At 44.9% G+C, this 68532-nt stretch overlaps 10 protein-coding genes across 12 annotated transcripts; 3 read left to right on the forward strand and 7 right to left on the reverse strand.

Moving 5' to 3' along the window:
* Positions 1–2266: 2266 nt before the first annotated feature.
* On the reverse strand, positions 2267–8249 carry LOC101769438 (cell division control protein 45 homolog). 2 transcript variants are annotated; one of them, XR_002678750.1, is made up of 3 exons: positions 6027–8249; positions 4407–4584; positions 2267–3097 (listed from the first exon to the last, which is right to left on the reverse strand). XR_002678750.1 is itself a non-coding variant. In XM_022828955.1 (1 exon), the coding sequence occupies exon 1, from the start codon at positions 8134–8136 to the stop codon at positions 6316–6318; it is 1821 nt and encodes a 606-aa protein (XP_022684690.1). In that variant the 5' UTR covers positions 8137–8249; the 3' UTR covers positions 5911–6315. The 2 variants fall into 2 exon arrangements, 1 of the variants encoding a protein (XP_022684690.1); XM_022828955.1 differs by lacking the exons at positions 2267–3097; positions 4407–4584 and having other exon boundaries at positions 5911–8249.
* A 4391-nt stretch (positions 8250–12640) lies between these two features.
* On the reverse strand, positions 12641–13455 carry LOC101769836 (mini zinc finger protein 1). Its single transcript, XM_004978421.4, has one exon. It carries the CDS (start codon positions 13224–13226, stop codon positions 12963–12965), a length of 264 nt encoding a protein of 87 aa, XP_004978478.1. The 5' UTR covers positions 13227–13455; the 3' UTR covers positions 12641–12962.
* A 3713-nt stretch (positions 13456–17168) lies between these two features.
* On the reverse strand, positions 17169–18151 carry LOC101770242 (gibberellin-regulated protein 5). The gene is made up of 4 exons (XM_004978422.2): positions 17997–18151; positions 17800–17868; positions 17653–17692; positions 17169–17493 (listed from the first exon to the last, which is right to left on the reverse strand). The coding sequence occupies exons 1-4, from the start codon at positions 18066–18068 to the stop codon at positions 17312–17314; spliced, it is 363 nt and encodes a 120-aa protein (XP_004978479.1). The 5' UTR covers positions 18069–18151; the 3' UTR covers positions 17169–17311.
* Positions 18152–26348: 8197 nt separating this feature from the next.
* LOC101770638 (gibberellin-regulated protein 5) lies at positions 26349–27427 on the reverse strand. Its single transcript, XM_004978423.2, has 4 exons — positions 27273–27427; positions 27076–27144; positions 26929–26968; positions 26349–26769 (listed from the first exon to the last, which is right to left on the reverse strand). Exons 1-4 carry the CDS (start codon positions 27342–27344, stop codon positions 26588–26590), a joined length of 363 nt encoding a protein of 120 aa, XP_004978480.1. The 5' UTR covers positions 27345–27427; the 3' UTR covers positions 26349–26587.
* A 3256-nt stretch (positions 27428–30683) lies between these two features.
* On the forward strand, positions 30684–33775 carry LOC101756181 (probable arabinosyltransferase ARAD1). The gene is made up of 2 exons (XM_012847989.3): positions 30684–31713; positions 32888–33775. The coding sequence occupies exons 1-2, from the start codon at positions 30793–30795 to the stop codon at positions 33398–33400; spliced, it is 1434 nt and encodes a 477-aa protein (XP_012703443.1). The 5' UTR covers positions 30684–30792; the 3' UTR covers positions 33401–33775.
* An 8286-nt stretch (positions 33776–42061) lies between these two features.
* On the forward strand, positions 42062–42910 carry LOC101771042 (40S ribosomal protein S16). Its single transcript, XM_004978424.3, has one exon. It carries the CDS (start codon positions 42159–42161, stop codon positions 42606–42608), a length of 450 nt encoding a protein of 149 aa, XP_004978481.1. The 5' UTR covers positions 42062–42158; the 3' UTR covers positions 42609–42910.
* Positions 42911–44259: 1349 nt separating this feature from the next.
* LOC101771431 lies at positions 44260–46164 on the reverse strand. The gene is made up of 5 exons (XM_004978425.3): positions 45756–46164; positions 45391–45455; positions 45129–45189; positions 44883–45029; positions 44260–44777 (listed from the first exon to the last, which is right to left on the reverse strand). Exons 1-5 carry the CDS (start codon positions 46033–46035, stop codon positions 44650–44652), a joined length of 681 nt encoding a protein of 226 aa, XP_004978482.1. The 5' UTR covers positions 46036–46164; the 3' UTR covers positions 44260–44649.
* A 254-nt stretch (positions 46165–46418) lies between these two features.
* Positions 46419–49825, forward strand: LOC101771828. 2 transcript variants are annotated; one of them, XR_001164816.2, is made up of 10 exons: positions 46419–46577; positions 46693–46799; positions 47899–48001; positions 48114–48173; positions 48419–48481; positions 48565–48765; positions 48839–48941; positions 49024–49238; positions 49373–49555; positions 49645–49825. XR_001164816.2 is itself a non-coding variant. In XM_004978426.2 (9 exons), exons 2-9 carry the CDS (start codon positions 46693–46695, stop codon positions 49463–49465), a joined length of 945 nt encoding a protein of 314 aa, XP_004978483.1. In that variant the 5' UTR covers positions 46419–46577; the 3' UTR covers positions 49466–49817. The 2 variants fall into 2 exon arrangements, 1 of the variants encoding a protein (XP_004978483.1); XM_004978426.2 differs by having other exon boundaries at positions 49373–49817.
* Positions 49826–52165: 2340 nt separating this feature from the next.
* LOC101772237 (NAC domain-containing protein 77) lies at positions 52166–53942 on the reverse strand. The gene is made up of 3 exons (XM_004978427.4): positions 53576–53942; positions 53136–53440; positions 52166–53025 (listed from the first exon to the last, which is right to left on the reverse strand). Exons 1-3 carry the CDS (start codon positions 53760–53762, stop codon positions 52360–52362), a joined length of 1158 nt encoding a protein of 385 aa, XP_004978484.1. The 5' UTR covers positions 53763–53942; the 3' UTR covers positions 52166–52359.
* Positions 53943–56807: 2865 nt separating this feature from the next.
* LOC101772638 (NAC transcription factor 29) lies at positions 56808–58617 on the reverse strand. Its single transcript, XM_004978428.2, has 3 exons — positions 58225–58617; positions 57832–58118; positions 56808–57713 (listed from the first exon to the last, which is right to left on the reverse strand). Exons 1-3 carry the CDS (start codon positions 58394–58396, stop codon positions 57072–57074), a joined length of 1101 nt encoding a protein of 366 aa, XP_004978485.1. The 5' UTR covers positions 58397–58617; the 3' UTR covers positions 56808–57071.
* Positions 58618–68532: the final 9915 nt, after the last annotated feature.

Below are 68532 nucleotides of genomic sequence, written 5' to 3' on the forward strand. Positions count from 1 at the left end.
AGAGATCATATCAGCATATACCGTTTAAACTTTGTCCTATACCAACCACAACTAGGAATGTTAAGTCCAGTCATAGTCTATAACTGATTTCATTAAGCCTTCAACCAAATGGAAGGAAGACAACCTTCTGTCCCGGCAAAAATAGGCAATTGAGGGCCATCTGCATCCAGCCAGGAAAAGAACAATCCTAGCACACTCTACGCTGATTCAAACTAAGAAATATGAAACACCAACTAAACATGAATTAAAATTAATCTGCATATGATGTATGTTTGATTGAAGGCAAGGCCATGATAATTGCATTTAGCTCATCTATGCAAAAGCATCCAGTAACTACATCGATTAGAAGCCTGCATCTCAGGCTCAGTATAGCCATCAGTGTATAGGAGGGACCAAGGCAGGACCATATGGCTCACGTGTAATTGAACCGCACCAATGGAAGAATGTGCCAGCACAACCAACCCGCAGGTAGGCATTAAGTATGAAAGGTCAATTTATGTTACCTCTGGACGAAGCTCCACTGCCTTTCAGGAAACTTCTTGCAGCATAGTAATACAGATAGGTTGTCGGTTTCGTCGAAAAGCTGTTTATATATCTGTTTTCATAACAGGCAAAATCAATCCTCGGTTCTGGAACTGAAGTGATGTGAAAACCATTGCAGCACATGCTGAGGGGCAGTTCATGACCCTTGACCACTGAATATTGATTCTTAAGGAATTCTGAAGTCTCTTGTGCAAAGATTTTACCTTACAGCTCATAATCACCAGCCAAAAAAGGAGTCTTTATGTGTGGACCTATACCTTACAGCATCAACTGTTCTTTTCATCTGGACCTATACCACTTCTGCAAGGATGGGTCTTTGTTCTGAGGCCTGCGTTGGTCTTATGTCCAGATGCACATTCCATATGACATCGTCGATTGACAGACATAAGTTTCCATCGGTATTATTTCTGCACAAAGGCAATAGGCTCAAAGCTGGATCTCATTAACACCAGGTGGCCCCTAATAGATGATACCCTCCCTCAGGAGTAAGAAATACAAGCCGTTTGAAAGTGACACATTCTGTAGCATAAGGATAGTGTCATCATCAGTTCTTTAATTGCTCTTTAATAGGCAGATAATGTAGCAAAAGAAAAGGAAAGATATGACGACCTGAACAATGTCATCCATGAATATTTAAATGAGTAAGGATTTCAGTTTACTCAAAAACACTTTCCAGTCCAAATTTGTAGAATTGTGACAAGGTTTTTTAATGTGTCTGCAGTACGCCTGATGAAAACAATTGTAAGCTTTTTATCAACGGACAAAAATGATTCTAGTCAGTTAAGTAGTTTGATGTAACAACTATTTCCAAAACTACTTTCTACTTAATGTGTCATAAAGACACCGCGCAGTTTCTCTTTCATTCCCTTTTTGTCAGTGCAGGAGTATTTTTATGCATAAGGCACATCTACATGTAAACCATCTTACATGTCACAGAAGATTGACTTGTTAACAAGAGAAGCAAGTCTTCTTAAAAAGTAAAGAAAAGGAAGGAAGATAGCACTCGCCATTCAGTCATATTTTAGCCTTTCCTGTATCTGCAAAACTATGTGGTCATGGAAGAACAAAGTGAAAAACACAAAAAAAAATTGCCTTCTGGAACCTAAATATATCAATGAATTGGCAATAGCATTCCAGTTCCTGGAAATTTTATGTTCATACAAAAAAAACTACCACCTCATCTGCCAGGGAAATAATCTGTACTGCTATTCAAGAAATTGTAGTGACCTGCTTCTTTACTGAAGAATGAACTATTTCTGCTCAGAATGCTATGAAGTTTTAGAAGTCAAAGTCCGAATATCTCCATCAGTGCTATTATAATAACCAATAGTATGTTAGATACTCGGCAGGCCTGACTCTACATCTAATTATAGGTGATCTATAAAGAGGGAATATTGCAAAATTACATGACCTTTAACAACTTAACTCAGGTTGCTAAAAAACCTAGAACTACTGCAGAAATCTGTGACTAAAAGTGAAACAACTGCTGCAGAAAAATGAAAGTATTATTTCTTTTACAATAGAACACCTTGCACTTGTGCTATTTGTTCAAAAGATTGTGAAAAAAACACCTTTAGACAAGACTTTAACTTGTCCGTATCTTGGTTCACATGAAAGTACATTTCTACAGTATAATCATGAGTTCATGACAACAAAGTTAGTAGCTACCTCCCAACTACTAACCAGACTCCACAAGGAGTCAAGGACCACCTCAGAAAGCCAGTTCTTTCGTTGTTAAGTAAGACCACCACAGCCATTGCCTTCAATTAAGACTAACAAGTCCTGTAACAACCACTATTTTGTCATGAGAACATTACGAATACCAAGCTCTTGGTAGATTTTTTTTTCAATTTCAGAAGAATAGTTTCTAGATAGTATATCTAAGAGGGACCACAAAGTGACCAGGAGAACTGTAGACAATACGAAGGTTGGTATTATCAGAATTCAGAAAATAAATGAAAGCTTTATTAGCTATGATAGAATTGCCTGTATTTTGAGGCTACTAACCTTTACTAGTGAATATGCAAACAAATATTTCTTGCTTAAGAATTGTATTTACACATTTAGTACAGAACACTTATATAAAATAGAATTGTAGATAAGTTCGAGCTTTCTAATTATCCGGGCTACACTAGCAAACTTCATCGGCATAAATTGTTCACCGCATATCTTCCACTTGTATAGCTGTCCAATACAGGATCATTCTGTATGAGAATCAATATATGTGATTCATTGGTGTGTATGTAGGCAACAAAGCAGTACAACTACATCATCATAACCATGCTTATTTGTCCCAAATCATAAGCATATATATGAGACCATCCCATAACTAATTATTAAATGCAGGCTTTCCCCACTAGAGCACATTTAATAGGCTTGATATGGTATTCAAGAGGTTATGAAACATGCCACATTGCCTGCTATGTTATCCAGGTCTTGTGTCAATTCAAGCTCCAACGGAAGAAAAAAGAGCTGATGAAGCCATTTGGCACAGCACAACTTAGTGCCATCTGCATATTCAAAATAAAGATCGGCAGGCAGCACTATCTGCAGACTGCAAGTTGGGAAAATAATATGAATGTCATCACAGGACCATCAATCGATTATAAATATTGAGATAAGAAAGAATGTGATGGATGATTGCCAACTAACAATAATCACAAGTCACAACAGTAACAAAAGTTGACAAAAAGTGGTTAGTTAAATTTATTTTTGAGATCAAGATAAACTAGAGCAAATATTTATTTGGCTTATTGGATTGTGGACAATTCAAAATGCTCAATATTCGCACAATTTTATCAAGCAAAACATTTTATGTAAATTGATCATATATTTTTGAATGAGTGAAAGCTGTTCTTGACGTTTTAATATCTAATTATATTCATGTAGAAAGCAAGGTATATAAGGACGTACAAGTGCAGAATGTACTAGCAAATCATGACAATTTACAGTAGCCTATGTGCCCCCATCAACCAGAATTTTAAGGAAACGATGGCACATGATTATGCTGGTTGTAAGGAATTAGCATAGGACCACTAGCTGTCTGCAATTCGTACAGGGATAAAAGTATCATCAGATTTTTTTTTGTTGAAATTACCAAGTATCATCAGATTGGAAAATCAATTTACAATTTCCATGATTGAGAATGACCAACTTAACTTAAAGAAGAACATTAGTCAATAGGTCGTCAAACCACAATGAAAACCCCAGGGAGGCTCTAGGCAACGAGTTTGATGTGGATTGTGTGGTAGAAAGGAGCCTGTCTGATTGATGTAAACTAAACTGTACAGATAAAGCTCTCAGTTGAAGACATGGTCCGAAATTCTTCACTTGTTGTAATCAAGTTGATGCTATCTAGTAGAAACAACACATAACACTATTTTCAACAAGAAAATCAACCAAAACAGGACAGGACGGTAACAGAACACAATATATAGGTGGATGTCAATTCATCATCAAAGATTCAATTGTTCATGGAGCCAATGTTTATGCATCAACATCTAGTTAAACAGTTATACAGCAACCGTCAACCTTGATCAACATTGGATTGGACATCATCATTATACCCAAGTACAAGAAAACACGAGTTAGGCATTGGAAAATTGTGCTTGCTAGCTGTTAGGATGGAAACCGTTTGGGCGGTATTTTGGGAGAACTTCTTAAAAAAGTTTTGACTGAAGGGAAGGTGAATTATTGAAGAAGACTAGTAAAAAAACGCAGAGAAACTCACTTTGATTAAATGCCTAATAAACTGTGATATCAAGCTACCGATGCATAATAATGATTAATGATAACCTAATGAAAGCAATCCTTATCGGTATCAACAAAATTCAAGCAGATGTCCAGAAAGGAGGGGAACTTACAAAACAGACAGCACAGGTGCAATAGACCACTCCACGGTGATGGTGGAGTGCCACACATGTGGATTGGTAACAAGGTAGTGAAAGCCGGAGGCAGTTGCATAGCCAGTGATGCCCATGTCCGAAACCAGGGGGCGCCAGTGCTTATCCCCACTCAACCAACAGCATTGACCACCACCGTCTGAAACATGTGGACAAACTCAGTTTTAGTGATTTGGATCTCCATAAAGTAGCAGGGAATAAGTTGAATGGGCAGTCCTGCAGTCCCCGTTCACAGCCCAAACGGTTTCTAAGACCATGTGGACTTCAACTTAGGGCTAGAATTTATAAAGCCCACAGTTTATCATTACAACCCGGTCCAAAAAGACCCTAGATCATCACTGCATGGTGCAGAAGTATACTTGCAGCAAAGAGTGTCACTGCAAATAATCAAAAGCTTTCTACTTACAAGCAAACACTTCCAGTAAGAGGAAGAGGGAAACCCAAACTCAGCTGAACATGTCATATGGTTATGGTGCTACTGCTATCAATTCAAAGTTCTCAGATTTGTTAGTTTATTTATCTCATCAAGGCTCAGCAGGTAACAGAAAGTACTATATCAATCTTCTTTGAGAATAAGGGTATGAATTAGCTATCAATTATTTTATATGATAAATTGCAATAGAACTAATTTAGAAACTGCTGCATGCACATAGTATGGAATGAAGAAGAAGAAAGATTGGAAATTTTCAGTTTTTAGTTAGATGATCAAACAGCAATACAGTTGATTCAGTTGGAAGTGTTTCTTACTCCTGCAGACTTTGATTAGTGATACTGTATAAGAAAATATCTCACCAGTTCATAACAAACTGCAATCATCAAATGCAACAGAATTTTCATACAAGAAATCCATTTATCATCATTAACAAATTTTCATGATTAAAATCAAATTGAGATGACCAACATTTCCTGCAGATAAACTATACCCTAAAAATGAATTGGATAACGTCAGCAGTTTAGCATATCAGTTAAAAACATGAACATGGAATTCTGCTCTACTTTTCCATCGTGCTCATCATAGAATCTTGAATCTTGAGATAGCTGATCAAGATTGTAGCCTAGTGGATGAACACAACAATTACAACTCTACATCAATCATAGGACTTTGTTACAAATCAGCACCTTCTCTCTATAAACATATTAGTTCCTCACGAGCACAAGTTCACTGCATTGAGGAAGTACAACTCAAGTTGCCAAGTTACCTGAATTATCTGGCCCAGGAGATGACATACCCAATATATATTTGTACAAAGATCAACTGTGTAAATAAGCACTGCAAATATCATGAACATGGTACAGATTTACAGCCATCAACACTGAAAAAAATAGAGTGGACACTTCCTTATTTCAGCATTATTTGTAACAGAAAAGACATCAGCTCCTAAGATGGTTTTGTAGTTTTTGAGAGCAGGCTCAGACACTAGATAAAGGAGCTTGTTATAAACTCAAGGAATTTCAAGACACTTGGTGAATGGTGATACAGAATTGAATACAACAAATGTCCACAACCACAAGTATGTTTATGCAGATACAGATACAAACATTCCATTATATCAGATAAAGAAAAACAGTAAACAAATATACCTTTCCCCCTCTATGTTAGAATCAGGTTTGCATCTGAATCTGTAGATCTATCATTCCTAAGGGGGGGTTGAGGAAAGTCCTCTTCTCTGTTTCTAAAGTCATGATAACTGAGCAGCTTGTCAGGCTGCTTTCACTACGTTAGTGAAATGGCAGGTGGACTGGTATTTAGGAAAATACATGCCATTTACCACCTGGCCTCAAGCACCTTTATTCAGGGAGAATCTTGCCTGAATCTCCCATCTTGGGACCTGAAAGAATTGCCCACGTTTTACAAGCCCGTGCCATCTGATCATAGCTTCTCCGTCAACCGAATCATGAAAGAACTGACAGCAACAACATCCAGAACAATCCATGATGACTCAAACATGTCATGGAAATAGTCTGCACCAATCTCCTCTGCTGCTGATCTGAATGCATTGCCAAACGCATTACCCTGAACAGCCCCAAGCCTTGGCTTCCCATATACCCCGACAACCAGCACCTTCTCAGGTTCCTTTGCCAAGCAAGCACAGATTAGTGGCTTCATCCTCGCACCCCTTTCCTTCAGTGCATCCATGAGAAAGAAGCAGAACTTGGTAAGTGCCTGAGGGTGGCAAAGCTTATTAGTGTCCACAGGGTCATCAAGCTTCACCCACCGGAACTTCTTGGCGCTCCGTATAAACCCTGTCTTAGTAATTGCCGAGCTTCCTTGCCTCAATATTGCCCTCTGTATTTCAATTGCAGACTGCATCCCTTTCCGCAACTGGTCAACATTGCTCAGTGACAATGCAGAGTAAGCAACCCAAAACTGCTCAGCAGCTGAAGACTCCTTTGAGTCCTTGGACTCGGCATTCAGCGATTCAAGCAAAGCTGTGACACCATATACAACATCTGCAGCAGAAACCTTGGACCTGTACCCGTGCACTCTCAAGAAGCTCCGGTAGTAGAATTCAGTGAGCCCATACTCGGGCAGGAAGCGGTCAAACTCATCCCGCATCTTGCGCTTGACCTCCATGCTCATGTACTGGAAGTTCTTCTGGCAGTCGGCAAGCGGGAACCCCATCCTCGCCAATAGCAGCTTGAGCTTCTTGAGACCATTGTCGCTCCACGTCTTGAGCTTAGTGGCGACATAGGAGGAGCAGAGCATGGAGTCGAACAAGCTCCACTCCCGCAGCAGCATGAGCCTGGGCTCGTCCTCATAGGCAATGCGGGAGGTCTCCGGCGCCCGGATCTTGGTGCCGTCCTTGAGCGTGACGACGGAGCCAACACCAGAGGGGTCGAGGTTGCCCGAGCCGTTGATGTGCTGCTCGAGCTCCATGACGGCTGCCTGGTAGCGCTCGTTGGTGATGCGGTCGTGGACGAACTGGTCGGTGAGGGCGACGCAGGCGAGCCAGAGGAGCTCGTTGGTGTTCTTGCGCAGCGCGTGGGCGAGGTCGTACATGAGGCACCCCGACGGCTTGCCGTGGAAGGTGCCGAGGCGGTAGTACTCCCGGCGCAGCTTGGCGAAGAGCCTGACGGGGTCGCCGCCTTCCGCCTCCGCGTCGTCGGAGAGCCGGCGCCTCTTCCTCCTGCCGCCGTCCTCGGCATCGGAGTCGGATTCCGAGGCATCGGAGTCTTCGTCGTCCTCGTCAGGGACGCGGAGATGGTCGTCGGCGTCCCCCTCGGCGGCGAGGTCGGAGGCGTCGGCGAGGGATGAAAGGTCGAAGTCGTAGGAGAGATCCGCGGTGTGCTCGTCGTCGGAGGTGAATAGCACCACCACGCGGTCGTTGTGGGCGCTGAGGTTGTGGAGGTGGACGGGGCGGTGGGAGTCGACGACGAAGGCGGTGGCGGCGTGGGGCAGGATCCCGCGGAGGTCGCGGTGGGCGCCCCAGTTGACGAGGACGCAGCAGAGCGGGGCGGTGGTGGCGGAGAAGGAGGCGAGGAGGTCCCTGGCCCTGGCGGCGGAGGCGACGGGGTAGATGGAGAAGCGGATGGAGTCGGCGGAGAGGACGTGGGCGAGGGCCCTGACGGCGCAGAGCGAGTCGGCGTCGGCGGCGGAGGGGAGGATCAGGAGCGGGGAGGAGGAGCCCGCCGCGGCGGCGGCGGAGCGGAGGCGCGCGTAGAAGGAGTCGACGCGCAGCTCGCGCACCATCGCCGCTGCATCAATCGGGATCGAGGGCGTGGGGAATTGGAAGTGGAGGTCGGAGCGGAGGGATTGGGAAATGGGGATCTGGGCTGGGGATGGAGCGGCGGGAGGGAGAGGGGTTTGGAGTTTGGATTTGGGCGTTTTGTGAGGGCGCGCGGGGGATCGAATTCGGAATTTCGTTTTGGGAGGGAAGACCCGCCAATTGCACATTGCCCGAACTCTGGACTGTGACATGTGGGTCCATCTATATGTGGGCTGCAAGATGGGCTTGGCCCAGTTAATGTTGGACCAGCAACTTCTTGGGCCAAAATATTTGAGCTGAGCTGGAAACACTTGTTGCAGACAATATTTTCTAGCAGCAGACTTCAAAATGAATTATCGATAGTGGAATTGCCCAGCTTTGATCAGCTCCATAGAAATGAATTATCGATAGTGAATTTTCTCTAACAACTCGTGCATGTGTTTTGCATGCTCCACCACTACAAAGGAAAGAGTAGCCAGAGCTCGAATGTATACGTAAAAGGAGCTGCAACACCAAGGTTGCAAAATCGCACCCAATCAGAATGAAGCACCCAGCCTTTGCAGCCCCAATCTATATAAGAGCTAGCAACACATTGAGGTGAGGTCCAAGAACATCCACACGTACATGCACGTAGATCCATTCATTGCCTCGACCATGATCGACATGCGCTGAAAGCGAAATGCTCAGCCATACGCAAGGTGCTCCTGCTCCGTATATACCTGCAAGCTGGCGCAAGTTGAAAGGTTCGATAACTTGATCCTGGAGAGCAAAGCACATGCATCAAGTGACCTAGGTTGTGCTTCAACCCGTACGAGCGCACGGACCAGCAGCTGACCTTTTGGTCATTGACGCACTCTCCAAGTCATGAGTAGTAGGTGAGGAAGATTCAATACGACCATCCTTTGCAGGGTTCGCGATAGAGAGGTACTTGCTATAGAAATTGGCAAGACTCAACCACTACATTCCAAGAATATGCTGTACATTTTGGTAAAAAAAGAATTCTAATCGTACACCCTAACCAAGTCATGTTAGTCATGCCACCGGGGTCACGTTCACAATGTGACCCTAATCCTTCGCACCTTCGCCCAAATGATCTTGAATGGGCCTTAGATTTCGGACATTGAATGTGCTCACAACCATCGCCTCGCTCTGCCAAGTTTGCCGAGTACCTTCACTTCGCGCTCTCCAACGCGAGAACCTGCAGACACGATCAAAACAATTTCCCCGCACCCTCGCAAGCGAGGTGATGAAGGTAAGAAAAGGAAACGAGGGTGTTAGCTTTGAGCGAGGGTGAAGATCATTTCGATTATTATTGTGATGATCCAATTCTCTAAAGCGACATGCGAGGGTGACGTTTACAATCCGGATCCAGATTCCCAACAATAGCCCTTCGGGGGCGAGGTCCAACTCCAGCAGGCTGAACCCTCGAAATATCATTTGATCTCGATCAAGGATTGAAAAACGTCTCCTTGCTTGCTGGATTGGATCTCTCTGCGAAGGTAGTTAAATGACTATTTTGCCCTTGCTTTTTTTACCGTTGAGCATGGTTACCAAAACGGCACCTTTTTGAGCCTATAAATAGATGGGGGTTGCGGTAACTATTCTGCACCCTCATTTTGACAAGTACCCTCACTGCTTTCTGATTTCGTTCTTTGAGATTCGTGCATCCTTTCGATTCATCCTTTGTTGATCTAGCGAAAGTGATTTTCTTTCTTTAAGTTAGCACTGCACTTGGTATGAATTGAATGTTATCTTATACGAATTTATTTTTTTGATAGATCAAGTGGCACGCGTTAAAAGTACTGCTAGACTGATGATGACTGAGGAGGAGCTGGTTGCTGCCAATCTAATGGATCCCAACGCTCAAGGAAACCCTGTTGCCAATCTGGCGAATCCGATTGCTCATGATATCCTGGTCAACAATCCGGTGCATCCTGATATTGAACCACCTCACATGGGAGATGAAGACCTGGGCGGCACTCAACACGCCCGCGAAGGTAACAGTTCATCTGAGGGGGGATCTAATGAGGATAGATCTAGCGATTATGATGATGGCGATACTGCTGAGGGTGTAGAAGAAGGAGAAGAAGAAGAAGGCGAGGATCTTGAAGATGTGGATGCTAATGTGAACGATCTAGTTGCAGAAACTCCCATTAGTTGTTTTTTTGGCCGTTCTTTGGTTAGTCAGAATGACATTGACTTCTATGTCGAGAAAGGATATTTCAACACTAGAGATTGTCGGCTCCCTGGAGATGAGGATATTCCTATTCCACAGCCTAATGAGTGCGTGGTATTTTGAGATTTCTTCGTGACTGGGCTAAGATTTCCATTGGAAAAAACTTCCGCAGATGTTCTTGCTACATACAAGGTCAGGATTACTAACCCCAAATTCTATCCCCCAGCTCCTAAAATATTTTTGGTGTAGTCGTTCTTTTGAAGGTGAAATAGATGCAGAGTCTTTCTCCTGCCATTTTGAATTGCATCTCCAAAAGAAGCATATTATTGTTAGTGAAGAAGAATTCGAGGCGCAGTATGGATGCTGCACTTTCCGAACACGGTGGTTGGGTCGAAACATAATGCCAGTTGCCCTCGCCCTGAGCTAGAAAAATAAGTGATCAAACAAGTAGGATTCGTATTGGTTCTATGCAACCATTCCTGTTGTTGCTGGAAAAGATTCTGAGGGTAAGGAAATTTTGGAGTACCCTGTGGCCTGCAAGATCAAGTATATGGAACTGGAATTTGTGCCCACTTAGCCGTCAAAGCCGCTCTTCACCAGGGACATCTGCTTATTTCCAAGCCAGTCAAGTTGTTTCTAGTCGAGATGCTATTAAAGAGTTTTTGGCTGCGGGCATCTGGCCCTCACGCCATGGCTGGAAACCAACTAGTTTTGTTAAGAAAAGAATCCCCGACACAGACCTAGAGATTAAATTTCCGAATTTGGGTGTTAAAGAGCCAGATGGGGTATCAGATGCAGAGTTCGTGGCTGAAATTGAGAGGCAGGTTGTTCTTCTGATTGGTAACTATTCATCGAAGGAACATGAGGCTGCGATGGTAGCTTTGAAACACGGTGGACGAATCAATCGAGTGTTTGATGAGATGAAAATTTCTTACAGCCCGCACCTGCGTCCTGGTGGGCCTGCGAAGCAAATGGTTTTGCCGGGAAACATCGGCTCTCAGATTCCCAAGGTCAAGAAGGAAAGGCTTTCCAAGAAGAAAAACCTGGACGCTGCTGGGTGTTAGATGTTTCCAAATCCACAAAAGTTGTAACGGCACTGTAGAAACGTAAAAGAGAAATTGAAACTTATGGTGTTGTTGTTAAACAGCGTAAGATAATTCCTAGCGCACCGCCAAATGTTGAGAGCTCGCCTTCGTTCAGGTGCTTGAAACTCAAAGTGTTGCTTCTAAGCAACATGAGATTGAACGCCCAAATGATCTTGATTGGGCCTTGGATTTCAGACATCGAATGTGCTCACGATCTTCGCCTCACTCTGCCAAGTTTACCGAATACCTTCGCTTCGTACCCTCCAGCGTAAGAACCTACATACACGATCAAAATAATTTCCTCGCACCCTCGCAGGCGAGGTGACGAAGGTAAGAAAAAGAAACGAGGGTGTTAGCTTTGAGCGAGGGTGAAGATTATTTCGATTATCATTGTGATTATCCAATTCTCTAAAGCGGCATGCGAGGGTGACGTTTACAATCCGGATCCAGATCCCCAACAAAACCCTGCCTTGATCTGAATCTCTCTGAATTAATGTCGCAATATCTCAGACTCTGAATCTGAATTAATGCCGCAATATCTCAGACTCTGAATTATTACGAAATCTCTCTGAATTAATGCGCAGTTAAATTTCGGAAAAAGCGTCTTGAGGAAGATCAGACAGTACAATATAGTAGGCCGGAGCTAGGCAGCAATGCCTGATCGACAGCGGTGAAACAACTGCAAATGATGCCAAGATACGGCGGCAATGTTGACATTGCTTGACAGCAACACGCAAGTGCCTCCGCCACAAGCACAGTACTCCACTTTTTTCGATTCCACCGGATCATTAGCCTTCAACAGTAGCCAGGGATACCGGATATATGTGCATCAACAGAACCGTCGAAATTGACAGATGGTTAACCATGGGCCCCTTCTGAGTCCCCATGAACACATCAGCAAGTGATAACATATACAATAAACAAGTGATCCCGTTCAACTAAACAAAAGCAAAGTGTACTGATTCCTTTCCGTTCAAGGTAAAAAAGGCATATAACTAGATGTCTAGATCAATGGTGCGGTGCTCCGGCAACCCGCACTTTGTGCAGTCAAAATAGGATCAGACTTGTTTTTTTTTCTTTCGAAATGAAAATAACATCAGACTTCGAAGCAAGCTATCGCAGTGAGGGGGAATTTTTTTCCTAGAAAAAAGCAAGCCTCAAGAACAAAAGCAACAACTAATGATTCAGGGACACAGGTCCCAAGCAAGCAAGAAGCACACGTGTATCTACGAAATATAGTAAGGTGCATGTTCATTAATTTCTATACGGAAATGATAATTAACAGGGAAAGCACTCCGACTATATACATGCACATCAGTTACAAGCACCGTATACCAACGATCAACACACATATACTGACACACACACACACACATCAGTACAAGTTTCACCGGAAATCCAAGACCAAAAGGGACCAAAAAGAAGAAGAAGAAGAGAAGAAAAGAAATATCGGTCCACCATATACGGCTGAAAATAATGCACCTACCAATCATTTCAATGCCTTCGCCACCCATCATCGATCTCACATGCTCCTGATGCTTGATCGAATTCAGCTGGAGGTGGTGGAGGAGCAGTCGCAGTCGGCCTCCACCTCGCGCCTGTGGAAGCTGCGGTGGCACCCGCAGGCGGCGCACATGAGCGCCGCCGCCGTGCCTTCCGCGCCCGACGCCATGAACTCGCGGCACCCGTCCACGGCGTACCCGCCGATGCTCGCCGCGTGGTTGCGCTGGCACTCCCGGTAGTGCACCACCTTCGTCTCCTTCCTCGTCGCCGTGCCATTCGCCATGGACTGCCGGTCTTGCTGAGGCCCCATAGGCAGCAGCTTGGTGGTTGTTGAAGTTTGGTGGTGATGGATGGGGAAGAAGATGTTTGAGGCTCTATTGCTATCACGGCTGCTTGCTTGGAGGGTGGGATCGACTTTTTATATGGGGAAGGGGGCTACTAGCTAGGTGGACGAGATCGATCACGGGTTTAGGGCCAACCTTTGAGCAATCGGCTTACTTGGCGTGGCTTTCTGTTTTGCAAAATACCCAAATCGCAATGCGTCCACTCTTTGTTCATTTGTCGCCTAATATGTCGCAATTCCTTTCTTTTTCTAAAGAAAGATGTATACGATGAGTCACGGAGTAAGTAATCCGATCCAACATTAACAAGAGATGGATCATGAATCATGTAGTAATCCGAGATACTACCTTTTGAATCACATGTTTCGAAACAATTCGAAACTTGCGTGGATACATTTTCAAATCATCCTGCTGATGAGTGAGTACGCTGGCACATTATGGATGGCCTAGTCTGGTCGTTATTTCTGTTGGCCGTGCTAAATTATTTGGACTAAGAAAAGGCTGTATATCCTATCTTGTGGTGTAGCTACCAGAGAGCCACTAAAAGGTGGCCGTTTGGTGACTCGTATTATTATTTGTCAAAGACCAGCATGACCAACTAACCAACATTTTTAGTAGGTCCATTAGTGGACAAGATTAGATCTGAATTGACTTGACAAAACGTCTAATGGGCCTCAGCTTGACTGAGACCGGTCTAGCTGCTAACCTCCAGAAAGGTTTTTCGTGCACTGACACTGACATCTTGACCAAGGAACATGAAAAGAAAGGAAAATTGCACAACCAATTTGGTTACAGCTTTTGGGAGATTCAGCGACCTTGGTACGAACTAGGAACACGGAACGCAAGAAGGAAATTAGGCATGGAAAGAAGAATTTTTTGGATCCACATTGGAGGTTGGACAGAGAAGCACTCCTCTCCAATTGACTCTTCCTCCTCCTCCGGCTTCTGCATCTGCTACTTGCTTCTGCCACCTTCCCTCTATTTTTTTTTCTTTTTGATTGACATCTGACCAATTGAACTGTTTAATTTATAGCTCATGTGCTCCAATTCATCAGGTCACCATTGGTCAATGATGTTGTGATGTTGTATATAGCTGTGTGATATGAACACCTAGCTTGCTTGAATGCAGGTTCAATGTGGGGTATAGCAGCAGTGCAGCACCACACTTTAGACCTCAGATTCTGAGCCTATTTGCCCACATTTGAACCTGTGACACGCGTGTCTGAATTGTCAAAACCTAAGCCGACGAAACTAGGAACTTTAGGCAGATTCTTCCATATATACTGGGTAATTGGACATGAACGAAAGCAATGTAGGTTGGCGATCTTTCCTGAGGTAGCGCTGGCGACATGAAAGATACCATGATATTTGCTTGCCAAGGTTGAGAGATCTCTTCAGGAAATAGGAAAAAAGATTTATGGTGCTGTACTAGAATCGGCTAGACTGGTAGAGTAGTAGACTTCGACCATTGCAACAAAGATACAGAATGGTCGTTTTCAGCACCCGAAGTTTTCTTCTGTGGTGGAACCAGTGATAAAAAAAAATCATGTTCTGTTCTCTCAAAAAAAGAATATATTCACACCGCCGGTTCTGTACTGACAAGAGAATGGTATATATTCCTACTCTACTCGACAACTTTCCTGAGTCAAAAGGGAACATATTCCATGTAGGAAATGCCCCTGTTTGTCATCTCGTAGTTATAAAATACGAAAAGGTTCAGCTAGGTTAAATTTGAAAATCTGAACTGAATCTGTAAATTTTCACCTGGTCAGTACAGCTGTAAGTCTAAGCATTACTTTTCCATTTTGTACTTGTAATATCAACATCACGGGAATGAATGACGGTAAATATTTCTCATGATCCTATAGACAACCCTGCAAATCCCTTTTTTTTCGGAATAAACATTACTGGAAAATTTTGCTGCTGCACATAGATATTTCACATAAAGTACTCAAATTGTTTGTATATTGTTGAAAATACAGTAATAGTTTTGCTCCCTCTATTGAAACTAACATACACATAAATATGGTCATATTTTTGCGTTGGACTTGTGTAAAGCTTAATTGTTTGTATATCGTTGCTACACGTTGTGATCACTGTTCCAAATCTTTCTTCTTATTAGCTTTATGTTTTAAAATAAGCATTCATGATTGTACTAATCTCTCAGGACCATATCCACTTGGCAAGTTGCTGGACTTCTGTCAACCTAACAAGATGAGCTCAATCCTTTTTCTTAATCAGTAGCCTTAAATATCAGGTGCTAACACAAAGTGCTGCTTTCATCATCACAAGCAACAAAAATGAAACAAATGGTATATTATATCAGGAGTACCTTGGTACCCCACTTGCTGCACTGGATCAAAATCTTGAGAAAGTTGCGCAAGTACATTTGGCAAAAATTATTGCCAATTTATTTCAAGTACTGGTCCTTATAATTGTAGTGGCTCATTTTATTTGACCTTATGAATTTACAAAGAAGGGAAGGGGTCCTACTAGCTGGTGGATAATGTGATATTAGGCTCCACCTATCAAATCAAATCATGCAACAAGCTGCCAACATGGGACACACTGTGGCTGAAGCCTCATCAGCTCTTCCATTTCCCTCTGTCCTCTGCCCAGCAGAATGTCTGTTTTCCAGGCCACTGCAAAATCTGCAATCGAGGATCAGTCGTACAGTGTTTCAGTTGCCATCAGTCAGCGGAAGAATGACTCAGCTTCTGCCACTTATCATGTTTAAATCTCACCTTGGCTAGCATCAAACAAACTGGACACTACTTGAGAGAAAAGGAAGGCCGACGTGAAGGCAGGAAGGTCCCCTACCAATTGTTGGTGGATGCTTCATGTGGGCGTGGGGAACAGTGGTTGATGCATTGGCTGAATTGGCTGGCATCCTTTTTGCGAGGGATGTGTGAATCTGCATGTGAAGGGGTCGCGTGCAATTCAAGTCCTCTTCCTTTCGGACAGCTTGGCTCCAAGCACCGCAAACTTGGTTGGATCGGAGCTAAGCTAGCTGTTCTCCTCTTGTATGAATGTTTGACAGATCCACGACGAGTGCACGCTTGTCGCAGGGATTAGATGAACAGCTTTGCAACAGCGACTTATTGAGAACCTTGTAGTAGTGAAGATATATGTTGGTGACTAGTTGAGAGTCTGCAGGCATCAAATCGATGGATGCATACAAGTAGGTAGTGAGCGACCGGAGGGGAAGGTGGCAGCTGGAGCTAGGGCCAGAGTGTCTGCCATTCGTGGAGAGGATGGTGTCGTTTTTCTGGTTCGCGTCCAATCGGGCATTGCAGCCAGCGACACCAAGAAACAGATGGACTGACTGAAAGATACAGATGAGTTGATTCATTGATTGGCTATGCTGGCCACTGCAGGTACACCGAATCAGAAAGTCAGAAACGAGACGGATGGAATCAGTGGAGGGAGGGAGATTGGCAGATTGCATAGTATGGTTTGTCCTTGAAGGACAAAAGGCATCGTCCATCTCTGCTCAAAGGCTAGTGCCTGGCCCTGGCCTGCCTATGATGGCAATATGCAGTAGTGGAGTGGAGTGGAGTGGAGTGGAGTAGCATCTGGTCCTGGTTTATTTCACAGGTCAACTGTTACTCATGTACTGTAGTAATCAAGTACTAATGATGGTAGCGATCAATCATTGATTTGATGGTGTGCAGGTTTTTTGGGCAAGTCTGGTTGATTTGATCTGTCTTTACTCTTTAATGACAAGAAAGCAACCTCGTGCCTGGGAAGATTAAGCGAGTAAACACGGAGTCAGAGACTAGCACTCTAGTAGCAGGCAAGGACTAAGAAAGACAGACGTCTCATTCAGTCTAAGCTGCTCTCTGCTTGGTCATCCATCATCAGACTAGCTAGCCATTTTCTGACAACAGACAGAATCACATAGCCCCAAACCTATTCGAAGCCCACCAAGTGATGGCTCAAATCCTCCCACACTAACTAACAAAAAAGTTTTTTTTATTCCTAGACTAGAAGAGGCAGGCCCGGAAAGAGGGAAGAATTCCATCCTGCAGCACCAGCTATATCTAAGCTAGGTTTAAGGGCACTTGGTGCCTCCTCTCTTGGTCTTCCAGTTGTTGTAGCAGGGGCAGGTGTCCTTGTTGCCGTAGGTGCCGGGGGGCACGCAGAGGCACTTGGCGCAGCACTTGTTGCAGAAGAAGAGGCACGGCTTCTTGTGGTGCGTCTTGGAGCATCTCCGCCTGCACTCCCCACCGCACTCTGCATCGATCAGTCAGCAGGCTTTCATTATAATTCACACACCAATCCAAACAAAGATGTTTGACTATATATTTACAGCAAGCAACAAAATACTGAACTATCGACTGGAGGAGTAGATCGGAAACTAAAAACAAGAGAAGCTATGCATGCATGACTTACGAGAAGGCTTGAGATTGCCCTTGCCATCCTTGTTGTTGCCCTGCACACACACAACACACGCCATGACACAGTTAAAGCCCATCTGTCTATATACGTACTAGGTATTCCATTGTTTCTCTGCTGTGATGGTAAAGATGCATGGGTTACCTTGTGGTTGTCGACGTCGTCACCTTTGCTGTTCAGGTCTTCACCAGCGACACCATTACTGCCGATGATCTTTCAGATCGACAACGGGCATCATGTGTAAACATATCGAAGCCGATCGTGAATGATAGCTACACAGAAGGATCGGAAAATCCTCAAAATTAAAGGAAAGGATCCATCAGCTAGTGCATAGTTCATACCTCGGCGGCGGAGGCGAGGGCGATCAGGAAGAGGAAGCAGATGAGCAACGCCGGTGCCTTGGCCTTGGCCATGTCGATCCTGAGAGCCTACTGGATGGACTGGACACTGGACTGGACGGACGGATCCTGAGCGATCGAGATGAAGGAACAAGGGAATAAGCTACTAGAAGAGATGCATGGTAAGAGATCTATCCGATGATGATATATACTGTAGATTGTTACACACGAGCTAAGAATAGATTAGATTCGGTTGCCTTGCCAGATGGATCGGAGTTGGTTGTAGACAGGCAAAGGCAGGCTCCAAATTAGAGCAGGTACCATACGACTGACTAGTTCGGACTTGAGACTGCAGGGTGTTGTAATCTCTCTGGTTTCTCTCTGCACTGCATCTGCATGCAACCTGCTCTGCACCGCCACATGTAGTAAGTAAGTCTACAATCCCATCTGCATGGGAGATATCCCTGATCTTGTCTCGGGGTTTCGTCCGGGTCCTTAAAATCTCAGAACGCATTTTTAGTCCCCAAACTTATCTCAAGACATTATTTGGGTCCATAAATTCTCAAAGTGCATATTGAAGCCCCAAACTTATTCTTGGATTTCATCTGGGTTTCTAAACTATCAAAATGCATATTTTGAATCTTAAAACTTGTCACATGTCGCTGATAGCAATGCTTCCTCCTAGCTCGTTGCGTTCACAACCACCTTATGCATGCTAGTGATCGCGCATGTGTTGCTCGGCACTTGATTGGGATCTTAAAATAGAAAAATAAGAATACTTGTGAGTTTGCTCTTCCTATTTGACCAGTTCGTCACGCCATTCCAACCATTGTTTAAATAGGAAACAGAGATAGCAGAGGCGATCCGTGAAAATCGACCGACGACCGGTAGAGCACTTCCGTGTGTGTACTACTATATATACACGGTACGGATTCATCTAGCAAGCAAAAGCAAGCGATCATGGCTTCTTTCGCATCACCTCGCTCTCAGCTGCTCGGTGTCCTCCTCGTCACCGTCATCACCTTCACGGCCGTCGTCGATTCTGCCCGTGTGTCGTCGGCGCCGACGGCCTCCAAGCCGGTCGTCAAGGTATATCCATCCTGCAGCAAGACGTTGATGCCCAAGAGGTGCAGCGTCATGCTATCGGCCTTGTCCAAGAGCTTGGCCGATAATAAAGCGGCGATTGCCGGGCCCCAGCTCGCCGCCGGCAAGTTCAAGGGCGACCCCTGCATCTCGAGGTGCGCCAAGGTCCTCGACGCCACCACGTCCAAGGCCACCGCCGCCACGGATGCGGGCGGTGGCGGAGATGCGCTCTACCAGCTGAAGAACTACCTCGTCCCGCTGGTCATCTTTGATTTATATGAGAAGGCCCCTTGCGAGTGCAACTGCCCGGGGCCTTGCTCGCCCGACGAGGCCGCCGCCGTGAAGAAGCTGGGGGAGGCCACCCACGCCATGCGCGCCATCGTGGGCCTGATCCACGGTATGTCCAGCCAACTCACCGATGAGGAGAAGAAAGCCAAGGTAGAGCCGATGGAGAAGTCCGCGGACAGCGGCATCCTCCACGTGTCCTGCGGGCTGACGAAAGAGCCTCAAAAGTGCGCCGACGAGCTGTCGGCGCTGGCCAAGACGATGGAGGAGGCCAAACACGTGGTCTGGGAGCTGACGAGTTCCGACGCGGCGACTAAGCTCAGCTCGCCCATCGCGGACTGCGAAGCTGCCATGCGGGAGCTCGAGGAAAAGGTCTACTCGGCGGAGGAGAAGGCGGTCAACCTGGCGGAGATACGCGGCGCCATCCATTCCTACGTCCAGGGCGATGGGAAGCAGCCTCCGCGCTGCAAGTGCTCCTGCCCGCCGCCGCCGGAGAAGCCGTGCTCGGCTAACGAGACCGCCGTTGTCGACAGCCTCAATGGCGTCTACGATGCATGGGTTGCCGTCGAAAAATTCCTCACAGAATTACTGCCTCCAAACTAATTAATTATATGGTGCATCGCTAATAATACCCTAAATGGCAAGCCTAGCAGCTGCATGTTTCGACAGTTTCTTTTGATAATAACATTTTTAATAGTATGTTTCTCATTCCATAATTAATGATGTCCGCGATCCGACACTTGCACTGTAGTTTATGTGAGCTGATTTCATTTTGATCAATGATATTATATATTTATTATTAATGGTATTATTAAAGGTTTTTCTGTACGGTGAAACCAAAAACAAGCTAAGCTAACGACATCTGATTATATGTACGTGGTAGTAATAAATGATAATATAATTCATCCTAACAAGTAGCAAGCAAGCAAACGATCATGGTTACCATCATCACCTTCACGGCCGTCGTCGACTCTGCCCCCAAGACGATGATCGAGGTATATCCGGATATACTGCCTAGCTTCATGACGTAGGGGGTGTTTCCTAAACTTTACATGTCACATCGGATGTTTGATACTAACTAGGAGTATTAAATATAGTCTAATTACAAAACTAATTGCACAGATGGAGTCTAATTTACGAGACGAATCTATTAAGCCTAATTAGTCCATGATTTGAGAATGTGGTGCTACAGTAACCATTTGCTAATAATGGATTAATTAGACTTAATAGATTCGTCTCGCGAATTAGTATAGAGATTCTGCAGTTAGTTTTATAATTAACTCATATTTAATCCTCCTAATTAGCGTCCGAACATCCGATGTAACCCTCCTAAAGTTTAGTACCTCATATTAAACACCCGCTTAGACCATGTCGAAGAGCTTGGTTGAGACGAAAGCAGTAATTGCCGGGCCCAGCTCGCCGCCGGCAAGTTCAAGAGCGCCCCCTGCATCTCCAAGTGCGCCCAGGTCCTCGACGCCACCACGTCCATTATCTTTTTCTTACGAGGATGCTTGGACCATCGTGCTTACGGCCCACACGCACCAAGCATCGGTCCGCCCTTGCTCTTCCTTTCCCAGGCTTCGTCCGTCGCAGTTGCTTGCAGCGACTCTCCACTTCCGAATCGGATCGAGGCCCTAGTTTCTCCCAGAATCCTAAGTTGGTACTATGCAAAAAGAAGATTCCCCATCATATCAAACTTGCGGTACATGCATGGAGTACTGAATGTAGACAAAATCAAAAACTAATTGCACACTTTTGTTGTACTTTGCGAGACGAATCTTTTGAGCCTAATTAGTCAATATTTGGACAATAATTCACAAATACAAACGAAATGCTACATTTGCATTACAGTAATTTTGGTTGTCCAAAGTTGGGCAACTAAACAAGACCCGAATCCGCCATGCTCCCTCCTTCCCCTCCATCTCCAACCCAGCGATGACCCATCAATGTCAAAAAGTAGCACCCTTGGTTAGACCATGAGATATGTGATATCAGTTCACACTGTCAAAAAAAACCCTATAATTAGGTTAATAAGAACAAATTAGGTTGCAAGCAAGATATAGCTTACGAAGATGACCGTGGAATTCAACAGCGAGGACGACAGAAAACCGATTTGTGTGATGTCTACTCAATATGAACACTGGACTAAGAGGTGATATGTGGCCCTATTTGGTTACATTTGCTTATTTTTAGCACCCGTCACATCGAATGTTTAGATACTAATTAGGAGTACTAAACGTAGACTATTTACAAAACCTATTATATAAGTGGAGGCTAAACGGCGAGACAAATCTATTAAGCCTAATTAGTCCATGATTTGACAATGTGTTGCTACAGTAAACATTTGCTAATGATGGATTAATTAGGTTTAATAGATTCGTCTCGCCGTTTAGCCTCCACTTATGTAATGGATTTTGTAAATAGTCTACGTTTAATACTCCTAATTAGTATCTAAACATTCGATGTGACATGTGCTAAAAATAAGCAAAGGGAACCAAACACCCCCATAAAGGCACATAATCGATCTCAAGCAATATCGCATAGCTTTAATTGATCAGAGGAACGCAAATGCTACTTGCAGAATGTTTTCCAACATATAGAACCGAAGATATATAGCTTAATTTCAGCGAGCATTTTGAATTTCCGATGACACAGTGACTAATTCCTGCGGATTGCCGCAATCTTCCAAACATCTACCAGTTGAATCATTTCACAAGTCCCAATTAAGTGTTCAGCTCAGCGTACATCCAAATATCAAGTAATCTTGGTTCAGTGCCAAATCTAATGCCAAAGGAGTAACATTTGCCTCCACTAACAGGGAGATGCTGAGATGCATGGCGTAGTGTAACACCCAAAATTTAAAAGAATTCAAAGTCACTAAAATTTGCTCAACTAGGATGTCATTTGAATTTATAAGCATTTAATTGCATATGTTTTTCTCTAATTAAAATACTTCATCATAGGAGTTTATTGGGCATTACATGCTGGTGCATTTATTTTGATTGATTGTGTTTGATCAAATTCAAATTTCAAATTCAAATTCTAAACTCAAATCCCTTGTGCAAAAAGGCTTTTCCTTTTCTTTTCTTTTGGCTGCATCCTTCCCCCCTTTCAGCCTAGCCGCCAGCTCCCTTTCGGCCCGCTCCTTTTCTCCTTGCGCAGCCCAGCACCGCCCAGCTCCCTCCGGCCCACTTTCTTTGCACCGGCCCAGCTAGCTAGCTTGCTCGCCCACTCGGCCCAGCCGCAGCCTCCCTCCCTTCTCTCTCGCTACCGCACGGGCCCGCCGGCCAGCTCCTTTCCTTGCCTTCCTTTCTTCCTCCTCCGCACCTTCCTTTTCTGCGCCACCGCCCCTTTCCTTTCTTCCACGCCCGAGCTTTCCTTCTACCCGGCACGCGCCGTCCGTATCCGAGTTGAGGGCGGGCCGCCTCCACCCTATATAAGTCGCCCCCCCTGACCTCAACCATCGAGCCGCAGCGCCACCAAACCCTAGCAGCGTCGCCGACCCGAGCTCCAGCGCCGCCGCCAGCTCGCCGCCACCAAGCACCGCCTCACGGTGAGTCTCGGTCGTCGTGAACTGCCGAAACGGGAACGCCTTGGTCTTCTCGTGCTTCTGGTGTTCTCCGCGCGTGAAACCACGGCGGGAGCTCGATTTCGAGCAAATCCAGCGAAGCGCCGCCGCGCCTCACCGTTCCGCCACCACTCACTGACGCTGACGTCAGCGCCACGCGCATCCGCCGTCAATCTTAAATCGGACGGCCCAGATCTGTTTTCGTCAGCTTTTAGCCGCGAGCCAAGCCGAGTCGCTCGTCTAGCTCGACTCGAGCCTAACCGTGTGATCTTGTCCGCCCGCCACAGATCTGACGGCTCGGGCCTTTTCGACCGAGCCGTACCGGTTCGATTTAAGCCATGCCGCTGTTCTTTTGCTCTTAAACCCTTGTGTTTCTCGCAAATAAACCCGCAGTCCGCAGCAGTGTAAAAATATTTGCATTCCAGTCCTGTTTTATTCGCTTAGGCCCCCGAGCTTCTCAAAAATCAACCCGCCGTCCAGATTTGAGTTTTTACGCGTTCGCCCTTCAGTTTTTTGTATAACCATGTTTAAGCCCTCGTTTTTCACAAATAAGCTCCTGGAAGTTTTGTTTTCTCGTAGAAAAGCTCCTGTAACTTGTTTTAATCATATCTTTCGCATCTTAACTCCGTTTTTCGCGTTCTTTATATCCACGTGTTCGTTTTAAAGCGTAGATTAGTTTTTCAAGTTTGTTTTCTCTGTTTATTATGATTGGTGTACTGTTTTTATTATTATGCCTTTGTTTGCTTGTATGTGCTCGTGTGACGCGTGTACGGTCCGCAATTCAAGGGATTTGAAGATCAAGCTTTCGAGGAGTACGAACAGCAAGAGCAAGGCCAAGAAGGCAAGTTGTGTCCTTGATCACTTCTATAAGTCCTATTCACCTTTACTTTCATGTTCCATACAACATTGCTATGCACATAATAGTTGTAATCTTGATGGGTCCTAATTAAGGTTCGCCTAGATTTAATTTACCTTTGCCGACCAACCGGGTTTACTTTTAAGTTGGGTAGCTCAGGCTTAGTGCTTACTTGGGATATGGTGGTTTAACTGGAGGCAATGATTAATCTTGCTTTACTTCTGTTATAACTTTCATTAATACAAGATCATAAATGTTTAATCAGAACATAGAGCGACCACCCAGGAAAACAGTGCTACCACAAGACGAAATGGCTCTGATCTTGGCTGAATAATTAGAAACTCTAGTTTGAAGCGGTCTTAACGAAAGGGCAAGAGGGGGAGACAGTAGTTGGTGTATAGCACTCGCTCTCTTGGGAAGTGGGCTTTGCTAATTCACTATACCACTAGGGGACTGTTATACACTGCGTTGATCATGAAACCTTAGCGGACCACTTCTTATTAGGGAATCTTTGTAAAGGTCTCGTAGTGTCCCTATGCAATCACACCTCGGAAGTGTGGTGTGGTGCCTTGCAAACACCGTATGGTTGGGTCCAAAGTTCTTTTGAACTTTTACGCGACTTGTGGATAAAGATGTGCGACCTCTGCAGAGTGTAAAACTGATCGATCAGCCGTGCTCACGGTTAAGAGCGACCTGGACCCTCACATGATAATACTATCGAAAGTTGGACTTAAATTGTTGTTATTTCATTCATGCATATGTTGTTTACTTTTATTTATGTTCTTGTTTAATTTTGGGTGGTATAAACTTACACTTAGTCAATTGCTAATAAAATTTGACCAACCTAATTAATTAAAAGCTGATGCTGATTTAGCCTTAGCCATACCTTGATTGGCCTTACACTACACTATTCCCCAATACTTGTTGAGTACCAACCATAAGTTTACTTATCCTTGCAAAACCACTGTTCAGACCAAGATAATCTGGTGGAATACATTGACGACTTTGAGGAGTTCTAGGCGTACGGTTCTTCAGTCAGCTGCCTGTGTTGTCATCGTCATCTTCGGAGTCCGCTGCGTATTTACTCAAGTTCATGCTTATTTGAGACTTTCGGTCATGTAATAATGTTTAATACTCTCTTTATTCACTTTAGCACTGTCTTTGTTATTCACTTATGTCGTACATGTGTGTAACTTGATCCTGGCGCACATGTATTGAATGCACTCGATTTTGTCCTTAAAATCGGGTGTGACACGTAGTCCCATACGGCAGCGGGGGACGGAGATCTTCAACCACGGTGGAGCGCAATGGTGCATCCCATCTATCCCGCCGCTGCATTGGCGGAGCTCTACCACCTCGTTGCTGAATCCAAGTGCAGCCGGAGCTGAAGCATGGATGAGAGCGGCGGGAAGGATGTTGATGGCCACGAGGAGGTGCCAAGTGCCTAAGTGCGACCAGGAAATACAATTACGCCACCGTCGGTGGCGACGGCGGTCAGGAGAGGGAGGGGAGGAGGATTGCTGGCGGAGAAGAAGAACCAAGTTGAAAATTTATGGGGGTTTTATGTAAATATTTGTATCACGGGGAATAATCGCGATATAGATGAGGGGTAATCTGTATAGTTGCTTAGCCGCCGTTGGCGCTCGCCGGCGGGAGATGTTCGTGGCACCCCGCGGCCGCAACCTTCTGCTCCTGCTGCTCGTCGCGGTCAGGGACTTTGTCGCCTCGATCAAATTTCTCTTCGCCGCCTCCGGCACACGCTGTTGGCCCGCTGACACAAGCTCCCCCTTCCTCGCCGGCATCGACAAGGCGACGCCTTCCAATCCGCAGAGCACGGCCTCCAACGCCGGCCCCTCCTTGCTTGACGGCTAGTCGGGAAAGAACAGCCGTCCTGACGACGCTACCTCTTGCTCGGGCGCGCCGCCGCCATCAGATATATCAGTGTGCTCAAGCTAGAGATGAGCATGAGACTGATCAGAAGAAAGAATGGACACTGATGTGGAAGAGGCTCAAAGAAGTGGCTACATGCTTCGGGAATCAATACCCAACCCTGAAGGATGATGCACTCAGGATGATCAAGCCAGGGATTGGCTAGAAAGCAAACCCGCTGATCTGTCATAGGAAGATTACGAACAGGAAAGGATTTGTCTGCATTATTGTCTCTAGGCTAATCTAACACATGCTGCAAAAGACAGGTAGACTCCAATGAAGTAACAGTGTAAAGTATGAGCTATGAACATTCAGGTTATCCGTTACTTGATAGCTTAGGATTTGGTTTGGCCCATTCAATTGGATACAGGCCAGGCAAAGGCATAGGTTTACTCTTACTGACCATTCTTCTGTAATGCTATTGATTAATTTGTCTATCAGATCAATCTTTCAACATTGTGACATTTTTTTTCCTTCTTTAAAATTTCAAAGGATGTAGCTGTCGTACCTCAGCACTCAGCAACTAGAATTTCAAAGGATGTTTGCTTCTGCAAACCCCGGCTATCCCTTGTAAGCCAAGGACATTGAATGCACTTAGCATTATCATGGCAACAACAATTGTACAACATTCTTCTTCTAAGAGTATAAACAAGGAACTAGTTACGGATTTCAGTTTTATGATTTATTCTAAGCATAGAACATAAATGTGGAAGAGCCCTTGGTTCTTGGTTTCGATCTCACTAGTTGGAACAATCATGGGAATCCTCCCACACTAACTAACAAAAAAGTTTTTTTTATTCCTAGACTAGAAGAGGCAGGCCCGGAAAGAGGGAAGAATTCCATCCTGCAGCACCAGCTATATCTAAGCTAGGTTTAAGGGCACTTGGTGCCTCCTCTCTTGGTCTTCCAGTTGTTGTAGCAGGGGCAGGTGTCCTTGTTGCCGTAGGTGCCGGGGGGCACGCAGAGGCACTTGGCGCAGCACTTGTTGCAGAAGAAGAGGCACGGCTTCTTGTGGTGCGTCTTGGAGCATCTCCGCCTGCACTCCCCACCGCACTCTGCATCGATCAGTCAGCAGGCTTTCATTATAATTCACACACCAATCCAAACAAAGATGTTTGACTATATATTTACAGCAAGCAACAAAATACTGAACTATCGACTGGAGGAGTAGATCGGAAACTAAAAACAAGAGAAGCTATGCATGCATGACTTACGAGAAGGCTTGAGATTGCCCTTGCCATCCTTGTTGTTGCCCTGCACACACACAACACACGCCATGACACAGTTAAAGCCCATCTGTCTATATACGTACTAGGTATTCCATTGTTTCTCTGCTGTGATGGTAAAGATGCATGGGTTACCTTGTGGTTGTCGACGTCGTCACCTTTGCTGTTCAGGTCTTCACCAGCGACACCATTACTGCCGATGATCTTTCAGATCGACAACGGGCATCATGTGTAAACATATCGAAGCCGATCGTGAATGATAGCTACACAGAAGGATCGGAAAATCCTCAAAATTAAAGGAAAGGATCCATCAGCTAGTGCATAGTTCATACCTCGGCGGCGGAGGCGAGGGCGATCAGGAAGAGGAAGCAGATGAGCAACGCCGGTGCCTTGGCCTTGGCCATGTCGATCCTGAGAGCCTACTGGATGGACTGGACACTGGACTGGACGGACGGATCCTGAGCGATCGAGATGAAGGAACAAGGGAATAAGCTACTAGAAGAGATGCATGGTAAGAGATCTATCCGATGATGATATATACTGTAGATTGTTACACACGAGCTAAGAATAGATTAGATTCGGTTGCCTTGCCAGATGGATCGGAGTTGGTTGTAGACAGGCAAAGGCAGGCTCCAAATTAGAGCAGGTACCATACGACTGACTAGTTCGGACTTGAGACTGCAGGGTGTTGTAATCTCTCTGGTTTCTCTCTGCACTGCATCTGCATGCAACCTGCTCTGCACCGCCACATGTAGTAAGTAAGTCTACAATCCCATCTGCATGGGAGATATCCCTGATCTTGTCTCGGGGTTTCGTCCGGGTCCTTAAAATCTCAGAACGCATTTTTAGTCCCCAAACTTATCTCAAGACATTATTTGGGTCCATAAATTCTCAAAGTGCATATTGAAGCCCCAAACTTATTCTTGGATTTCATCTGGGTTTCTAAACTATCAAAATGCATATTTTGAATCTTAAAACTTGTCACATGTCGCTGATAGCAATGCTTCCTCCTAGCTCGTTGCGTTCACAACCACCTTATGCATGCTAGTGATCGCGCATGTGTTGCTCGGCACTTGATTGGGATCTTAAAATAGAAAAATAAGAATACTTGAGTTTGCTCTTCCTATTTGACCAGTTCGTCACGCCATTCCAACCATTGTTTAAATAGGAAACAGAGATAGCAGAGGCGATCCGTGAAAATCGACCGACGACCGGTAGAGCACTTCCGTGTGTGTACTACTATATATACACGGTACGGATTCATCTAGCAAGCAAAAGCAAGCGATCATGGCTTCTTTCGCATCACCTCGCTCTCAGCTGCTCGGTGTCCTCCTCGTCACCGTCATCACCTTCACGGCCGTCGTCGATTCTGCCCGTGTGTCGTCGGCGCCGACGGCCTCCAAGCCGGTCGTCAAGGTATATCCATCCTGCAGCAAGACGTTGATGCCCAAGAGGTGCAGCGTCATGCTATCGGCCTTGTCCAAGAGCTTGGCCGATAATAAAGCGGCGATTGCCGGGCCCCAGCTCGCCGCCGGCAAGTTCAAGGGCGACCCCTGCATCTCGAGGTGCGCCAAGGTCCTCGACGCCACCACGTCCAAGGCCACCGCCGCCACGGATGCGGGCGGTGGCGGAGATGCGCTCTACCAGCTGAAGAACTACCTCGTCCCGCTGGTCATCTTTGATTTATATGAGAAGGCCCCTTGCGAGTGCAACTGCCCGGGGCCTTGCTCGCCCGACGAGGCCGCCGCCGTGAAGAAGCTGGGGGAGGCCACCCACGCCATGCGCGCCATCGTGGGCCTGATCCACGGTATGTCCAGCCAACTCACCGATGAGGAGAAGAAAGCCAAGGTAGAGCCGATGGAGAAGTCCGCGGACAGCGGCATCCTCCACGTGTCCTGCGGGCTGACGAAAGAGCCTCAAAAGTGCGCCGACGAGCTGTCGGCGCTGGCCAAGACGATGGAGGAGGCCAAACACGTGGTCTGGGAGCTGACGAGTTCCGACGCGGCGACTAAGCTCAGCTCGCCCATCGCGGACTGCGAAGCTGCCATGCGGGAGCTCGAGGAAAAGGTCTACTCGGCGGAGGAGAAGGCGGTCAACCTGGCGGAGATACGCGGCGCCATCCATTCCTACGTCCAGGGCGATGGGAAGCAGCCTCCGCGCTGCAAGTGCTCCTGCCCGCCGCCGCCGGAGAAGCCGTGCTCGGCTAACGAGACCGCCGTTGTCGACAGCCTCAATGGCGTCTACGATGCATGGGTTGCCGTCGAAAAATTCCTCACAGAATTACTGCCTCCAAACTAATTAATTATATGGTGCATCGCTAATAATACCCTAAATGGCAAGCCTAGCAGCTGCATGTTTCGACAGTTTCTTTTGATAATAACATTTTTAATAGTATGTTTCTCATTCCATAATTAATGATGTCCGCGATCCGACACTTGCACTGTAGTTTATGTGAGCTGATTTCATTTTGATCAATGATATTATATATTTATTATTAATGGTATTATTAAGGTTTTTCTGTACGGTGAAACCAAAAACTGGCTTCGCACGGCTTCCACTTCTTTTTTATCTCGCTTTTCAAAAAGACTGTCAAAATAGATGAAAAACCGACTTAAAATAAGCCGTCCCCAAGTAGATCCTGAGTGAGTGCACGCGGCTTGCAGGCCAGATGTTAGAGCTAGTCACCTATGAGCTGGCCATGAAAAACGGTTTTTAAACTCTCTTGCAAGTTGCAACTAAATAAACCAGCAAATTCCAATTACGTTTGCAACTAAACCCGATTTAAAAATTTCTTTTTATTTGATTTCCATTTTTTTAAAATACAATGATCCAAAGCCATTAAAGAAACTCAGGTACCTCGGGACATTGTTCACGGTCGTAGTCGACTTATTATGGACATCACTCCTAAAACCAAAAATGCTATTAATAGCCGAATCCATTCCAACCATTGCTCAAATAGAAAAGATAGAGAGCAGAGTGAACGGACAAGCTAAGCTAACGACATCTGATTATATGTACGTGGTAGTAATAAATGATAATATAATTCATCCTAACAAGTAGCAAGCAAGTTAACGATCATGGTTACCATCATCACCTTCACGGCCGTCGTCGACTCTGCCCCCAAGACGATGATCGAGGTATATCCGGATATACTGCCCAAGAAGTGCAGCTTCATGATGTAGGGGGTGTTTGGATACACCTTCCTAAACTTTACCTATCACATCGGATGTTTGGATACTAACTAGGAGTATTAAATATAGTCTAATTACGAAACTAATTGCACAGATGGAGTCTAATTCACGAGACGAATCTATTAAGCCTAATTAGTCCATGATTTGAGAATGTGGTGCTACAGTAACCATTTGCTAATAATGGATTAATTAGGCTTAATAGATTCGTCTCGCGAATTAGTACAGGGATTCTGCAGTTAGTTTTATAATTAACTCATATTTAGTTCTCCTAATTAACGTCCGAACATCCGATGTAACCATTCTAAAGTTTAGTACCCCGTATCAAACACCCGACTAGGCCATATCGAAGAGCTTGGCTGAGACGAAAGCAGTAATTGCCGGGCCCAGCTCGCCGCCGGTAAGTTCAAGAGCGCCCCCTGCATCTCCAAGTGCGCCCAGGTCCTCGACGCCACCACGTCCATTATCTTTTCCTTACGAGGATGCTTGGGCCATCGTGCTTACGGCCCACACGCACCAAGCATCGGCCCGCCCTTGCTCTTCCTTTCCCAGGCTTCGTCCGTCGCAGTTGCTTGCAGCGACTCTCCACTTCCGAATCAGATCGAATCCGCCATGCCCCCTCCTTCCCCTCCATCTCCAACCCAGCGATGACCCGCGCCCCTCCATGGCGCCCCGCGGCCGCACCCTCCTCCTCCCGCTCGCCGCCGCCACCGTACTCGTCGCCTCCACCATCTTCCTCTTCGCCGCCGCCGCCGGCGTGCGCTGGCGCCCCGCCGACACCGGCCTCCCCGTCCCGCCCCACGCCTTCTCCGCCGCAGCTGTCCCCGTGACCGCCACCGCTTCCTCCAACACCACCCCCGGCGCCCGCAAGGAACTCTCTTTCCTTGACGAGAACGGCCACCCTGACGACCCGGGCTCGTCCTCCGGCTCGGACGCCGGCGCCGCGGGATGCGACCCGCGCGGTGCTGCAGTCAGGGTCTTCATGTACGACATGCCGCCCGAGTTCCACTTCGGCCTCCTCGGCTGGTCCCCGCCCTCTCCCGACTCCGTCTGGCCGGACCTCTCCACGCCGCCGCCGCGCTACCCCGGGGGGCTCAACCAGCAGCACAGCGTCGAGTACTGGCTCACGCTCGACCTCCTCTCCTCGTCCTCCGCTCCCTGCGGCCCCGCCGTGCGGGTCGCCGACTCCCGCGACGCCGACCTCGTCTTCGTCCCCTTCTTCGCCTCCCTCAGCTACAACCGCCACTCCAGGCCCGTGCCGCCAGAGAAGGTGGCCAGGGACAAGGCACTGCAGGAGAAGCTCGTCAGGTACCTCAGTGCGCGGCCGGAGTGGAAGAGGTACGGTGGCGCCGACCACGTCATCGTCGCGCACCACCCCAACAGCTTGCTGCATGCCCGGGGGCCGCTATCGCCGGCGGTCTTTGTGCTGTCAGACTTCGGGAGGTACCACCCCAGGGTGGCCAGCTTGGAGAAGGATGTCATTGCGCCATACAAGCACATGGCCAAGACGTTCGTCAATGACTCGGCTGGGTTTGATAACCGGCCGACATTGTTGTACTTCCGAGGAGCCATTTACAGGAAGGAGGTAATGGTGCTTGCTCTCTGCTAATCTGGCACAGTGCATAGCAACCTTATACACTACATTTCTACTTGGTGCCAGTCATAACATATTATCAATTTTTGGTGATTAATTTTGTTAGTTCTATTCTATGAGGTAATCATTATGAAGCTGTCAAGTAATTGAACATTTTACTACTAGTACTAGTTCAGTACTGTTGCAAAAGCTTGTCTTTTGTCCTAAAGACTCCTTTTTTCTCCTAGCAAAACTTGTCAAACATAAATCACATTAGGAACCAGCAAGCTGTACAGTGAGAATAGCATAATTTGGAACTGGCTGAAATTAGCTTATGACTACATGATGTAGGGGTCATGGCTCTGATTGTTAAAAGGGGGTATTCACATGTAGCTAGTTTATACCAGATAAATCTACAAAACTGTGATTCTTTTTCGTCAGAGTTTCATAATTATTCTGTTTCTTCAAAGTTCATGAATCATGATGTAATTTGTGAGTTCAAATATTGACGTGTTATGATAGCAGGAGTTATTACTATTACGAAGTGCCACAATTTTTGTCTAGTCTGTGCTGGTAGTAATTACTAGTAAAGTAAACTTATTATCTCACCATAAATCAAATGTCTCTTCTGAACAAAAATGGATATAGGTTCCGTTGCTTTTTTTTTTTTTCAGAATCTTAAATCTTCCATTAAATCATTAAGGTGGTTGGACTTATGCATACAAGCTCTTTCTTTATTAATCTGCACCTTATTTGAACTCTTGAACCTCTGGATGAAGTTTGTGTAATTTGATAATCTTCGGTGAGGTTTACACAAGGGCACAAGGCTCTCTTGATCTTCCATCTTTGTCGGCACGGCTCCTGGTTTATGTTTGTTTTCTCAAGCTATTAAAAGACTAAAAGATTTGCATTTGCCCCTGTTTCAATCCTTTGGTTTAAACAAATGATGTTAGTACAGGAATATACCAGCCACAGCCAGTTTGGTCTACATATGCCAAGTATGAAGTATCTATGGAAAAAAATTGTTTGTGCCACAAAAAGAATGTGAACCTATTCCGATTGCTGCTAGCTATTTGTGATTTCCTCATGGAATTTAAGAACTTTCATGGTACCAGTTTTCAGTGACCGTAGTTTAATGACAATTGGTGACTTTCATAAGCTAACGTGTTGCATCATCCATACCCAGGGAGGGAGCATTCGACAGGAGCTATATTACATGCTCAAAGACGAAAAGAATGTTTATTTTTCCTTTGGAAGTGTCCAGGACCATGGGGCCAGCAAAGCCAGCCAAGGAATGCACTCATCAAAATTTTGCCTAAACATTGCTGGGGACACCCCTTCTTCCAATCGTCTGTTTGATGCGATAGTGAGCCACTGTGTCCCTGTTATCATCAGTGATGACATTGAGCTACCTTACGAGGATGTATTGAATTATTCAAAGTTCTCCATCTTTGTCCGGTCGTCAGATGCTGTTAAAAAGGGTTACCTGATGAGACTGATTAGTGGTGTAAGCAAGCAACAATGGACAAGGATGTGGAATAGGCTCAAAGAGGTGGATAAACATTTTGAGTATCAGTATCCATCCCAGAAGGATGATGCAGTCCAGATGATCTGGCAAGCACTGGCTAGAAGGGTTCCAGCAATTCAGCTGAAGGTGCATAGATCTAGTAGATTTTCAAGATCTGGCAGAGGAAAATAAATAGAAAGGGGTGTTTCTGTCTTGTCTCTGTTGGGTAATCTAATTTATATCTAACCAACATCTCATTGACTCAGGTTCACAGGTTTTCTCAGTTGCTTAAAACAGATATATTGTAGTATTCAGGTTATCCTTAGAAAATACGTGTAACTTAGGATTTGTTAGTCCAGTTGAAGCATATACTGGCTGGTGAAAGGCTTGTTGTTTTTGTAAAGTGTATTCAATGTAATCATGAAAGAGAGACATAGTTTTGCTGTTTCTGAACATTTGGGGATCAAACCTCATCCTTCTGTCATGTACTCATGGAGCGGATTTTATTCTCTCTAGCTTATTCAGTCACTATTGCCATGTTGCGGCTAGCATATGGTGGTGCTATAATTTCAATCTCTATTATGAAGAAATCCAGGATAGAGCTCTATTTGTTGAATTTCTCGGCGTTTATTTGTGAAGTTGCTGGTGAATACGAGGTTTCACACTTTCGCTTCTGAAAAATAACACTGTGAAACAGGGGTGTTAATAAGGTTCAGAAATTCTTGCAAACAAATAGATGGAATCACTATCAATGTGAGAAAGTAGCACCCTTGGTTAGACAATGAGATGTGTGATATCAGTTCACACTGCCAAAAAACCCCCCCCTATAATTAGGTTCATAAGAACAAATTAGGTTGCAAGCAAGATATAGCTTACGAAGATGACCGTGCAATTCAACAGCGAGGACGATAGAAAACCGATTTGTCCGATGTCTACTCAATATGAACATTGGACTAAGAGGTGATATAAAGGCACATAATCGATCTCAAGCAATATCGCATAGCTTTAATTGATCAGAGGAACGCAAATGCTACTTGCAGAATGTTTCCAACATATAGAACCGAAGATATAGCTTAATTTCAGCGAGCATTTTGAATTTCCGATGACACAGTGACTAATTCCTGTGGATTGCCGCAATCTTCCAAACATCTACCAGTTGAATCATTTCACAAGTCCCAAGTAACAGGTTCAGCGTACATCCAAATATCAAGTAATCTTGGTTCAGTGCCAAATCTAATGCCAAAGTAATAACATTTTCCTCCACTAACAGGGAGATGCTGAGATGCATGGCGTAGTCCCATACGGCGGCGGGGGACGGAGATCTTCAACCACGGTGGAGCGCAATGGTGTGTCCCATCTATCCCACCGCTGCATTGGCGGAGCTCTACCACCTGGTTGCTGAATCCACGTGCCGCCGGAGCTGAAGCATGGATGAGAGCGGCGGAAAGGAAGTTGATGGCCACGAGGAGGTGCCAAGTGCCTAAGTGCGACCAGGAAATACAATTACGCCACCGTCGGTGGCGACGGCGGCCAGGAGAGGGAGGGGGAGAAGGATTGCTGGCGGAGAAGAAGGACCAAGTTGAAAATTTATGGAGGTTTTATGTAAATATTTGTATCGCGGGGAATAATCGCGATACAGGGGGTAATCTGTATAGTTGCTCGGCCGCCGTTGGCGCTCGCCGGCGGGAGATGTTCGTGGCGCCCCGCGGCCGCAACCTTCTGCTCCTGCTGCTCATCGTAGTCAGGGACTTTGTCGCCTCCATCAAATTTCTCTTCGCCGCCTCCTGCACGCGCTGTTGGCCCACTGACACCAGTTCCCCCTTCCCCGCCGGCATCGACAAAGAGACGCCTTCCAATCCGCAGAGCATGGCCTCCAACGCCGGCCCCTCCTTGCTTGACGGCTAGTCGGGAAAGAACAGCCGCCCTGACGACGCTACCTCCTTCTCGGGCGCGCCGCCACCATCAGATATATCAGTGTGCTCAAGCCAGAGATGAGCATGAGACTGATCAGAAGAAAGAATGGACACTGATGTGGAAGAGGCTCAAAGAAGTGGCTACATGCTTCGGGAATCAATACCCAACCCTGAAGGATGATGCACTCAGGATGATCAAGCCAGGGATTGGCTAGAAAGGAAACCCGCTGATCTGTCATAGGAAGATTACGAACAGGAAAGGATTTCTCTGCATTATTGTCTCTATGCTAATCTAACACATGCTGCAAAAGACAGGTAGACTCTAATGAAGTAAACAGTGTAAAGTACGAGCTATGAACATTCAGGTTATCCGTTACTTGATAGCTTAGGATTTCGTTTGTCCCATTCAATTGGATACAGGCCAGGCAAAAGCATAGGTTTACTGTTACCGACCATTCTTCTGTAATGCTATTGATTTTAATTTGTCTGTCAGTTCAATCTTTCAACATTGTGACTTTTTTCTTCTTCTTTAAAATTTCAAAGGATGTAGCTGTTGTACCTCAGCACTCAGCAACTAGAATTTCAAAGGATGTTTGCTTCTGCAAACCCCAGCTATCCCTTGTAAGCCAAGGACATTGAATGCACTTAGCATTATCATGGCAACAACAACTGTACAACATTCTTCTTCTAAGAGTATAAACAAGGAACAAGTTACGGATTTCAGTTTTATGATTTATTCTAAGCATAGAACATAAATGTGGAAGAGCCCTTGTTCTTGATTTCGATCTCACTAGTTTTAACAATCATGGGAATCCTTGGGTTCGCATGTAAATGGTTAGCAACACAAGATCTTTGGTTGAGATTATGAACATACAATTTGTGGAATGCCTCACAAGTCACAATATATGAAGTCAGGATACGAAGGTTTTAGGAGTCTTGTTTTTATTTTGAGGAGCCAAACAGCTCAAAAAAAATGCTTACAACAATTTTATTTCGACAAGCAAGTTATTTATAGTACACAGAAAAAAGCTTCCTCATCATCCTTTACCTTCAAGCCAAGCACGGCTTCCTATTCCTAAAGGTGACCCTAATTGTAATTCGACAGGATGGAGGACAGGTATAATTGTTGCTGAATGAACACTGGACTAAGATGCGATTTACAATCTCCTCCTCCCAGACATAAAACAAACATATAATTGAGCCAAGCAGTACTGCATCTTTGCATCCTTTTGGCTGATCAGAAGCCCAGGTCCTAATATGAAACGAGAGAGAAATCAAAACTCAGGTTGCAGGATGCTTCCCAACATATAAAAAGTGACACATAAAATGGCTTCTAACAGATTCAGTCCAGTGACCATTTCAGAAGACGCAATCTTCCCATCATAAAGTAACTAATTTTACAGTTTAATATTGGTTGCCGCAAAACAACTACCAGTCGTATCATTTCACTAGCTAAAATTGCAGGTCATGTCCAAATGGACCAAACCAGTGCAAATTCTGTTAAAGCAAACCTACCTGATCAGCCAAATGGAATGCCAGAAGTGTGTAACAATTATCTCCGTTCACGGGGGAGCTGCATGTCGTAGTTCCAGAAAGGCCAGAAATAAAATGGTGGCGCGGCGGAACAGTGCGGTGGCCACCGCGGTGCCCCAGATCTCCGGCACGTGGTTTGTCAAGTCTGAACCAAAAGAGCAGCGCATGGCGTAGAGGCTGGAACCTTGTTTCCATTATCTAAAAAAAGAGCAGTGCATGGCGCAGGAACCTTACATTGTCGAGCTCCGTCAGCCTCCGCACCAACGCGCCCCGTCGCCATCGGAGGCGCAGAACTGCAGAAGGGGCGTAGGAGCGGAGCATGGATGGGAGCGGCGGAAAGGAAGAAGAGCACGTGGATATGTAGCCACGATGAGGAGGTGCTATGTGCGATCGGGAAATACTATTCCGTCGACACCGGCGCCGTCTTCTCGCTCGTCCCCGTGAGCGCCGCATCCAATGCCAAGGGAATGCCCCGATGACGCCTCATTCGTCTCGGCAGCTGGGAGATGCAACCGGCGTGCGGCCTCCTTCAGGGTGATTATGCCATGAAGATTTAGTCGATCAGAATGATTAGATGTGCAAGCACTATGCAAGAAACAATGGACGTGGATGCTTAAGAAGCCCAAAGAGGTGGATAAACACTTCAAGTTGTTATCGACCTCGAAAGGATGATACAGTCCAGATGACCAGGCAAGGATTGGCTAAAGAAGTAACGGTGAATAACTCAATAGATCTTCAATACCTGACACAGGAATAACATGAGGAAGGCTTTTATCTGTCTTGTCTTTTGGCTAGTCTAGTACATCACTCTACTGACACTAGCTTGCTTGTTTTGTAACATATTTTCAAGGTGATTGTAAAAGTGGAGCACAGTTTTGCTGTTACTGAACATTGTGAGAAGATCAAGGTAATATGTTGGGCTCTCATTCCAATCTCTCTTGTCACGAGGTATAGGATATATAAGGTCAACGAAATCATTTGCATTTTACTTTTCTTTTTATGAATTTCAATGGATTCACCTGATGTCATTAGCAATTAAGTGAGAGGTGTGACTTGTGAGTGTATGTCTGCTTCCGAAACTCAAAGATACAGCGTCTTGAAGAGGTTACGCAGGCAATTTGTTTGCATCGAACATGTTAAGAGCGCAGTGCTCCCAACACACTTTGGCACTGAGTAAGAAATACAGCAGGCACAGATTTCAATGAGAATATGGACAATTTGCCCACGGCTCCTATGTTTTGCAGGTCCAAGACGATAGCAAATGCAATCCATTTATTAAACTAAAACTTCATTCTAGAAGGCAGCTGTAGTGTGTTCCTGGCTGACACCAGAGAAGACCTTTCTTCAAACCCTTGCATGCCAATCTTGCGCTTGATGAAGGGGACTTTGTTCTGATTTGAAAGCCACTAATCGTCAGCAGACGGTATACATAAGGTGACCATGCAAACAGACAGCAAAACTTAATATCAGATTTGTCTGCCTTCTGTTGAAACAACACTGTACAAACAGGTGAATCTTCAACCCTTGCTCCTGCCATAAGATGCACAATGGTACAATTAATCCATCCCAGAAGGATGATGCAGTCCAGATGATCTGGCAAGGACTGGCTAGAAGGGTGCCAGCAATTCAGCTAAAGATGCATAGGTCTGGACATCTAGTATATTTTCAAGATCTGACAGAGGAAAATAAACAGAAAGGGGGTGTGTCTGTCTTGTCCCTGTTGGCTAATCTAATTTATATCTAACGCAACATCTCACTAACACAGGTTCCCAGTTTTTTTCGGTTGCACAAAACAGGTAGTAGATTGTAATATTCAGGTTTGCCTTAGAAAAGGCGTGTAACTTAGGATTTGCTGGACCAGTTGAAGCCTATGCTGGCAAGTCAAAGTGTGTTTGTTTTTGTAACGTGTAATCAATGTAATTATGAAAGAGAGACATAGTTTTGATGTTTCTGAACATTGTGGGATCAAACCACATTCTTCTGTCATTGAGCACAATGGTTGCTGGACCCACTGTGCCGTGCGTACCACATGAGACTCTTATTCTTTAGATCTTCATCCTCCACACCAACGCGCCCCGTGGCCGCCGGAGGCCGAGAAGGGGAGGGAGCGGAGCTGGAGCATGGAGAGTGTGATGGCCTCCTCGAGGTTCTAGGCGCAAGCACTATGCAAGAAACAATGGAATCCAAAGTGGTGGCTAAACACTTCGAGTTCGTATCCATCTCGAAAGGATGATGCAGTCCAGATGACCAGGCAAGGATTGGCTAAAGGAGAAATGGTGATCAATAACTCAGTAAATCTTTAATACATGACACAGGAATAACATGAACAGGAAGGGTTATCTGTCTTGTCTCTAGGCTAATAATCTCCTTACACTAGCTTGCTTGTTTTGTAACATATTTTCAAGGTAACTGTAAAAGAGGAGCGCTGTTTTGCTGTTACTGAACATTGTGAACAGATCAAACACCGTTCTTTTGCCATGCAGGTTTTAACATACACCGGACAGCTGGAGCTATCGTTTCAATCTCTCTGGTGATCAAATCCAAGATACAGAAGGTGAACCAAACTATTTACATTTTCTTTTTTGAATTTCATCAGCAATTAATTGAGAGGTTGACTGTGAATACATGTTTGCTTCAGAAAATTGGATATTGCGTTCATAAAGCCCATTATCATGCTAGAAGCAATTAAGCCAATGCAACGTGTATCTTACGCGAAGAGGGAAATATGGACCTGCTTACTTTACTTTCACGTTCCAGACTAAAAGCATACAGAATAAATCTGGGAAAGTCCTTCCTTCTCGCCAGCTTTAAGAATCATGGAAATCAGTCAATTCACATGTAAATGGATAGCAGCACATATATCTTAACAAGAAACAAGAGATAATGCGGAGACAATTTGAGGAATGATTCAGAATACATGAATCAAAACTAGAAAGGTCTTGAAGAGGTCACACATATTACAACAGCTCATTTCAGCGAGCAATTTGTTCCTGTTAACACACAAGCACTTGTCCAAGTGAGCGCAGGCTCCAATGCCAAGACGCCTTCATGGTCTTCATGTCATAGGTTTACTTGATGAGACTGATCAGAGATGCAACCGTCCAAGCTAGAAACAATGGACATGGATGTAGAGAAAAGCTCAAAGAGGTGGATAAAAACTTTTCGAGTATCGACATTCCATCACGGAAGGATGATGCGCGGATTATTGGGCAAGCACGGGCTATAAATCAGTTTGACTGAAGCCTGAAGGGGAGTAACATTTTCAAAACCTGACGGGAGGAAATGAACAGGTAGGTGTATTGTCTCTAGACTAATCTAACAAACATTTCACAGATAACAACACGTCTTAATAACAAACAGGAGAGATAATGCAAAGAAAACTAGAGCACTGCTTCAGATATTAAGTCAAGATACAACGTCTTAACGAGGTCACACATGTTTACAAGAATTCATTTCAGCAAGCAATCTGTTTGCAGTACCCATGTTAACAGTGCAGTGCTCCTACTAACACACTGAATCTGCACTTGCACAAATTTCAGTGAGAATTATGGACAATGTGCCCATGGCTTCTAAGTTTTGCAGGTCATGCAAAAACTCCATACATTCAACTAAAACTTCATTCTAGAAGGCAGCAACACCCTCATTTTTCTGTTTCATAGAAAGCCATCAATGCCTAAACATTGATGTAGCATCAGAATCACAGCTGTAGTGCGTTGGTTGCCAGAATATTTCTGTCAAACTGCAACATCCTCAAGACAGAATTGCAGCATATCATCCACAAGCAGCTTCAAGCCAAACATCTTCTTGATGCATGGGAGAAACATCAAAACAAAAATGATAAGATCCTTGCACTGAGTTTAAAAGGATTGAGTATGACAAAATTCAGAAATACTTGACAACCTAATAGAGGGATACTATGTCAACATATGACGTTTTGGCAGCTGTTTTCTTTGTCCAAAACTTCAAGATCATCAGCTTTATCAACTGAAAATCTTAAACTAAAAAATTACATCAGTTAGCCACAAGCTAACACAAAAATGTTAAGTGGTGAGCTGTTCTAAACAACTGGTTCCTGCTCCTGGCTGACACCAAAGAAGACCTCCTTTCTTGATGTTCCATTCATACGATCCACAAGACGATGAGCGAAGTGAACCAATGCACTTGATGGATTGCAAACAGACAAAAACTGAATATCATCTTTGCCTGCCTTGTGTTGAAACGACACTGGACAAACATGTGACTTTTCAACCACTTCTCCTGTCATAAAATGCAGAATGAATGGTACAATTAATGTGAATTTGTCAAGCAATGTAGTGGAACGTTAGTAGATCAGACAGTCCTGCACCTACAAAAATCTAATGTGAAAACCATGTGCCGTGCGAGCCAAAACATATACAAGACTAACATATTCTCGTGCATATACTAAATGTTTAAGCGATTGATGCAATGTTATATGAACAAACTTAATATATAAAGAGGATTACAACGGATAACATAAAAGCTTAATGTTCATGCAAACATGGACTATTAGCAGTTTGCATCCATCATTGTCACACATATTGAACTACTGAGCCCAGCATGGTCTACATAAATGATCAGAGATGACAGAAGCAAAATTAAGGTGGAAAATTGAAAAGGAAGGGGCAAATATTGTTGGGTTTATTGGATTGGCAACTCAACGCTGTACACCTGTTAGTGTTAACCATGAACATTGGAAAACAGTGAAGGTAAAACATAAAGACAATCAGACCATAAAATCGATTAAGTAGAAACCTAAGACAAGTCAAACAATACAAAAAAGAACCATTTTTTGGGCGAAATCACACGGTTTGAAGTTTACAAGGAAAAAAAAACTGAAAGGAAACCACTGAAAGCACAAATTTGTGAATTGTATGTTGTTGGGGTGAACCCGCGCGGCCATCATCGCGCGCGCTCCGACCGCGGGCAGTCGTCATCGCGAGTCGCCGGCAGCAACCTCAGCGCCACCGCCGCCTCTTTACCCCAAGAACCGCGTCACCATCCCACAAGCCCAGGAGGGCGGCGGGGGCAACACGGCCGCGGGAGAGGCGACTCCGGCCGCCGCGGCGCCGCCGGACGGCTCGCTCGGATAAGATCAAGTAGTGTTCGTGAGGGCCGAAACCCTAGCTTCCTCCTCCTTCCGCCATGGCCTTTTATCGCAAGAAGACGACGCCTTTGGGCCTTACCCACCAAATGAAGCATCCGAGGCCCAGTAATATACGGAGGAGGCCGAACCATATACCTCTGGCCCATTAATACAGCCCAGAAATTCAATAGGTTCACTTACGGGCCCAACAATTCGTTTCGGACCCACATGTCAACCTCAGAGCCGCGGCGATCACTCAAAACCCTAACGCTTCCAGGCTATATAACCCTTCGCTCCTTTCGCTCCCCTCTCTCCGCCGCCCCCCACCCCAAGCCGCCAAAGCCCTAGCGCCGCCGCCTGCACCGCCGCCGCTGCGATCCCAGCAGCCAGCACCGCCACCATGGCTGCCGTGCTCACCCGCCCCACCCCGGGCACGGTCCAGTGCTTCGGCCGCAAGAAGACGGCCGTGGCCGTGGCCTACACCAAGCCGGGGCGCGGGCTGATCAAGGTGAACGGCGTCCCCATCGAGCTGATCCGCCCGGAGGGGCTCCGCCTCAAGGCCTTCGAGCCCATCTTGCTCGCTGGGCGCTCCCGGTTCAAGGACATCGACATGAGGATCCGCGTCCGCGGCGGAGGGAAGACGTCGCAGATCTACGCCATCCGCCAGGCCATCGCCAAGGCCCTCGTCTCCTACTACCAGAAGTACGTCGACGAGGCCGCCAAGAAGGAGGTCAAGGACATCTTCGGCCGCTACGACCGCACCCTCCTCGTCGCCGACCCCAGGCGCTGCGAGCCCAAGAAGTTCGGTGGTCGTGGTGCCCGCGCCAGGTTCCAGAAGTCCTACCGTTGAGCGATTGCTTGCCGCATCAAAATTTGCCAGACCGTTGTGTGCGGTCTTGGCTTCATCTCCTATAAATGGAGCTGCTTATCTGGTTCTATATCTAGCTGCTGCTTTACCTTCAAGTTTAGACTTTTAAGCCTAGTGTTGAACCGTTTTGACATTGTGATATGAATGTGAGAGATTTTGAATAGTCTCTGAAATATGGTTTTGCTGTTTATCCATGTCCAGGCACTTTGATATGGCTTCCTTGTATTTTGTGCTATGTAAGAGTAGTATTTCAATTTCACCAAGTACGTGTTTCATTCGTTTCACCCATGTTGCTTAGTACTATCTTGTTTGCCCAACTTCGTGGAATTGATGATACGACTGTAGACACTTGTGTTGGCGAGACTGATCTATTTTTCTAGTTAGCTCATTGTTGAGTAGTTTTCTGTTGATATGCAATTCATAGGAAATGTGTCTTCTAATCATGTAGATGTCAAGTCTGTCCTGCAGTGACCCTTGTTCAGTCATCCAATGTGATAGGTCGCCTACTAGCTATTTACTGACTGAGATGAAACTGTTTGCCTCATCATGCTCTGCGAATGTGTTTTTAACACGAGTCATTATTTGTTATTAGAGTGGCAAAACCTGATATGCTAATCTGGTTCTGCTCTGCTGTTGAGTTACTTATTCGTATCCAGTTTAGTCATTTTGATGCATAGGGAAGTTTGTTTTTGTATGGATGTGTAGCACGGATGGCCTGTGATGTTTGTGTGGGCATGTTTATAAGTTCCATCCTTAGCAACTGGGCGGACCGTTTTCCGGAACGGGAACAATTTAGTGTAAGAACCTTTCGTAAGTGCCGTACCACGTTCCACTTTCTTGTTCCCATCATTCCGGGAACATGGTTGCTAAGGTTCCGTCTACTGTAGAATTTTCAGGCTAATGACTTGTGTCAGCCTGTCAGGATGAGTTCCTGACGTTCCTTGTACGCATTCTTCCCCTTACAGCTTCCTCTTTATAGATATGTTCTGCTCGCTTGAATGTGCTCTTTGAATACGCTGCCCGTTGATATGTTGTTTGTATCTGATTTGTGTCCTTTGTCTCTGCACAGTGATATCCTTGTATTTGCAATTTGTCTTGTGCCACCCCTGCACAGTAAAATCCTTTTATCCGTAATGTTTACCAATGGCGCGTGTGCGTTTGTTATCATTGATTTGAATGTGATCCGCTAGGCTCTTGTTGAGTTGCTGCTTTGTAGCTGGGTAAAAAACGAGAGTTTGTTCAACTGTATTAATGAACTTTAATCCATGGAACTAAGCAGGATGGGGACTAAAGTTTAGTCCATAGACTAAAATTTATTCTATGGACTAAAGGAACCAAACAGGACTTGCATATGCAGGGGAAAGGCCCGCGAGTGGATGTTACTCGCATGACTTACGCAGAGACTGTTGTCAACATGTTAGATTATGCACTCGAGTCATTGGAGATTGAATCCTCTGATGAGCTAACCGAGCTACCAGAGGGCTTGAGGAGCCTCACATCCCTCAAGTCTCTGGAGTTGTACTCATGCTCTGCTATTCGCATGCTGCCTGTGTGGCTGGGGGAACACTCAACAGCTATACCTCCAAGGAATTTGCTACTCTCCCTGTTATGTTTTATGGACAGGGCAATTTGATTGTTTCAAGTACACAACTCTGTGTTACTCAAGAAAAAAAAGTACACAGCTCTGTGACATCAGATTCGATGCATTTTGTATATTTTACTGAGAACAAAGGGTGTTTACATGCATGATACAAAATTCCGATCCCTTCGTTTATATTCTGGCCTGGCTTTTTCACTCGATAAGTATATACGCTCATCCACGCCTTCGTTACATCTTATTTTTTGCTGCATTTCCATGTGACAGAACCGTGGCGTGAAGATGGTGTCGCCATGAGCGTTTAGGTTTCTACTTCTATCGATGTTCTCCTTTTCTTTGTGCCTTTCCGTCTGGCTTCAGATGGTTGACACTCTTTTTCCCGGACATTCTTCTACTAGTGGGCACCGCGGAAAGCTTCAGAGCATGCTAGCTTGCAGTATCTTGAACCGCAGTTGATACCACCTCAGTATTGGTTTCTTGTTGAGCTCCCTGGGTCTCGCTGGGCACCTCAACTATCATCTTCCTCACACGGAACATCGCCAAGTGGATGTCACCTGCATTATATAGATGCAAAAATGCAAATTCCACAGTTGACAACCAATAAGAGCCTTGCTTTTCTTCTCTGAATAACTGAATCGGAGTGAGTCATCGGTGCAAACCGAAGATGATGAGGCTGCCGGGGTCAATGGGGATGGGGAAGCCAGGGTTGAGGCGGCGCTCGTTGATGTAGGTGCCGTTGGTGCTGTCCAGGTCCGTCACGAACAGCCTCCCATCCTTCTTCTCCAGCCGAGCGTGCGTGCCAGAAACTGCATTTTTATGCGCGCACAGGGAATGCAAGATCAAATCGCAAAACAGTTTAGCATGGTCCTGAGAATCAGTGACTGGATTTGCAACAAGTGACTGACCTGTGGCAACGGGGAGGACGATGTCAGCCTTGTCGGCGACCCGACCAACGGTCACCGCATCCTGGAGAGTGTCGACAGCACAAACAATTCCTTTCGTCAAAACGTGTGACTAGAAACATAATGCCAGTTGCAGTGTGTATGTTGCTAAGCTGCTGCTGATGCCAGTTGTTTACGGTGCAGAAATTAATAAAAGAGGATGGTGGTTAAGAAAATAAGAACTTATGATGAGCAGCACAAAAAGCAGGATATTGACAGCACGTACGGAGGCTATCTCGAACGCGCCGGGGCGTGCAACTTTGTAGCCGATGTGGCGCCAGTCGCCGTCGCCTGAAATGCACAATGCAAGGACCAGAATGCATTTGAGTTCTGTTATCATGCAACAAAGGGCAAGAAAGAGACGCATGCACATTTCCAAGTCCAATTCCAGCAGGCTGTTGAGTACTGAATAACGCTCTTCAAGAACAATAATCTGATAGAGTCGGTAAAGGATACGAGAAGGACATTCAGAACCCCAACCTACTAGTGTTAAATCGCAGATGCCACATTCAATTCACAAAAATAGGACACGGCATACTTCCAGAGGTACTAGAGGAATGGAGGAATCAGTGATATTAGGCTGTAGCAAACCTGCAGGGTCAAGCACCCATCTTACTGAAGAACCAACGGTTGATGAGCCATCAGAGAGGCTGGAACTACACCTCAGGGTGCTGCTCTTCTTGCTGTTCATCAGCCATGGCACAGCCTGGCAAACCAGATGCTGCTGCTTTGCGCTGGAGATGGAGCAGCTGTAGTTGCAACGAGGCCGAAGAAGCAACGAGGGGGAAGTCTTCAAAAAGCTTGTGACTGATCTCCTGGGAGTAGTGGAGAAGAGGACCAGGGAGGAGGTGGTAGCCGCTGCGGCTTCCATCAGATCCGGCGCTGCTGGTCAGCAGGGGAGGAGGCCTTGGTTTTGTTTGCCAAATGAATTATTCTGTTGCTTTCGATTGAGTTCTTTCTGTGGATCGTGGGAGATAAGAGTTGAGGCTGCTGCTTGTCCTGTGCACGATCCCACACCTGGCCTCATAGCCAGTCGTTCCGATTTGTCATCTGCTGCTACTCGCTGCGTCTTCATCTGTGTGTCACGTGTATAATTTTACACCTACGACCTCGCTAACTTTTTTTTTCGTGTTTTGATTGAGAGATAATTGTTTGTTGTGTGCGACGCCGAGGCCCTAGTTCACGACACGAACTCGGATACTTAAAGATAGCCTCTGACATATGGGCCCACAGGTCAGTGTCTCTGGAGTAAGCGTGGTAGCTACTAAGGGAACGACTTGCTGGCCGTCGTCCCCTCCAGAATTAGCGATACCGATTCAGATCGCGGCCACGGCGACGCAGAGGAGAGGAACCCAATCGAGCGAGGCAGCACAAATTCCCAATCTCAATCTGTGATCCCTGCTTCGCCCAAAGGTAAGATTTTTCCGAGATCTCCGCGCTCAACAGCCCAGATCGATTCTTGTTTCGGCAATCTCCCTCAATTTTTCGGCCTCTAATTTGACGATCGGCGGGGATTCGATTCGATCAGATGGCGGCGGCATGGGTGGCGCTGGCGGTGTTGCTCGTCGCAGCGCAGGTGGCCTCCGCGGCTCCGGTGTTGGCGCCGGCGTTCCTCTGGGCGCCCAAGAACTACGGGTGGGTAACTTGTTGCGTTTATCTTTACCGTCCCTACCTTGAGATCTCGTGCTATGATGCGTGATGTTAATGTTGGGGGTTCCGGTTGCTCTGCTTCACTCAGAAAGTAGAAAGCCATTGTGCATCGGTATACTAATCGTTGTCATGACACATGTATTTTTATTTTCTTTGTTCAAGGAGTAGTTTCTTTGGTTGCTGATTGTTTCGTTGTTTCCATGTTAAATAAATAGAAGATGGCCCAACCAATGGGTTAATTAGCTCATGTGTTATTGCCCTGCTTTGCCTGTCAGCTTATATGCCATAGAATCATCTTATTCGGAGGAAGCAGCTGTTTAGTGCAGATTGACTTGTGGATTATCACATTGTATTAGATCGATTTTTTACATTTGATTCTGGAAAGAAAAAGCATTGTCTGTCCAACGTATCAATAAAAAATCAAGATTGAGACGTTAGGCCTAGGGAAAACAAAAAACGAATGGCCCTCCTCAAAAGTTGAGACTTGAGGAAAAAATTGTCTTTTGATGTTGCACGGTTCACATTTTGGGATACTATAGCTCATGCCTGAAAATATTGTATGCCCTAATTTTGGTAGCTAGAGTATGAACTGGGTTAATCTTGGGCTCTTAATTTTTATCGAACCACCTGTAGCCTCTAAATTGCAATGGAATTTGAAGCCATGAATTCAGTTAAACAACGAGTTGTTCTTAGCAATGCAGAGTTTCATTTATCAGAGAATTTTACATCAGTAATACATCTTAAGCACTGAACGTTTTCTACCTAGGTTACGTTAGTAACTCAGTATGTCACACCTGGTTTCTGATTCTGATGATGGATGCAATACTATTCCTAGACTCTGATATATATCATATATCCCTAATCAGTCTTATTCAGTTACATGAGTTCAGTTGCTTGCTGATCAGATCCTAAGATACCTTCCTCAACCTTGTTGTCTTATCAGTTCACTTTTTTCTGACTTGATCCAAACTTACTAGCTCATCAGTTCAAATATTTCTTGTACCTTCAAATTATTAGTTTTAGCAAGCACATGCCAGTTCACTACTCAAGGATTTACTAACATTCCATCAATCGTTCCATCCAGGTTCCGTTCCGATGATGCTAAGCAAGTAGTCCACTATCAGACAGTGTCTCCAAAGAGTTTAGCTAAGTCCGTTCTTGAGGAAGGTGGCTGGTCAAACTTGATGGTAAGTATCTTCATTGGTGAAACTTAAGCTTTCATGCAACTTCTTTTAATTTGTCAGCTCTTGCATTGGAACGAGTTTCATCAGTTTTCTGATCTTTTGATTTCATTCTTAGTGTTCAAAGGAGGATGCTCAGAAGAATGTTAATGTCGCCATTGTTTTTCTTGGCTCAGAGGTACTTATTTGATACACATCTATTTTTCTATCACTTTTAAATTGTCTGCTTGTGCAAATTTTGTTTGAATTAAATTATTTTTATACTAAAGCAGTGCTTGTGCAAAAAAAGTCGATATAAATAGTGTTTTTAAATTTCATGAAGCCATAAAACTAGCAAATTCTTTAATCTGTATGATGAAGTTATTACTAAGACAGCCATTGCTTCAGTTTTGAATGACCATTGACTTGTTCTTTTTTCCTTAGCTACAATCATCAGACATATCGAAAGATAAGCAAGTTGATCCAGCTTTAGCAGATACATTGAAGGTAATCATAGGCATTCTCTCTCTGTTATTGTTTAACTGAAGCATCAAATTTTCAATGGCTTATAATCACTACGCTTCTTGCAGCTCTCCTTCACAAGTTCAGAGTTTTCCATGGCATTCCCTTATGTTTCCACTACAGATGATGAGAAATTGGAGAATTCATTGCTGTCCGGCTTTGCTGAGAATTGTAACGGTGGTTTTGAAAGAAATCGTGTCACCTACACAGACACATGTACTGTAACTGGTCAAGATGTGAAGAAACATCACAGCATGGATTCTATTCGTGTAAGTTGTTATATATTTTTTTGGTTCTTCAATGAAATATTTGTTTTGTACATTGACAACATGTACATTACAGGACTTGGTGACATCACGGATGGGAAACAACCCAAGTGGACAGACCGATCTGATTGTCTTCTGCAATGGTGGTTTCGAGGATTTAGACCCTGCGAAATCAGAAGGTTAGGATAAGACTACTAGCATTGCTCTTTTACTTTTAATTACTGTACTGCAGAAAGCTAATTTAGTACTACGTCACTGCAGGAGAGTTGCTTTCTGACCTGGTTGCCATGCTGAAGAAGTCTGGAGCTGGATATACCATTCTTTATGCTTCTCAACCATCAGCTTTACTGGAAAAACCTTCTGACCTGCCATTAGGCAGGTATCTTGCAGAGAAGACCAATACTACTAAAGCTGGCTTGGGCAAATGTGATGGGGAGTGCCTAGTCAAATCAACTCTTCTGGAAGGAACTTTTGTTGTAAGTTTTTACTTGTATTCTGTTTCACTACTGGTTAGCTCTATTCTGAAACGTGTGCTCTCCTGTAAAATGATTGTATATCAGCATACCCTGTATCCTTGCACTATTTTCTCACACTTGTCTACTATGTGCAGGGCATAGTGCTTCTTATCATTTTGATATCAGGACTCATGTGTATGATGGGAATTGATACTCCCTCGAGGTTTGAAGCTCCCCAGGAATCTTGATCACACTTTAATGCAGGATATGGGAGCTTAGCTTGGCGAGGCACAAGAAGGATGAAGGACCGATGTTTGTTGGTCTGCACTGTGGATATTGTTAGTTTCCTGTTCCAAAGTGCCTTGTGTATTTTACTGAGCCACCTGTTATTTACAATGTGCTCAATTTTTGGTGTAATATTCTACAGAGATCTAGCTGAGCTATTGCAAACAAATACATGTGCGAGGCTTGTATTGTACCAGACATCCCATGGCCTCCAGTGTTTTCTGTGAATAACCTGAAATTCAGGTAACCAATAAGATGGCACTGTGCATCAAATAAAATGGAATCTTGTTATTTATTTGATCAGAAATTACTGTACTTGAACATGTGTCACGTCTACTTGCATCTTGTGCCTCAACTGAAACTGTGAATTGTGTCTGTTTCTGCTGCTGTCAACATGTATGGTCTGCGACAGCAATGCATTGATTTGCATGTGAAATGCACTGACTCATTGATAACCTCCTTGGGCCTTAACCCTGATGAAGATGTTTGCTTATTTTCTGGCTACTAGTTACTTTCCAAGATCGTGTGTGGGGCCCACTTTCGTTACTTGCTAATGAATCAACAGGTACTACTAGACCATTTAAGTGGATCTATACTTGGCTGATCAGGACACCGCTTTTGTAGCTTTTACCTCATCACTTGTGAGGTTACTGTCAGGGCAACCTTAGTGCGCAAGTGATGACTTGGCCCAAGAAAAATTAGCTTCTAAAAGTAGCTCCGAGTCTTTCTAGGGTCAATTTGTCCTTTATGCCGTGGGGGGATATGTCTGTCTTGGCTTAGAACCCAAGCACCTGGAAAATGCTTACTATGTCTTTTTCCTCGTTATTGTGGAGGTAAAGGCAAACCCAAGTTGTACAACTGTGTTCTGTAGCGAACTAAAAGATCAGAGATCACTTTTCTCAGTGATGATTGTTAAGAAAAAGGAGGAAATTAGTTAAGCCTTTTTTTTAACTCATTTAGATATGTAATCATGCTCATGAGCTAGTAAATTGGGTGAAAATGAAATATGAAAATTGAAAATAAAATACGTCCAACTACTAAGGATGCTACAAGTAGAAGCCTCTGCCAATGATTTAAGATTACATCAGCTGTAGCACATGGTGCACTGAGGTGAAGTATGAAAAAGTCTTGTTTTTTTTTACCTTGCCCTTTTCGTTAGCACTTTTGCCTGCTTTTTCCTTGCTGTTGCGCGACTTTTTCTTGCAATCTTTATTTTGTTGACCAACATCCTCACATAGCTGCTCATATCAGTTTCAAGCCTTATCTGCCGCCACTTGTCCAATAAGTAACACACTGTGTACAAGTAGATCGTTCGTCCCATGCTTTGCTATCTATGATTGATCGACACCGGTTTGATATGATACTGGTCTGAAAATGACGTATATAGAGAGATGAAAGCAAATTTGTTTTTTGTTGATGGCAACGTGCAACATATAATGCTCTAGATTTTCGTATGGTCGGTGCCGTGGACGACATTTTGGCCGGCCATACGCAGCAGGCTGCCAGATAAGCGCATGCATGTTAGGTTCTGAGGAACCATGCCGGTGGCCTGCAAAACATGACTGCTTGTAAGAAAGACCATGACAGCAGGAATTATCAATAGTTAAAGGTGATTCTCATTGATCTTTTCCTCTCATCTTACACACTTTTCAACCATAGTCATATGCAATGCAAGCTGGATGCCATGGCTACGGAAACTTCAGTTATAATTTCAGCCCAACAAACAGCTACCCAGAAGACAAACTAAATGATCGATCGTTCAGGACTCCAGATCATGCAAGCATATATACGGATGGATCAACTGCTCAAGTCACATGAACAGTTGAGAGCATGCACTTCCAGCATCAGCTGGCAGGTATCTAGCGACGCGGTTTCCGTAGTTGCTCCTCCATTTTCTGTGATGGACTGCATGCCATGTGGACTGCATGCGCCGCCGTCCAAAATGCATGCTGCACCGACCTGGCGGCACGTGATTTCCTGATGAAATCCATCGGTGCACCAAGCTGTACATCAACATCGAGAGGGTCGCCACTGCCGATCTAACTTGGGAGCCAAGATTACAAGCCTCCGTCTTTAGTTAGTGCCATTCTTTCATAGTCCAGCAATTAATCAAATTTAATTAGTATCAGCTTTTCAAAAGGAGATTCAGTAGTAGTGGTAGTGTGGTACTGGTACGCACATAAATAGACAAGCTACTGTTCTTCCATTGCTTAAGTTTTTTTTTTTAAAAAAAGACATAGTATCTGGTAATGACATTAAAACTGTAGCAAGTTCCAAAACTGTGTCATGCAGAAATAAAATACCAGCACCAACACAGGGAACAGATCCTCACCAACATAAACAAAAAACACTATCCTTTATTTCACAACACAAATAGTATGATTTGTCATTGTACGAACGAACTTATTGGATTATAAGTAAACTGCCCATTTTGAACAAATAAAACTGCCACAAAATAAGTACTAAAAAAATCACACATAACAAAAATCGCGGGAGTGGAGGAAGAAGGAATGCTACAGCCGTTACATGGAAGAAGAAGGAATGCTACAGCCGTTACATGGAAGAACGATGGTCAAGAAAATCCAGTGTTTGGCCCACGACTGTGCAATTGGCAGCTCCTAAAATTACATCAACTTCTTCCAGAACTACGTGCCATGAAAATATAAGCACCAGCAAGAAACAAATTCAATTCTCACCAACAAACAAACATTATATCGATCTGTCCTTTACAACACTAAAACAAACAGTATATATGACCTCTCTGTGTTCCAAGAACTAACTCAATCAATTAAGCAACCAACAAAACTGCCACAAAATAACTACAATGATCACTAACCAATTAAGTACTACTATGTAATTAGTAGCGCACTAGCCCATCACCTAAGTTCTTAGCAGCTGGTCCAGTGGTAGAAGCACTACTACTTGTAAGATTAGTGGCATAACTTTCCCTGTAGTTCCCTAGCTTCTGCTGCGGCATGCCCACTGAATTTTGCTGCAGAAACCCTGCTGTAACCGACGAACTTGGTAAAACACCAGCGAAATTTGGAGAGATGACCCCTCCTAGAGCTTTAGCCACCATTGCCTGGTGATGCAAGTTGTAGCTTCCCATTGCCTGATTATGGTCTGCGTGAAGCATGTTCCACGAGGAGCTGTAACCGCTACTGCTGCTTCTTGGAGCTGCTGAATTTGGCCAGAGCGACGACCTGGTGCAGGTTGCTGATGCTTGCTGTGTCGTTGAAGCCGTAGTTAGGAAGGTTGACGAAATTGGGTTGACGGTACAAGAAATTGGGTTGTAGTCCGCGTTGTGCGGCGCCGCGGCGTTGACGTTCGTCGTGCTGGGCAGGCTGCTGCCGGCAGAGTTGAAGTACATGGAATTGATCATGGAGTCCAGAAAATGATCATCTCCTTCGCCGGCGTCGTCTGAAATCACGGAGCTGACGTTGGGCGTGCCGGCAGAGTACTCCTCGGCGGGCTTCTTGGCTTCCCCATTCTTGTGGTGCACCTTGCACACAACCCATTCATCCTGAACATTTCACCAAATATTAATTAATTAATTCATGACACGCTAAGTTGAAGCAAAATTGCAAATTATTTTTCAGCATGTACAAGCAAGTACGTAGACCATGTATATACCTTAGGATTGAAGCGTAGTTTGGAGTTGTTGTGCCTGGACTTTCCCTCGAGTCGGAACTCGTGCATCACCCAGTTGGTCTTGGATCCCCTTGGAGCCCTGCCCATGTAGAACACGAGCGTCTTCTTCATACCCACCAGCTCACGGCCTGCACCTCCAGCAGCAGCCGGCTTGAAGATATCCCTGTCCTTGCCGGTGGCCTTCCAGTAGCCCTCCTTGGTGGCGCGGTTGGTGCGCATCCCCGTCGGGTATTTCATGTCCTTGTGGCAGAAGAAGAACCATTCCTTCTCCCCCATCTTCGCCTTGCCTGTTGTTTATCGATCAACATGGGAGAAAACACCAAATAATCAGCTCAAATTAAGCTTAGCTTTCTGAAACTACATGTATGATTGTGGTGCAACTGAAGAACAAAAGCTGGGATCGTAAAAGGTACACGACTTACTTGGGAGATCCCATGGCTCGCACTTGTTGAGGTCCACCTCCCCAATGGCTTGTGGGTCGAAGCTAGGGTTCAAGAGCTTCTGCAGGAGATAGCTCGTGATGACCTCCTCGTCTGTGGGGTGGAACCTGAACCCGGGAGGCAAGAACAGGCCGCCTCCATGCTCCGATTTCACACTACGCTCCACCATGATCGATCTCTTGTTGGAATTGCAAACGCTATGGACTGCAGCTTCACTAAGAACAGGAGGCAAACCAGGATCTCAGAGGAAAAAAGCAGAGAGAGAGAGAGAGAGAGAGAGAGAGAGAGAGAGAGAGAGAGAGAGAGAGAGAAGCTAAGCTTGCTAGAGGAAGCTTGTGAACACAAGAAAGGTTTGGGAATCAATAGAAAGGGGATAAAGAGAGGAGGAAGCCAAGTTTTATAGTGGCGTGAGAGGTGAGACCTGATCTTCCTCTGGAAGAGTCAAGCCTCCTTTGGCTTGCCTAGTAATGAAGTCTTCAGTCTTCACTCGGTTTTGATTAGGACAGCATAAAAAAATGCATCAATTAGCTACTAGGTCGTCTAATTCAGAATTACTTTCCTACGTGGCCATCTAATCAGAATTAAGAGGTTTCATCAGAAGCATAGTATGGCATTCATTTTGGCATTCATTTTTTGTTTTTTTACTTACAGTGGTGTGAGTGACAGCTATTTACAGCTAGGGGACTACTAACTGTCGGGAGGCTTCTGAGGTAAGCCACTTGACTTTTTCCATAAAAAAATTCATATAAACTTTGCTGTAAAAACCGCGCACATCTACATCATGCTAGCTATATTTACCGATCGGCTGATTTCTGATGATAAATCCATTGAATTCACCTTGCTCTGGACTCCTACTCCGTCACCGGTTATACATTTAGAAAAGTCAAAATGAATAGTAATTTAGGATGGAGGGAGTATTTATCAAGAAGCACCGGTATGGGATGTTGATTTTTAATTGATTAGAGGTTTGTGCAACTGTGTTTCTTGGTAATTGCCATCTCTTTTGACAAATTGAGCGCGTCGCTGTCAGCCCGCATGCATGCATGGGTGGATCCATTCTTTGCCAATCCACACAAGATTTTAGTATCTTTATGCCAGGTCAATTTCTCTCCCTTTTCTTTGGTACAGCATAGTGCCCATGCCGCTGCATATGATGCATGTACACACTCTAATAGTTTGTAGCTGAGAAAATGAAATTAGTTGGCAGCTGTAAACATATGACTGATGACATACAGAATGACAGGTTGAACAGTCAGAGGTCCCTGAATTGTGGAATGGGATGGCACGTGCATGCATGCTCCCTCCAGAGCAGAGTGCACGACGTCCAGCTGATCTGATGATGACCTGGCTCATTCTGACCGGTGGGCTTTCAGTAAAGCCGATCTTGACCCATCCAGCTAGGCACAAGCTGATGATAAGTTAAGCCGTACGATTTGTCCAAAGCTGGCACAGTTTTTGCTGACTTCACGTGTAGGCTGACAAATTAGGAGAGGGAAGATTACGTTTTTATTTTTGGTAAAGAGTCCTACATACTAAAAAATATATTGTATATAAAAAATGCCCTAGAATTATTGGACTATGACCCAAAACAATATATGGTAGTAGCTGGTTGTGTCATGTTAAACTTATCCATTCAGGCTTATCTAATTCTTTTTATGGGTATCACTCACACTACGGAATTATCGCAACAGTGCAGGCTTATCTATTTGTGTGCGCGTTAGTTTCTACCATAATGGATGTCTGCCCCCAGCCAGAAAGAAACATCAAGTGAAAAGCAAAGTTTAATTTCGCCCCAAACAGCCTATTTGTGGCCTGTATCTGCGCGTCATGGGCTTCATAGCCCATATGAAATTTTGGCCCGGGTCACCATCCAAACTAACATTTACGTGCATGTGATTCATCAGGGCGAAGCTGTAAGGACGATATACCAGTACCAAACATCATGATTGCTCCAAGCTGATTCAGGATCAGAACACTGATGTCAGTTCATATCACTTTAAGCAACCAATTATTAGTGGCTAGCGCCTAGCTCATTCTAGAAAAGGAATCAACTGCCCGTGCATGTCATAGTGGATAAGCTAGTCGTTAGCCTTTTGATTACATGCATATAGCAGGTGCAATTCAAAGATCCTAGTAAGCTCCACAAAAAAAACACTTTGAGTTAGCAAAGCTATCATGAGCATGCTTAGAGCGAGATAATCTATGATATGTCTTAGGGCATGACTTCAGCAACCGGATTTGGACCTTAATTACCCTCCTCTCTTATCTACTCCCATCCGGCCATCACCTCTCTCTTTTAGACTATCCTCTCCAAGCACTTAGACTATCGTACATGGTTAACTAGGCTCTTTTAACATGTGACCTCATGCTGCAACTAGTTTAATTTCTTGGTGGTTGCTTCTAAGCATGGGTTACTTTGCAGAGATAGATGACCATCTCCAAAAGTTATAGCTAGCTGCATTGTTTGCATTATCTTCTTGTCATGTGGTGCACGCTAAGCGCATAAACAAATGGCTGTCTCCAATGAGGAGACTTGGTTACCCAAATGGGGTAGGATTAATCAACACAGGGCTTATCTAACTGCTGATGGAGCATGTCATATGTGGACCATCACCAACCGTGCATGCATGCATGCTTATAATCAGTAACCAAAGTGGTATTCGATCATCGAGCAACGTGCGCCGCCGCCGCCGTTGCCTTTCCGGCCGGTGCCATTAGAATATCACTAGCTCCGCTGCTGACGTTTTGCCATGGCATTGGTCCACCAAAGCTAGCATGCACGCGCGTTGTACGCGCTCTGATCCATCCGTGGCTACAATGGCATCAGCAGGAACAGGAAGCAGCTAAGGTATATTCCAATAGTGCAACAAGTGGAGGGATCCAACCCTCTCCAGGCCGTGTTTAGTTGGGGAATTTGGGAGGTGCCAAATTACTGTTACAGCACTGTAGCACACTGTAGCGTTTCGTTTGTATTTATGAATTATTGTCCAAATATTGACTAATTAGGCTCAAAAGATTCGTCTCGCAAAGTACAACAAAACTGTGCAATTAGTTTTTAATTTCATCTACATTTAGTACTCCATGCATGTACCGCAAGTTTGATGTGATGGGGAATCTTCTTTTTGCATAGTGTCAAAGTTGGGAGTTGGGAGTAACTAAACATGGCCCCAGTTGGATAAGGACACCAACAACAGCACATGCCAAAAACACACAGTACAAGAAACGTGGTCATCTTTAGCTTTTCTTCATTGATCCCATCCACACGTGACTTTCAGTAGTACGTACACCTGGCCCTAATTTACAACCTTTTAAATGAAAATGAAAACGAAATGCTTGAGCAATTCTGAATTTTTCCGGTCACAAGCAGGAACAATCCAGTATGTCTTTTCTAGTTCTGTTTGTTTGACCCAGTGAAGTTTCCGTGGTATGAATTCACATCAACATCTCGCTGGTTGCAATAGTAGCGCACAGATCGACGCTACTGCATCTCGATGAATGGATAGCTCAGCAGGCTGCTGTACTGAAAGCCACTCGTGTCCACAAGCTGCTGGTTGCAGTAGCTGCTCGTGCTGCCAACAAAATGGCCGTGGCCGCTGCTCCTTGAATCACTTGGCAGCTTCAGTAATTTTCTGCTGCCATCATCGAAGGAGGATTCAGCACCGTCCATGGTCATCACTCGCTTCCTCTTCAGACCGTTGCAGTTATTAGGCGCAACGTAATCTGGACATGCGTCTGCTGCTTCTGGCAGATTGAAGTGGCTGTTATTGTTCATCACGTTGTTGTTATAGTTAAGTGATTGGTGTGTTTGTGTTGTTGTTGGGTAGATTAGCGGTGGCTCAGCTTCAGCTGGGGCATCGAGGAGCTGCGAGAGCGCCGAGTAGTCGATGGTGTTGAGGAGATCGGTGATCGAGTATGACTTGCTCATGCTCATGGTCGTCGGTTGGAATTGGAACTGATCATCATGATCATTGGCGTCAGACTTGTTGGGCGAGGCTGCGCTTGTGCTGTTCATGTTGTTGTTGAGGGATTCTTCCTCCACAGTTGAGCCCTCCTGGTCCTGATCAGAGAACTGGAAATTGTTGCTCTTCTTGTAGATCCTGCAGAGGACCCAGTCGTCCAACTGAAACAGACAAAAACAAATTAAAAATTCAGAAGATTTGCATAGGTCAGCTAGTTGCCTAGCGCAACCGTGCAAGCAACCGAAAAAAAAAAATCAATTCGGAAACTAATAATCTCACCCTCATGGATGATCCTCTACGTTTCGTGCCCTTGTTGGCTCCTGTGAGGCGGTACTCGTGCATGATCCAGTCTGTCTTGGTGCCCTTGGGAGGCTTACCCCCATAGAACACAAGGGCCTTCTTCACTCCGATGTTCTCGCTCGTCGGAGTCGACAGGATGGCCTTGTCGGTGCCGGTGGCCTTCCAGTAGCCCGATCCGGCGGCACGGTTGGGGCGGGCGCCATTCGGGTACTTGCGATCCCTCGGGCTGAAGAAGTACCACTCGTTCTCTCCAAACAAAGATTTGGCTGAAAACAAACGAAAGGAAAATATATTTGGTGGAAATTTTGTTAGTATAGGCTATGATTGGGTTGCTGCTGTCAGAATATAATTCAGATAGTGTAACTAAATTACCAGGAAGATCCCACGGGTTGCACTGGTAGATGTTGACCTCGGCGATGATGGGGACAGGGCATGGGAGGGAGGAAGCTTGGTTCATGAGGTAGTGGACGATGAGCTCCTCATCTGTGGGGTGGAACCGGAACCCAGCTGGAAGATTTGGCAGTCTACTGCTGGCGATCGGCATCTGCTCTGGTATATTAAGATTGCTCTACCTCTACAGTCTACTAAGCACAGATCGAGTTTATGTTGACCACTGTAGAGAGAGAGATCTAGACAGGCTCAAAGGAAGGATCGGATCGGATCGGAGGAGATGATGAGATATCAGCTAACAAACTAGTCGTGCTTAGAAGGCAAGCATGAGTCTTGAAATTTTTGAGATGGAGGGACTGGGCCTCGGTTTTATAGACGCCATGCCCTTGTCTTCTTCCTCGACGGAGAGGGCGTGCAGTTTTATTGGTGGACTGTGGATGAGGATGACGTACACGGGGGCACGATCGAGAGAGCCTGCTGGCACGGGGGGCTGCACTCTTTTCACACCTAGTTAATCAGTATCAAGTACTGTAATTACTTTAAGCTAATGCGTCGTTCTTCAGAGTATGCGGCGTCAAAGACACAAAACCATTGGGCGGGGGAGTAGTTTTCGAGCTTTAGCCAATGGAGTGCGTGCTTGCAGATGACTAATTTGCCCCTGGCCGCGTAGTTATCGGCGTGGATCCACGCAAGCCACCCGTGTGCAAGGGGGGAAGAACGAGGATAACGAAAGCAAAAGAATGGCTTTGAACGGATGAAGACGACGACGTGACGTCTACCGCGCCACGTGTCGACCTGCCCTCGACGCCAATTATGTGTGACGGACTGGCAGGCATGCCATTGCGGGCGGCGAGCTCTCGTGGCTTTTCACTGGTCCTTCGCTCAACTCGTGAGGTTGATCCATTTGGTGGGGGCGTGGGGCCCACATCGTGGAAACCATGCGCCACCTCAATTCTAAATTCGTTTTGGTTTTGATGTTTTATGCTTGTTTGCACTACCAGTCATAGTCACTGGAAAAAAAAATCAAGAGAGGACCATACGATACGCCCCTTTGTGGATTGAAATTGCGCTTTGAATGGTTCCAATAGGGAAGAGTTTTCAGAGGTGGTTGACTTTGGTATCCACAACTGCATTTGATTGTCGTATTTGTGTATAATATTTTTTGGTTGAGCCTAAACTTCACAAAGAAATCATATAAGAGTTCCATAGGGAGCCTACTCTCAACGGGAGGGTTTTTTTTAAAAAAAAAGCATCCTACATATGGGCCAATTTTTATAAGGTTATAATATCAGAAATACGATAGCCGGATTCCAGGGGCAGCTCAAATTTACGGGCGCCCAGGCGGATCGTTCCATCCCAGCGATTCCCCGACCACATGTGCTCCACGTCCCCACAGCCTACGGAAGAGGCTGTCACCTGGGGTCCACATCCCTCTTCTTTGAAAAAACTTTTAAGAAAGCAAATTTTGGACAAAAATATTGTGAAAAAATTTGAAACCAAAGTTTTTGGGTTTGGGCAAAAAATTAAATCAAAAGTTATACAGACAAATTTTGGAGAATCCATGAGAAAAACTTTCGGACAAAAAATTTTGAAAAACAGGGGGCGCGTGGCTCTGATCCTGAGAGGGAAATAAAAGGTCAAGAATCTGGACTTTGGTACGGGGTTGATGACGGGCCGAGTGACGAAATTTGCGAAAGCGATGCGATAGTATGAATTGCTTGCGTAGCAGAGTACTTGTCATTTCAGACAGGTGTGGCCGCCTTATACCTTTGACAAGTTGGATCGACTGCATCAATAATAATAACAGCTTTATTTGCACGTACGAGCTGAGAGCGAATGGCCCGATGATCTGTACTACGTGTGGTGGTGGCTGATGGAGGGAAAAGCTAGGTAGCTAGGGTCGCATCGATCGATCATCTTCTCTGCAGTGCCACCTGTGCCTTTGGCACCTTATTACTTGGTTGGCTGCGTGTTGATCGATGAGATGGATATATGGTCACGCAACAGAAGAGAGAAGAAGCCAATTATTTGGACGGTCTGATTCGTCGATCGCCACCACACACCTTCTTTCCTAGGACGACAGAGACATATGCATGCCTATCGTCCATCGATCGAGAGGCGCGAGCGACGCATGCTCAACGAGCTAGCTAGCTAGCTCATGCATGCACTTCACATGCACACATGCAGTGTAGTAGTACAAATAAAGCTAGCTAGCAATGATCGATATGACTCTGCATGGATCATGCGTATGCATCCAGCACGCCGACGCTCATGTGTCGTGTTACTGTTCTCAGAGACTCTCTCTGTGCACATCATCATCTCAGATCCAAACCCTTGGCTAGCATATGCATGCCGATCGATATACAGTACAGGCGAGAGTGTGCAAATGACCGAAGTGTGTAGGCGAGAGTGTGCGTGTACATAGGATGCAATGCAATGCAAAACAGCAGATCAACAAGCATGACACTCTGGACTGTTAGTTGTTCAAACACTGCACGCAATAAGGTAAGCCGAACATATTATATGTAGCTGCACGTGCGTAATCAGTAGTACACGTACTATATATAGATGCCATCAGCTAGGTTCTTATCCACTCCATCAGTTTGATCAGCAGGCCGGCCGGCTACCTACCTACTTGCCACCTAGCTAGTTTACCGGAACAAGTCAGATGTTCTTGTTGTTGGAACCTATGTGTAGGAGCAGCATGGAGTTGGATGAGAGAGCAATTCTACCGGCGGCTTGCAGTTCTGAACGCGGTAGCATCTGTCTCGACCCAGCCTCTCTAGCGAACACAAATGACCTCCATTCCGCCAACACAAATGCTTTTCAATTTATTAAAAACTTTATTTTACATATCATGATATATTTTTAACATATATTAGACTACGTATATGTTGTTGTGTAGATGTTGCAAAAAAATTATAAGTGATTTAATGATTATAAGGATGTTTATTGGAATTAATATGTATTTGAACTAAAATTTTCACAAATAAGATCCAAAAATTTCAGAAAAATGATGCTAGAGACACATGTTTCATTTTAACTCAAACCATGAAAGATTCACAAAGTTTTTAGGTACATTTATCACTTCTATTAAAACTTTTAGTGAAATAAATTCTAATAATATCTAAACATGGTCCAAAAACTATATAAATTGGTATGGAATCATTTTATGAGTTCACAATCTTGACATAAAAGCTTCAATATGTTATAAAAAAAAATTGGAATATATATTGTTCACAAATGTATATTTCACCGACAACATTTCATGTAACTCAAGTGAGGCTTTAAGCTTCTGAACTAACTTAGTACTATAGTAACATGTGAACTAATTAATTCATAAAAATTATGATTTCTATCCAACTGTAATTTTTAGATGCACTATGTGACATGTATATTCATATGTACAAGTTTCAAACATGTTTGAATTCATTTACTAATTTTAAAAAACTTTTTAATTTTTTTAAATTATCTGTGCTAGCGGGTGGCTTTATTGCCCACCAGTACATATGCTTTCTAAATTTATGGTGGTCACCACATCAGCGATCCACACCTCTGAAATGATGATCTCCCATTGGTTGAACGAGGTTGGCACGGCTACCTTGTCTCTCTCACTCCCACCCACACGCTTAGGCCTTATCTCTCTCAAACTCATCTCTCTCAATCCCTCCCACGCTCATCTCTGACTCTCTCCCTGGCCCTGGCCGGCGCGGGCAGCCGAGCAGTGGGCGCGCATGGGGGCGTGGGCAGCCGGCCCCAGACGCGAGGTGCGGGCGACGGGTGCGCGGCGGCAGCGACCCCATCACGGCAGGTGGCGGGCGCAAGCGGGCAGGTGGCCGGCCCCAGGCGCCGGGGATTGGGCGGCCGGTGGGGCCAGCACCAGGCGAGTGGCATAGGGGCGCGCACGGCGGATCCCCAGGCGCAAGGGGGCATGGGCGGTGGGACGCGCCGGCCTTTTTTTCTTTTTATTTTTATATTATATATATATTTATTTTGTTTTTTATGTAGTAGTGAATATTTCATATTTCATATTTATGTAATATTGCTTGGAATGTTTAATGATATGAAAATTTATATACTGTTCATATTTTAATTTGCTTCGTGGTTGGAGATACATATTTTAAATTGGCAGGAAATAATAATTTTAGAATTGGTGGGAAATAAAATTATAAAAATTGGCAGGGAAAATTAATAGATCGTCATCTCTGTTGGCGGGCGCTAAGACACCCGCCAAGCACAAATCCATTTCTGCTGGCGGGCGCTCGCCCGCTAGTATAGATGCCCATTTCTACTGGCTCAAAGTTGCTGACGGTTAGGCAATCCGCCAGCGTAAATGTATTTTACCCACCAACACAAATTTTTTATGGCGTAGCGCATATAGTAGAATTAGAGGCCTGCTCGTTTGTATATACATGAAGGCCGCACTTCATCCATTTCGGCGGCCCAATGCAATACTCATATTTACTTTTCCATCAGCCCAAGCGAAGATGCCTGACAACTTGTTCAGTTTCTCTCTGCCGCTTGCCGGCATTTCTTCTTTCAGTTCGGACTTTCAGTCTTCAGGCCAGCTAATTGTATTGTATTGCTGTATATGGTCCATGCATCCACACGCGTGCGTGCGTTGAACAGAACACCAGCCAAACTAGCTAGTCTCATTAGGAATAACCTAGAAAGAAGCGAATAGTTTTCTTTTTCTTGACTGAAACACCTGCTTCATCGACTTATAGTCATGTATATTAGGGTTTAGCTGGCATGATAAGTCACAACATTGACCCCAGCTAATGAGCATTCCCTCCAAATTTCAGCATGCACTTTCTATATTTTGTATATCATCTGCAAACTGATTGGATCAACCAGTTAGACTTTCTTACATGCTGTATATATCATATGGCCTGTCCCTGTCTATTTGCAAACATCACTCACAGGTCATAGCACATGCATGCAAAGTCGTATATATGGTCTTTTGTCACTGTCAGAAACAACACTGCTGAGATGCTGTAGCTCACTGCAGCTAGCTGCAATCATATATATAAACTCCCTGTGACTGTATATCTAGCGTGTCCGCCTAGTACATACTTATATGCTTATTAGCTAGCTGTCCATGCATGGACTTATTACAGGACCCTGAGTAAATGAAGAGCCAAAACATGCTTACTTTTTTTCTGTAAACAAGTCCTTTTCTTTTGTGTTTTTTGTGTACTACAAATGAATTTGAACAGCAACGACTACTCGTTGGCATAGCTGATACCTTACTTAATTCATCACGAGGTTTTGGAAATGGATAGTGGGCTGCAATGCAACTTTGACATTGGGCTGTCAGGTAAGCTCGGGGAAATAAAAGAAGATTAGGCCCAGCTGCTGAATTAGTGGACTGCCTCCGATAGAAGTGTCGCCTCGTCAGCTGGGCTAAAATTTGAGAAATACCGGCACCACAACACACAAAGTGGTTCTAATACCAGAGATTATTACATAGGAATATAGGATCAATGCCAAATCCATGTATATCAGCAAAGATGCGACCATGTTGTACGTAGATAACACATGCGACATGCATGCCCAGGAAGAGTATAGACCCGGAAAGACTACTAAATAATCATGCATCCGAAGCTAACCCGAGCGCCGAGTTGTTTGTCGTCTTATGCAAGGTCGCTGAATCAGTCAAGGAGCAGGGCGCATCTCTTAGGTGCAAAGCTAGGGCGATCATGATGCCCGAAGCTAAGATGGTATCGATCATGAGGTCAGGAAGCGTGGAGGTATTGGAAACGTGAAGGCGAGATTTGCGGAACCATGTGAGAGCGTGATTCGCGGAGCTGTCGGGAGGCGTGAGAAGCGTGACCTCAAAAAATCTTCGTGTATAGCATATTCTAGAAATGTAGTGGTTGAGTAAGGGTAATTATGGAATGTAAAATATCCTCCGAAACGTTATAAAAGGGGAGCCCTACCCGTTGTAAAGACACGCTCATTTTCTTGGAATTGAAATACAAGTGCTTCCTCTGCTTTGTTGTGTTCGAGTCTTCTCGAGATTTGTAACCCAACATGGCTATAGCCGTTTCAAAAAGCGGTATAGATTTGTAATTTTTTTATTAGCACATATATTTTTGCAAAATACTAAAAATATATAAAAAAAACTGTCAAAAGACATTTGGGCCTGTGGTGGCCTACAATTGATTTGGTGGGCTTCGCTCTCCGAAGCAGCAGCCCACCAACTGATTTCTCGTACCCCGCCCGTCGGACATCACTCGTAGCAGCATGGACATTGGACAGGCGTCAAGGCTCCAGTCTGATCGCCACGACTCCACCACATGCCATGCCAATGCGATGCAGGACTGTTCGCTGTTTCTCTCGCCTTTGTTCCCTTCAACTGATCGATTTCCCTATCCCAATTCTTTCTTATGCGTTGCATCATATCAGCTGTATATTATTCATGCTCCCAAATTCCTCAAGTTCCAGGCTCTCTGTCTCTGTTTCCTCAACGCCTTCCCCTTATCCCCTGGCTGGTACCACAAGTTCAGAATTGGACACCTGAATGCATTGCCACCAATAATCAGATTACTTAGGCCTTGTTTAGCTGCCCAACTTTGGGCAACCAAAATTACTGTAGCAACACTGTAGCATTTCGTTTGTATTTGTGAATTATTGTCCAAATATTGACTAATTAGGCTCAAAAGATTCGTCTCGCAAAGTACAATAAAATTGTGCAATTAGTTTTTGATTTCGTCTACTTCAGTACTCCATACATGTACCGCAATTTTGATGTGATGGGGAATCTTCTTTTTACATAGTGCCAAAGTTGGAATTTTGAAGTGAACCTTAATTCCCCACTTTTCCTGGTCAATACTCTCTATGCAGAATATGCCAGTATGCCTAAAGTGGCAGATTACATGTTATCTGCACCAGAAAGGATCAGAGCAGCTGTTCTATGGTATGATCACCTCGTCCTTTTTAAGACAAAAGCAGGTTGGTTGCTACTGCATGTTTCCTCTTTATTCAGTAGGCCAAAGCTGGTCATGCAGCCTTTCTTTTCTGATTGCATCCAGTCTAATAACCTTCCTGTTTCCACGCAATTATCATGACACACATCCCATCGAAACCGCTGGACAAAATGACGGAACAGTTGTGCTATGCAGTCATGTTCACAACTTCATCACAATCGTAAATGTTTAACAGCAAATTTAACAGCAATACCATATGCACACCTACGTGCCTCAAGAAGTGAACTGTTCATACAACAAATATAATCAACTATCGCTAATTATTTCAGTTTTTGAACTGAAATCACTGTATCCTTTTTTGTATGATTGATTCTTCCTATTTTGCAGTACCGACAATAAAAGCAGCTTATTACAGAGAGCAGATAACTTGTGTAGCCTGAGCAATACCGGCCAGCAAACCCTACTAGAAATATGAGCATTCGTCCTCAACCTTAGTAATGTTAGCATTAATACCGGGTCTAACGGATAGATCTCTGTGAGCCCCTTTAGTTTTGGTTGGGAGCTCCATCCGGTACTAAAGGTCACCCATTAGTACTGGGTGGAGCCTCCACCCGGTACTAGCTCCACCCGGTACTAAAGGCTCTAAAGCACATTAGTACTGGGTGGAGCCTCTACCAGGTACTAATGGGTGACTTTAGTACCAGGTGGAGCTCACACCCGATACTAAAGAGCTCCCCCCTATCCATCCGTCCGCTCCCTGATCCTCCTCTGCTCCTTTAAATTAGTCCTCTATCTCTCTCTATCTCTCCTCATCCTCTAGCCTCTCTCTATCTCTCCTCTATCTCCTCCTCTGCCTCCCCTCCCCTCCCCCCTCGCTCGCCCCTCACCGGTAGTGAGGAGCAACAGTGGGCGGGCTGGGAGCGGCGGCGGGCGGGCGGGCAGGCCGGGAGCAGCGAGCGGTAGGCCGGGGGCGACGGGGAGGAGGTTGGCGGGTGGATTTCAATTTTTTTATTTTTTAATATTCATGTAGTACCGGTTATTTCAATCGTTACTAAAGGCTATCTCTTTTAGTACCGGTTATTTCAACCGGTACTAAAGGCTCCCTCTTTAGTACCAAACTAACAATATCGGTTGCGAAACTGGTACTAAGAGGGTTCCCAACCTGTACAGAAGGCCATTTTCGTGTATACCCTGTCATCTAATAATATCAATCATTAGCTAAGTTAATATCAAACAGGAACAAGGACAGCTTAATTATACCTTCTCATGATATGATTAGCCTGCAGTCCACACTGCTTTTGCATATATCGACAACACATTGTGGAGGTCACATCCTGATTAGCTATATTAGGATAAGAATGTCCTGGTCTAATCTGGCTTAAATGAATGAGTGAGCACCAACTCTGCAGTCTGCAGAATGATTTTTTACGGTACCCTGTACTTTACTGGGTATACAGTATAGAGAAGATCTTAAGGTTAGTTTATTACTAGTTTAATTCTCTCAATTCCTCATGGCACCTTTGCAAATAGGTTAAAGACCGGGGTTAAGCATGCAAAAAACAGGGCTTGGACTTGATTGCTGTAGGTGGAATTTTCCTATGGGGTTGTGTGCAAGTTGTACAAGACGCATAAATTAGAGCTTTGTTCATGAATTCCTCCAGGGTCTTCGTGCAAAACATAACAAATCTTCTTCCTCGTTAGACTACGAGGCGGCGGCTCTTTTTCTCATTGGCCTACCGGTGGCTCTAGTGGCCGTCCTTGTTGGTGCTCCGGCGCGTGAGGACTTTGAGAAGAGCAGTGAACGGAGAGAGGAGAACGTGGGCGTTGGGGGGAGGGATGGGGGGGGGGGGGGTTCCGTTTGTTGATCTTCAGGCATTCACTCTACAATGTTGGCATAGCAATCGATGGCGGCGGTGCTGCCTGGCTCGGCCATGGCAATGCACGGTGGTGCGAGTGCCGGAACTCAGCAGGAGAGAGAGGGGCATCTCGGCCTGTGGCAAATCGCATCGAGGGTGAACATTGAGGGATAGATGATAATATCCTTTATACTATCTATACTACTCTCCTATACTAGCTATACCATAAGGGAAGTTTCCAGTAATATACAATTAATCTTAACCGTCGGATGTTTTTATACTAGTTCTTTTCTAACACTAGCATACCCTAGTTAGCATCATGTTGAGACAAAGATTGCCTGAAGACTCCCATCACTTTTTTGCAGCTTAAATTTTGAAATAGTAATTGAGTGGTAGCATCTTGACTACTGGACTCCCTTTTTAAGCATCTCAAAAGTTAACAATGAGCTATTAGGACAGATCGTTAGTTGTTGTTCAGGGCTCCCATTACCTGCAGCTGCAGGGCCCAACAGAATAAAAGTGGTAGAAGTATAGTATGGATAATAATTAATATATAGGGGCCAGATTCTGAACATTTTTTAACAATTTATAAAATATAAAGCTACATGTAACTGGGCCCCAAATAATCTTAGGTACATAAGAAGCAATCAGGGGGGGCTTATCTGAAATATTTTACTAATTTCTTTAATGCCCACTTTGGTCATTCTTTATACTTTGCCAGCTGTTCTGGACAGAATATAATCACACAAAATATTTGATTGTTTATGGACATGTCAGTGTCGAACCTTGACAGTAAGCAAACAGGGCTACTAATAATATGTAAAGAGAAAACAGTAATTCATCGGAAAGATTGTGGCCAGGCCAGATAATCCTGCTGAGAGCGACGTTACCATCTCCAGTTGAGAGTTAGGCAACGTTGCAGCTGGCCGGGCAGCATCAGACATATTGTAACCCAAATCAACCAGGCGCAAATGATCTTTGGGGCATTAACTTTGGTCACCGAATTTGTCACTCAACCACTAGCATGTAGGAGTAGACCTAGCTATTTGGTGCACCAAACAGAATCGATGAACATTCACTAGCTAATCCGGCTGGGTTAAGTTCCAGCTCACTACATTGCTGCTTGAGTGGCTGAGTGCAGTCGTGCAGAGAGTAGAATAGCATATGCTTAACCGTCGGATATTTTTATATTAGTCTTTTTCTAACACTAGCATACCCTAGTTAGCATCATGTTGAGACAAAGATTGCCTGAAGACTCCCATCACTTTTTTGCAGCTTAAATTTTGAAATAGTAATTGAGTGGTAGCATCTTGACTACTGGACTCCCTTTTTAAGCATCTCAAAAGTTAACAATGAGCTATTAGGACAGATCGTTAGTTGTTGTTCAGGGCCAGGGCTCCCATTACCTGCAAAAACTGAATTATCTGGTTTCGGAGCCCTTTGCAATGAGGTAGTGTTAAGGAAATTGCGGCAAGTTATTATTGGGCTCTTAGGCTATTCCC

The sequence above is a fragment of the Setaria italica genome, chromosome VIII (genome assembly GCF_000263155.2).
Source record: "Setaria italica strain Yugu1 chromosome VIII, Setaria_italica_v2.0, whole genome shotgun sequence".
Taxonomy (NCBI): Eukaryota; Viridiplantae; Streptophyta; class Magnoliopsida; order Poales; family Poaceae; genus Setaria; species Setaria italica.

Coding starts and splice junctions, on each gene's coding strand:
- LOC101771042 (XM_004978424.3), top strand. CDS start 42,159: ATGGCTGCCGTGCTCACCCGCCCCACCCCGGGCACGGTCCAGTGCTTC.
- LOC101756181 (XM_012847989.3), top strand. CDS start 30,793: ATGGCGCCCCGCGGCCGCACCCTCCTCCTCCCGCTCGCCGCCGCCACC. Junction 31,714..32,887: donor GAGCCATTTACAGGAAGGAG/GTAATGGTGCTT, acceptor ATCCATACCCAG/GGAGGGAGCATTCGACAGGA.
- LOC101771828 (XM_004978426.2), top strand. CDS start 46,693: ATGGCGGCGGCATGGGTGGCGCTGGCGGTGTTGCTCGTCGCAGCGCAG. Junction 46,800..47,898: donor TGGGCGCCCAAGAACTACGG/GTGGGTAACTTG, acceptor CGTTCCATCCAG/GTTCCGTTCCGATGATGCTA. Junction 48,766..48,838: donor ACAGCATGGATTCTATTCGT/GTAAGTTGTTAT, acceptor TGTACATTACAG/GACTTGGTGACATCACGGAT.
- LOC101770242 (XM_004978422.2), bottom strand. CDS start 18,068: ATGGCCAAGGCCAAGGCACCGGCGTTGCTCATCTGCTTCCTCTTCCTG. Junction 17,869..17,996: donor CCCTCGCCTCCGCCGCCGAG/GTATGAACTATG, acceptor TCGATCTGAAAG/ATCATCGGCAGTAATGGTGT. Junction 17,494..17,652: donor GGGCAATCTCAAGCCTTCTC/GTAAGTCATGCA, acceptor TGATCGATGCAG/AGTGCGGTGGGGAGTGCAGG.
- LOC101772638 (XM_004978428.2), bottom strand. CDS start 58,396: ATGCCGATCGCCAGCAGTAGACTGCCAAATCTTCCAGCTGGGTTCCGG. Junction 58,119..58,224: donor CAACCCGTGGGATCTTCCTG/GTAATTTAGTTA, acceptor GTTTGTTTTCAG/CCAAATCTTTGTTTGGAGAG. Junction 57,714..57,831: donor GTAGAGGATCATCCATGAGG/GTGAGATTATTA, acceptor TGTCTGTTTCAG/TTGGACGACTGGGTCCTCTG.
- LOC101769438 (XM_022828955.1), bottom strand. CDS start 8,136: ATGGTGCGCGAGCTGCGCGTCGACTCCTTCTACGCGCGCCTCCGCTCC.
- LOC101772237 (XM_004978427.4), bottom strand. CDS start 53,762: ATGGTGGAGCGTAGTGTGAAATCGGAGCATGGAGGCGGCCTGTTCTTG. Junction 53,441..53,575: donor CGAGCCATGGGATCTCCCAA/GTAAGTCGTGTA, acceptor GATAAACAACAG/GCAAGGCGAAGATGGGGGAG. Junction 53,026..53,135: donor AACTACGCTTCAATCCTAAG/GTATATACATGG, acceptor TGAAATGTTCAG/GATGAATGGGTTGTGTGCAA.
- LOC101770638 (XM_004978423.2), bottom strand. CDS start 27,344: ATGGCCAAGGCCAAGGCACCGGCGTTGCTCATCTGCTTCCTCTTCCTG. Junction 27,145..27,272: donor CCCTCGCCTCCGCCGCCGAG/GTATGAACTATG, acceptor TCGATCTGAAAG/ATCATCGGCAGTAATGGTGT. Junction 26,770..26,928: donor GGGCAATCTCAAGCCTTCTC/GTAAGTCATGCA, acceptor TGATCGATGCAG/AGTGCGGTGGGGAGTGCAGG.
- LOC101769836 (XM_004978421.4), bottom strand. CDS start 13,226: ATGGGGCCTCAGCAAGACCGGCAGTCCATGGCGAATGGCACGGCGACG.
- LOC101771431 (XM_004978425.3), bottom strand. CDS start 46,035: ATGGAAGCCGCAGCGGCTACCACCTCCTCCCTGGTCCTCTTCTCCACT. Junction 45,456..45,755: donor ATGGGTGCTTGACCCTGCAG/GTTTGCTACAGC, acceptor TGTGCATTTCAG/GCGACGGCGACTGGCGCCAC. Junction 45,190..45,390: donor GCGCGTTCGAGATAGCCTCC/GTACGTGCTGTC, acceptor GACACTCTCCAG/GATGCGGTGACCGTTGGTCG.